Source organism: Brassica napus, chromosome C5, assembly GCF_020379485.1.
Source record: "Brassica napus cultivar Da-Ae chromosome C5, Da-Ae, whole genome shotgun sequence".
NCBI classification, from domain to species: Eukaryota; Viridiplantae; Streptophyta; class Magnoliopsida; order Brassicales; family Brassicaceae; genus Brassica; species Brassica napus.
The window spans coordinates 38,001,429-38,072,674 of NC_063448.1; the positions used below are offsets into that span (position 1 = coordinate 38,001,429).

At 35.9% G+C, this 71,246-nt stretch overlaps 6 protein-coding genes, 2 long non-coding RNA genes and 1 pseudogene across 13 annotated transcripts in view; 5 read left to right on the forward strand and 4 right to left on the reverse strand.

Annotated features, from left to right (window-relative positions):
* The window catches only part of LOC111209579, a 2,938-nt gene extending 1,250 nt beyond the window's left edge, over nt 1-1,688 (forward strand). Inside the window, exons 4-9 of the mRNA XM_048757450.1 lie at nt 1-126; nt 221-345; nt 1,083-1,194; nt 1,270-1,323; nt 1,369-1,446; nt 1,527-1,688. The exon at nt 1-126 is cut by the window's left edge and continues 10 nt beyond it. Coding sequence (XP_048613407.1) covers nt 1-126; nt 221-345; nt 1,083-1,194; nt 1,270-1,323; nt 1,369-1,446; nt 1,527-1,688 — 657 coding nt within the window. The remainder of the gene's footprint in view (nt 127-220; nt 346-1,082; nt 1,195-1,269; nt 1,324-1,368; nt 1,447-1,526) is intronic.
* Nucleotides 1,689-4,387: 2,699 nt separating this feature from the next.
* LOC106369938 lies at nt 4,388-7,608 on the forward strand. Its single transcript, XM_048758780.1, has 2 exons — nt 4,388-5,566; nt 5,641-7,608. Exons 1-2 carry the CDS (start codon nt 4,888-4,890, stop codon nt 6,903-6,905), a joined length of 1,944 nt encoding a protein of 647 aa, XP_048614737.1. The 5' UTR covers nt 4,388-4,887; the 3' UTR covers nt 6,906-7,608.
* A 3,815-nt stretch (nt 7,609-11,423) lies between these two features.
* On the reverse strand, nt 11,424-13,656 carry LOC106401808 (armadillo repeat-containing protein LFR). Of its 4 annotated transcripts, none has more exons than XM_048756579.1 (9): nt 13,597-13,656; nt 13,375-13,566; nt 13,132-13,301; nt 12,926-13,059; nt 12,598-12,848; nt 12,391-12,496; nt 12,150-12,288; nt 11,950-12,077; nt 11,424-11,833 (listed from the first exon to the last, which is right to left on the reverse strand). In XM_048756579.1, the coding sequence occupies exons 2-9, from the start codon at nt 13,427-13,429 to the stop codon at nt 11,578-11,580; spliced, it is 1,239 nt and encodes a 412-aa protein (XP_048612536.1). In that variant the 5' UTR covers nt 13,430-13,566; nt 13,597-13,656; the 3' UTR covers nt 11,424-11,577. The 4 variants fall into 4 exon arrangements, with proteins under 4 accessions (XP_048612536.1, XP_048612535.1, XP_013697855.1 ...); XM_048756578.1 differs by having other exon boundaries at nt 13,132-13,304; XM_013842401.3 differs by having other exon boundaries at nt 13,132-13,304; nt 13,375-13,645.
* A 173-nt stretch (nt 13,657-13,829) lies between these two features.
* LOC106401392 (elongation factor-like GTPase 1) lies at nt 13,830-17,531 on the forward strand. Of its 3 annotated transcripts, none has more exons than XM_048756575.1 (2): nt 13,830-14,049; nt 14,302-17,531. In XM_048756575.1, exon 2 carries the CDS (start codon nt 14,331-14,333, stop codon nt 17,367-17,369), a length of 3,039 nt encoding a protein of 1,012 aa, XP_048612532.1. In that variant the 5' UTR covers nt 13,830-14,049; nt 14,302-14,330; the 3' UTR covers nt 17,370-17,531. The 3 variants fall into 3 exon arrangements, with proteins under 3 accessions (XP_048612532.1, XP_048612533.1, XP_048612534.1); XM_048756576.1 differs by having other exon boundaries at nt 13,852-14,069; XM_048756577.1 differs by having other exon boundaries at nt 13,858-14,062.
* A 4,298-nt stretch (nt 17,532-21,829) lies between these two features.
* Nucleotides 21,830-25,187, reverse strand: LOC106398010 (annotated as a pseudogene).
* Nucleotides 25,188-45,452: 20,265 nt separating this feature from the next.
* LOC111206054 lies at nt 45,453-48,227 on the reverse strand. Its single transcript, XR_002658335.2, has 2 exons — nt 47,276-48,227; nt 45,453-47,213 (listed from the first exon to the last, which is right to left on the reverse strand). It is a non-coding gene; the product is annotated as an uncharacterized LOC111206054 (long non-coding RNA).
* Nucleotides 48,228-48,519: 292 nt separating this feature from the next.
* LOC106399765 lies at nt 48,520-49,345 on the forward strand. Its single transcript, XR_001280153.3, has 2 exons — nt 48,520-48,690; nt 49,054-49,345. It is a non-coding gene; the product is annotated as an uncharacterized LOC106399765 (long non-coding RNA).
* A 14,520-nt stretch (nt 49,346-63,865) lies between these two features.
* Nucleotides 63,866-66,448, forward strand: LOC125587239. Its single transcript, XM_048757451.1, has 9 exons — nt 63,866-64,060; nt 64,539-64,812; nt 64,898-65,012; nt 65,104-65,228; nt 65,314-65,395; nt 65,489-65,600; nt 65,676-65,728; nt 65,902-65,992; nt 66,122-66,448. Exons 1-9 carry the CDS (start codon nt 63,866-63,868, stop codon nt 66,446-66,448), a joined length of 1,374 nt encoding a protein of 457 aa, XP_048613408.1.
* Nucleotides 66,449-71,031: 4,583 nt separating this feature from the next.
* The window catches only part of LOC106397404, a 1,944-nt gene continuing 1,729 nt past the window's right edge, over nt 71,032-71,246 (reverse strand). The window contains exon 3 of the mRNA XM_013837988.3: nt 71,032-71,246. This exon is cut by the window's right edge and continues 506 nt beyond it. Coding sequence (XP_013693442.1) covers nt 71,238-71,246 — 9 coding nt within the window. The 3' untranslated portion in view covers nt 71,032-71,237.

The window sequence follows — 71,246 nt, forward strand, 5'->3', positions numbered from 1 at the left end:
GATTCACTTGCTCTTACAAACAACGATAGTAGCCAATGGTCTGTTGGTACTGCTACATCTATTCGTGCCAGGTTTTTTGTTCTTAATGAGAGGCTGGCCATAAGAGAGATCATTGATAGTACTCTGGTATATAGACTACACCCTTCACTTTTTAATTTTTTACACATGAGTATGAGAAATAAGTTATCAATGCTTTTAACATATTGTCATTGACGAATAGGTTGGCACTTTTGTCACTCTGGGGACTATAGAAACAATCCCTGTTCGAAAACGCGGCCAAATCGGACGATTACGCGCCACCGAGGCGCTTGGCGGTGGTGGGCCGTGGCGATTCCGCCATAGTCGGCAAGAAAATCGGAGCCTGCAATTTTTTTTTTTTTTTTCTTTTTGAATGATCAAAATCGTGTGTTTAGTGGTAGATTTATGTAATTGGGACATAAACAATATGAAATCACATAAAACTTTGATGATGTAGGGGAAAATGAACGTGGGCGGCCATGAAAATTGCTTGAGATGTCGAAAACCCTAAAAAAATTTGGGGGAAGAAGATGAGTTATTTACATTTATGCCACTCATTAAAAAAAAAAAAAAAACAACAACAAAATGAGGCAAGCGCTATTCTAACCTGGGTGATGAGGATGATGTCTAGAACTTTTACCACTAGACTACTATAACATACCTGTACATTTCTCACAAACTAGAAAATATAACACTATATACCCGACAATTGTAAAAAAGTACATAAAACTAGGCCCCGCGTACTCCCCGCGTACTCTCCGATTTTTCGATAACTCGCTAGGCCCACACCGACCGCCCGACTAGCGCCTAGCGTAGTCTTGAACAGGGGAAACAATTGATACTAAACGTGGCTGGCAATATTTAAGTTGCAAATACCACAACAAAAAAGTGATGCCTACAACCAAAGTTGATGACAATGAACGGCCCTTGTTCTTCTGCAATACATGTGATAAAGAACACAGTGATGTCATTTCCAGGTATTGTGCGGGTTAGATATACACACATTTTAGTTAGGTAGATACTCATGGAAATAGTCTGTGACGTTTATTTATTTTTGTTTTCAGGTTCAAATTAATTGCTCATGTTAAGGACGACAGCGGTGAGACTAATTTTCTTTTGTTTGATGCTAATGCTCAACAAATTGTGCGTCATTCTACCGCTGAACTCTATGACGAGGTACTTTTAGTAATTCCTATTTACATCAATTAACACCATAAATTGAAACGTTGTGTTATCTCTATGTAATTGTAGAAAGAAGATGAAGACTTCTTACCAAAAGCAGTTAGCGATCTCTTTGGTAAGAGAGTCCTTTTTGAGATTTCAGTTGATGCTGATAACATCAAATGAAAGAGCTCTCAGTATGTTGTTCGATTGGCTACTGATGACCGTGAAATGGTTGAGGAATTTGCTGATTTGCCTCCTAAACCGGTATTACACTGCTTATAATTGCGAATAATTGGATTGTTACATTAGCATAATATTGATTCGATTAAATCTGTCTCTTGCAGGTCCTAATGTTGGAGTCCGCAGATGATATTTCCTCTGGTTCTGGTGGTTTTACAGCAACTCCTTTGTCCAAAAGAAAAAGCGAACAAGATGAAGACAGTTGCCTTAAGGATCAACACTCTGTTAACAAGAAACTCTCTCAAAAGAAATTTAAGGGCGAGTGATCTGTCCCTTTTTTTAAAAATTGTTCTTTCTATTGTTATGGCTGTGTTTTTGCATCATTTTTTAATTTGGTCTAAGTACCTTTGTCTTTGGTTTTGTTTAAGATTTGGTCTAAGTACCTTTGTTTTTTTTGCTTTTGTTTGGATTAAAACTTTTAAAAGTTCCAATCTAAACCAGATCTCCATTTCTTTGGTTGGTTCTGACATTTTAAGATTGTATTTATGCCAATCGGTAATGTTTAAGAATCATTACATTCGTAAAATGATTATCGAACCGATACCCCTTTGCTAGGCTTTTATTGGCATAAATACAATCTCAGCCCATTTGAAATACCGAATAACAAAAAAATGTAACCGAAGTTTTACTAATCTTAAAATGATTATCGAACCGATCCCACTTATTAGGCTTTTATTGGTAGTAATACAATCTCAGCCCATTTGTAATACGAAGCTAAAAACCAAATTAGGCCCGAATATTATTTAAGCCCATATATTTGTCTATTATTATTATTTTGACTTTGCAGCGGATTTTCTCCTTAATAACTAATACTATACAGACGATTCTTTGTAATAGCAAAGAATAGACTATTATTTGTAATAACTACTACTTTGTAGACATTTTTTGGGGATTTAATCAAACATTTTTGGGGATTTAATCAAACATTAATCATACGGGCTTACAATATGATGTTCTCTTTCACATCTCTTGGGGGGAAGATAGATCATTCTATTAACAATGGTCGTGGACCATTTGTTTTCCGAATGTCCGGTGAGAACTATCATCGTATTGGTGATATAGTTCCCGAGCCTGGACAAGCTCCGAAATTTTCCCAGCTCTATATCATTGATACTTTAAATGAGATCAAAAATAGACTTGACGCTTATGCCGGGTAATTTTCTTCATTATATGAACTTACTATGATTATATTGTACAGACTGTAGTATGGTCGACGTTTTGTTAACTTATATTAAAAATTAAAAAAAACTTTGCAGGTCTGACAGAGCTGCTGCTAAGAAACTAACAGAACCACTTGTTCTTCTTCTGAAGAATATGTTAGATCAGTGTAACCCTCATGTCAAGGCTTTTAGGTCTGCAAGAGACAGATTCGACGTGGAAGGATCAACAGGTTATAGGATGAGATTGATTGAAACTCGACAATCTGATGGACGGACCCATAATCTGCCGACTGCAAATGAAGTGGCTGCTTTGATACCTAGAGATTTTTTTTTAAATATGGAGACACGAGATATTTTTCTAGAGAGTACGAGTGGAAAGTTGCAAAGGATAAGTGAATTACATCCGGCGTATTTGCCTCTGCAATATCCACTATTGTTTCCATATGGAGAGGGTGGCTTTCGATTAAATATTCCTATTGGTTTTGAAGACAGCACTGCGAGAAAACGCAAGAATGTAACTATGCGTGAGTACTTTGCATTTCGGATTTTAGAGAGGAGGTGGGAAGCACCTACAATTACAAGATCAGGCAGATTGTTTCATCAGTTCCTTGTGGACGCTTACACAATGATAGAATCGAGTAGACTGCGTTACTTGTGGCTGAATCAGAAAAAGCTCCGGTCAAGTAGTTACGCTGAAATCCAGAAAGCAGCTACAAGAGCTGGAGCTAAGATGACTGAGCAAGGGAGCCGAATTTTCATTCCAGCAACTTTCACCGGGGGAAAAAGGTATATGAAGCAGCACTACTATGATGCCATGGCTCTGTGCAAATACCATGGATTTCCAGATATTTTCATCACTTTTACGTGCAATCCAAAATGCTCTGAAGTTACAAGGTATCTGAAAAAATATAACCTGACCACCGAAGACAGACCAGAAATATTGTGTAGAGTTTTCAAGATGAAACTCGATAATCTTATCGGCGAGTTGACTAAAAAGAACGGCTCCTTATTTGGGCATGTTGCTGTAGGTAAATCTCCTTTACATGTTGCTTATATTAATTGTTTAAGCAAAACAACTAATGTAGATAGTATTTTGTTTGTAAAAATTTTCTAAAAATTTTATTTTTATTTTGTCAGTAATGTACACGATTGAATTTCAGAAAAGAGGAATGCCACACGCTCATATTCTTGTCTTCATGGAAAAAGGATCAAAATTTCCAACAGCCGATGATATAGATAAGATTATTTCCGCTGAAATACCAAACAAGACAGTAGATCCAGACCTGTATGTAATCGTTGGGGATTGTATGATGCATGGTCCTTGCGGTGCAGCAAAGAAGGATAATGTATGTATGGTTAACGGTAAATGTTCTAAGATGTTTCCGAAACCTCTCAACATCAGGACATCGATTGACGCAAATGGATTTCCAGCTTACATGCGCCGGATTGATGGTAGGTTCATTGAGAAAAATGGAATCAGATTAGACAATGGATTTATTGTACCATACAACAGAGACCTCATGCTTCGATATCGCGCGCATATGAATGTCGAGTGGTGCGTCCAAACACGAGCTGTTAAGTATCTTTTCAAATATATCCATAAGGGACCTGATTATGCCTCAGCTGCAATGGATAAAGAAGATGAAGATGGCGTCATTGACGAAATCAAAACATATTACGACTGCAGGTATTATTATATTTAAACCAATTCGTGTTAGTATCTACAAATTACTAAATTCTATAAATTTATAACAATATATTAAAAATTCAGTAGAAACTCTATAAGCAATTCATCAATCATAGAAGATCAATAAATTAATACTAATTAGAATATTGAACTTTATATATTAACTTCATTTCTCCAATCCAAGTTTGGGGAAATGTAAAATATCATATAATAAGATAATAAAGGAAAGACGTCAAGTTAGTTAAATATATGGTCACACTCAAGTTCTAAGTCAATAATATCATATACTATATTCGTTGGATGTTATAATATACAATTTTTTCCAGAATTTTTACTATATGTTTTTGTATATATGATTTTTATTTTCATTTATAATTTATTAATAATAGATATAAATCAAAATTTGTATTCTACGCTATGTCTTTGCAAAGGAAACGAAAATACATCAATAATATATTACTATTAGTACAAATATATATGTATAAGCTTTACAAAATATATAATAGCATAGATGAAATTTATATAACTCAATTGCTTACAATAAAATAAATACATTATTAACAAATAGAGTTTATCTGTCTTTTACATTTTAAGGTCTATGTTCATCTTTACTAATTTATGTTTTCGTATTTCTTAATTAGATATATTACTGCATGCGAGTCGTTGTGGCGGATTCTTGCTTTTCCTACACATTTCCGTACTACTTCTGTAGAGAAACTTGGCTTTCATCTTCCGGATCAGGAACTGGTATTTTTTGATGAAGACGAACCTATTGAGAGTATTCTCAACAAAAAGACTGTCAACCAATCCATGTTTTTGGCCTGGTTCATAGCAAACAGAAAATACGCAGAGGCAAGAGAGTTGGCATATGCCGAATTTCCAACAAAATTCGTTTGGAAATCAGGTACGAGAGAATGGGTACCACGGAAACGAGGCTTTGCGATAGGGAGGATTGCGCATATTCAGCCATCAGGTGATGAGCTATATTTCTTAAGAGTATTGCTAAATTGGGTAAGAGGGCCGACATCATACGAGGATATAAGAACAGTTGATGGTGTTTTATATCCTACATACGAAGATGCTTGCTATGCGTTGGGATTGATGGATGATGACAAGGAATTCATAGAAGCTATCAAAGATGCCAGTGACTGTAGTTCTGCCACGTATGCCAGGAAGCTTTTTGCGAGAATGTTGGTTTCCAAATCTTTGTCTCAGCCTCATGTTGTGTGGGAAGCTACTTGGGAGTATCTTACCGACGATATTCTTTACAAGAAGCGGCGAGAAACTGGACGACCTGGTGAGTTTTGTCTAATTAAATTTTTTTATTGTAAGAATGTCTATGTTAATTTAATAAAATTATCAAACTTGCAGATATGAACTTGACCATAGAGCAGATCAAAAATATTGCTCTTACTGAGATCGAAAATCATTTGCTCAGCAATGGTCGTAGCCTCAAGAAATGGCCCCACATGCCAAAACCAGAAGATTTTGGCTCTTACAACGGCAATCGCCTTATAGATGATGAGCTTAAATATGTTGTGGAAGATCAGCTAAAGGAAAATGAAAGACTTATGGCGATGACAACAGATGAGCAAAGAGGGGTATACGAACAGATTCTGGATGCAGTTTTAAATGATAGCGGTGGAGTGTTCTTTCTTTATGGTTATGGAGGCACAGGAAAAACCTTTGTATACAGAGCACTCTCATCAGCGATCCTATCTAGAGGTATGATTTTTCTAAATACCGCATCAAGTGGAATTGCAACATTGTTGTTGGAAGGAGGTAGAACCGCACATTCCAGATTTGGTATTCCGATAGATGCAGACGAATTCAGTACTTGCAAGAAAATGGAGCCAGGATCAGATCGTGCAGAATTAGTTAAAGCGGCAAAGTTAATTGTATGGGATGAGGCGCCTATGATGAGCAGACACTGTTTCGAGACGTTGGATCGCACTATGCGTGATTTTATAAGATCTTCTGAAGACATACCTTTTGGGGGTAAAGTTGTTGTTTTCGGTGGAGATTTCAGACAGATTTTACCGGTTATACCTGGAGGTGGTAGAGCAGAGACTGTTTTGGCGGCTCTGAATTCGTCATATCTTTGGGAGCACTGCAAAGTTTTGAAGCTAACAAAAAACATGAGATTGCTGGCTGGTCTTACTGATGATGCAGCAAAAGAGCTTCAATCCTTCTCAAACTGGATTTTGGATATTGGAGATGGAAAAATAAATTTGCCTAACGACGGTCAAGTTGAGATTGACATCCCTTTTTATTTGCTGATACAAAATAGTGGAGAAGATCCTATTGAGACTATGGCAAAAGAGGTTTATGGACAAGCTTTTCAAACCTCGACAGAAAAGGATTTGTATAGACATCGAGCCATTCTTACTCCCACAAATGATGAAGTGGATAAAATAAATGATTACATGCTTTCGCAGTTGCCAGGTAACATGTTTTATCATTTATTCTTATGTTCAACTAACTTTTTACATATCACTAAACAAAAGGATTTACATATGCTTTCAGGAGAAGAGAAGGTTTACCTTAGCTCTGACAGTATTATCCCATCCGATGTTGACATAGAAGAAAATGTAGTATATCCTGCAGAGTTTTTGAACAGTGTTAAAGTGGCTTGACTGCCTAGACATTGTTTGAAGCTCAAGGTTGGTGCTCCTATCATGTGTCTTCGGAACATGGATGTTGCAGATGGCTTATGTAATGGTACTAGGCTAATTGTTACTCAGTTACTGCCCCATGTGATAGAAGGTAGAATTATAACCGGAAACAAAATTGCTGGACATCCGGTTTGGATCCCTAGAGTGTTTGTCACACCACATGACACAAAGTTTCCCTTCAGAATGCGTCGAAGACAGTTTCCAGTTACTTTGGCTTTCGCGATGACCATCAACAAAAGTCAAGGTCAAACACTGGAAAATGTTGGGTTGTTTCTGCCTAGGCAGTGTTCTCTCATGGTCAGTTCTACGTTGCACTTTCAAGAGTTAAGTCAAGATCTGGATTAAAAATTCTAATAACTGGTAAAGAAGGGAAAACGCACACAAAAACATTGAATGTTGTCTACAAACAAGTTTTTCAGAATATTTCGTAGTCACGGTACGTAATTTTAATCTACTTTCTTTTCAAATACAAATTTTTAAGTATATAAACTGTTACAATTATTTATTTTTTGTATTTGCCAGATTGGTAGTGATGAGTTAGGAGACCGATTGTATTCAGGAGCATTCCATTTTCTGACTACTTCGTGTCATGATGGTATGTCAATTTAATATTATTTCATGTTAATTTTTATTTAGAAACTTATAAATCTATCAAATAATGTTAACCCGTAAAATTGCTTACAAAAGTTTTTTTTTTCAGGTTTCTAATTGATTTTGCTTTATTTTTCGTCAATTGTACTTCATAATTTATATTGTTTATGGATAATATTTTGATTTTGATTTTTATTTTTATTATATTTTCTTTTAAACATTGCATAGTTTTAGAAGTATCAGATTTACTGAAATTAATTTTTTCAGGTTTCTAATTGATTTTGCTTTATTTTTCTACAATTGTACTTCATAATTTATATTGTTTATGGATAATATTTTGATTTTGATTTTTATTATATTTTCTTTTAATATGTCTACATAAATGTTTTTTTATTATTAATGGAAAAATAATATTATTCACCAACATTAAAGAATTACGACATATATACAATAAATTTCTAATTAATGATAATATAAAATCTGATACTTCTAAAACTACACACTATTTATTCCATATTTTGAATGAAAGTTTCTTCGTAAACGCACAAATTATTTTGGGACGTTGCAATTATACATACACACAATATCTGCCTCTTCATACTGAAGTTACACAGTTCCCTTTCGTCCATCTCAAATATTGAGTACCATCTTTTTTCCATGGATGATGAATTCTCCCAAAGACGGTGGTATTATATTATAAAATCTGTTACTTCTAAAACTATATAAGATTTAGTCCATATTTTGAATTTTCTTATGTCCGCACAGGGTGCGGGCCGGTCACCTAATAACCGATTATAAGACATTGATACATGACACGTGTATTATCACTCTGCATTGCAAGACTTATTGAATGAGACTGGCTTCAAAACTCTGTTTGGTTACACAACCGCAGAAATCAAAATCTTGAGGTCCACCTTCTGGTCGGATCCATTCGCGCCGAAGGAAGGGGAGCATCAGTGGACCACACAATGGCCTCAGCAACTATCTTTACACCCACATATTATACATTTTTGAGTTTAGTATATACATTTAGAGTATAGTATTACTATTAGATAATACTCCTTCCGTTCCTAAAAAATTCATGTCTTAGAATTTTCACACTTTTTAATAAAACATATTAAAATTTAGTTATAAATGCATAGTTTTTTGTAATTTTATATTTCTTATATTTTTAAACCAATAAAATTTTAAGAGATAAAATTAATGTTTTTGAACTTCACAATTTCTCATTATTAGTTGACAGAAATTACATTGGAAATATAAAATATGTATCTTTTTGAAACAAAAGTTTTCTCTAAAATATGGATCTTTCAGGAGGAACGGAGGGAGTATATAATTGAAAGTATGCAATTATTTTATAGACACGTTACATCAGAAGAGGTTCCACACTTGGACCAATGAAGAGGCGTATTTAGATTAGCAAAATTGGGACCTCTTCTCTTTTTTTTTTGTCACTGAATTTTGTTAAGGGATTAAAACCCAAAAAGGGCAGAGCCCAAACATTACATAACAAAACCAAGAAGCCCAAATACGAAAGGCCAAAAGCAAAGCTAAATTTATGGGCTATAAGGCCCAACCTCAGGAAACCCTAGCAGGTGAGGCGCCGCTCGATCCGCGCGGAGCGCGAGCCTTGCTTCCTTCTTCCTTCTTCCTCCGGCACTGAAATCCACGATACGACGGCTAACCGCGATGTCGTCGTCAGATCTGGGACGAAACCATTCAAAACCAACTTTTCAAAGCAACTCGTATACAACCAACGCATACCGAGAATCATAGCTAGCCGGATCTACGAATTTATCAGAGGGTAATAGCCGCCTACAATCGATTCATCATCTCCGACATTCATGCATGCAGCACCAGATTCAGAACGAGAGGCAGAGTAACAAGAGAGGCTCAGATTCGTAGATCGAGGTGGGGTAACTCGAGAAACCAGTCGGAGCTAGCGGTGCTGAGGGAGCCACCGCCTCCCGAAAACAAAAGCCGGCGATCACGGTGCTGAAAAAGCCACCGCCTCCCGAAGACAGAAACCGGCGAAGAAGATGCTGAGAAAGCCATCACCTCCCGGGACAAAATCGGACGGCCACCGTAGAGCGGTGCGCCGCCGAAACTAAACCCATAAAATCTATAGCCCTAAAAACAGAAGCCCGCGTTTAAAAGGAACTTGAAACACATGACCGGACCGACGGTGGCTAAAGGAGCTTCGCCGTCGGCCGGGAATCCTCTCTCTCAGTTTCTCTCTCTCTAAGGCGCTGATCTTCTGGCTCGACGTCTTTCACTGAATTGGGACCTCTTCAAGTAGCATTATAATTTGAGAATTAGATTTTGTTTCTTCCCCAACCACTCAGTTAAGGTTTTTAATTAAGAGAATAAAAAATCTCTCTCTCAAAAATGATTATTTACTGAAAATATTCAATAGTGCGCTCGAGACTAAATGAATTATTAATGCAATAACATAAAGAATTTGGAAATACAATCTAAATATATTTCTTCTCTATTCCTTAATATTTCTTTCACAAGAAAACTAGTATATCGTATAAACGTGTATAATGAGAACTAAGTAACCAATTTTGAATACCATAATGAAATTTTAACCGTAAGATATTTGATTCTAGAGTTCATGGTTGTGATCATTGCTTGTACGTATAATTTACTATGGAATAGGTTATCACTATGTATACGTGTTTTGAAAAAACAACGGTTTGTATTTGTTTCAACTCCATAATATAGCAAAAGGTAAAGTTGTCGAAAATAACATTCGGAAAAATGCGTTTTGGTCGGTAGGAATGCACTAGTTTGCGTTGTAGTTGTTGTTGGTCACAATTATGGGTATTTAGGTGTTATGGTCGTTTTAATATCAAACATTTTATAATTCAATAAGCATATGCTAACCGAATCTAAGAAAATATGTAAGAAGAAAGAACGTCCCCTCGTTTACAAGAAAAGACGTTAACTGATTTCAAAGAGAGATTATTACCAAAAATGTAAAGGACAGAGAGATTTTGACCCCATCTCCAATACGGCAAATTAATATGTTACACTGTGTATGTGGCCTTGATCTTTGTTATTTTATTATATATATAACTTGGTGAACAATACACTCTCAACTATTAGAACGTGAAAACGTGATTTATTTCAATTATTATATGAATATCATATAAATAAGCAGCCACAATATCTCAATTTGATTATAGTTTTTGTGGGGTTGTTGGACGGACTATTCAAAGTTATATGGGGTTGGACGGATTATTCAAAGTTACTCTTTTGTTTTTAACGTTGCAAGAAAACGCAAAACTGAATCTTTTTTATATATCACGATCCTTTTCAGTAGCAAAAGTATTTACGGTACTAATGTTCTAATCAATACCAAACATGGATTGAGAAATGCTGAGAAGTTCTAAAGATTTGATGAAAATTCATCTCGGATTAGTAAAGATCTTTACTTGATCAAATGATGCAATTAAAGAGTAGAAATCTCAGGCCAAAGACTCAAATGGTGCAAGTAGGTGAATAATTTAACGCGAGTACGTCTTGGAGTAACAAGAGTATTAAGACTCTTCTCCATCTCACAAAGTTTGTTCATAGTTAATGAATCAGAGTACTAAGTTGAGTACAATGAATCATTTGTATAGAAACTATATTGTCCTAGTTCAGGACTATATAGTTGGTACATCATTTTCTGGTTACTAAAAAGCCCATTAATCCACAAGATGTTTGGGGCCCAATTTAACTTACCACAGAGATAGGCATGTTAACAACATTAAACATTTATGTTCTTCTAGGGTGACATCTTAAGTGAGGTAATGATCGTAGACACGTGTTTCTCATGTTTTGGATCTGCACCCTCATGATCTTTGAGATTGATTATATTTTGGATGTATGCGAGTGCAATAATAAGAATAAACCACCATCTACTTTGTTCAACAATACGGTGCTTTAACAGTACATATCAAATGATGAAGTCTACTACTAATAATACATTACAGCATAGTTTATCAAAACCACTAATCTTCTGAGAAGGACATCGACTGACTAAACCCACAAATTACATTCCCCAGATTCCCCTAGCCGAAGCGACTCTGCTATTTGATCTAGCAGTTAGTTCATACAAAATCCTCGCAAACGAATCAGAATACTTGCCATCTTGAAAGAGCAGCTCAGCAAAAGCATTCTCATACGCCAGTAAGAACCCTCTGTTCTGTGGCTCGGAGACAAGGTTCTCTAGAATCATTGCAGCTTTCCTGCAGACTTCTGGAACCGGATGCGGAGTCTTTATCACTTTCAACAATCTATCAATCGCCCTGAAAACGATTTATCACAGAAACAAAACAATGTCTCATTATAGTGTAATTTAAAAAACGTTTTCACTTTTCATTGTATTTAGTAAGAGAAGAAGGATGCATAGTTTTAGTATTACCATCTCTCACTAGCAAGCTTTAGTCTACAATCCATGTTTACTTCGACAAGATTGTAGAGTGCCCCAACAGCTGCAGCTTGGGCATCAACGGCTGGTATGCTCAAGAGATCGACTAGTCTCTTGTGTATCTGCGTGAGGTTGGTTCAATTAAGTAACCACAAACCATCACATGATTACGTTATAAAAGAAGTGTATCAAACCTGCGGAATCAAGGGACTAATGAAAGGTTCATTGTCTGGATTGATTATCAAACGGCCCAGCAGTTCAGCAGCAGCACAGTTCCAAGCTTTGACAGAAGAATTGAGAATCCCTAAGACAGCTTGAACTGCTTGCTTTTCACTATTTGCAGAAGAGTGATGAATGAGTCACGTTAAGTTAGAGATTGAGAAACAAGTTAAGATGCATTCTGGTAGAAGAATCCAAGTATATACAAACTCTCACTTAATCTTGATGTATGACTGTTTAGACGAGCTGAAAATACGAAGATCCATCAAATGCGCTAGGTTCACAATGGTCTCAAGCGAGTTTGTGACCAGCTCTTCATCCTCTGCGAACAAAAGAATCTCTAAGTCCATACTTGCAATCATATATTGAAGCCAAGAAAAAGGAATCTATCAGAGGCGAATAACACACAGTACTTGTCCTTACCGGTCATATGATCGTTAATGCACTGGTAAACAGTTTCCAAGCAATGGCGATGCTGAGCCATTACAACCTCATTATCAGGCATGAAGGAGAAGTTGCGGATGACGTTAGATGCAGCAACGGCGCAAAGCTGTTTCTCTGCTCTGCCTTCATCGTCTAGATTAAACAAACCATCCTCTTCATTCCACCACTGAGATGACAGATGTTTGCTCTTTTTCCCTAACACCTCACCAGCTGCAGAGCCAGCTCCGGATCTGCCAGGCGAATATGAAACCGTACATAGTTTCCAAATACACAAGCATAGATAACTTCAAAAGGAAAGATCACTCACCCAGGTGGTTGAAGAGAGGCAAGAGCATCGTACTCGCTCCCGAATCCTGTAACAGAAGAATTCACACCTAAAGACCTGACCCTAGTTCCTCTTGTTAAGTCCTTAGGGAGAGCTATGTCACGCCAATCATCAATCTGCCAAATTTTAAGCATATGATTGGTTCAAGAACAGAGAATCTCCACAGTAAGTAAGTAAACAAAACTCACGATTAATAGAAGGGAGTCAAGCAAGCCAGGGATCTTAGCAAGAGGAGTGAAATCTCTACGAATATCATCTCTTTCTTTGAAGGAGAGCAGTGTAAGTGTGTTCAACGCCCATGTCACCTCGCTCTTCAGACCACTCTGTAACGCCAGCACTATTCTCTTGTTGTTCTGCTCTACAAAATTCAAAAATAGATCTTAACTCAATTCTTTCTTGGAATATAAAGATTGGTCCTTTTTCGAGCTTACCGACGAAGGAATTGTGAACAAGAAGAGAAGGACCGAGTAGAGCTGACGGAGACATCGCTTCCGCCGCCGCCGCCGCAGCTGCTGCAGCTGCAGAGTTTGCACTCGTACTACCGAAGGGTCGGCCTCTCTTCGCTGGCGGAGCCGAAGATCCACCCGACTGACCGCCGGATTTCGCAAACTCTCGTTTCTGCATCTCTCTCTCTCTCGATTTTTTTGGGGGTAAAGTTAGGGCAAGCGAATCTCGACCCACGCTCGCTTGGTCCGGTTTAAGAGTTTAAGGCAATAAATAAAATATATAATAATGTTAATTTAACCAAACCAGTTCCGGTTTACTAAAACTCGGTTCTACATTCCAATATGTTAATGTTATTTTAACCGAACTCTCTAACTCAGCCAGCGGATTCCGGTTTAGTAAAACTTGGTTCGACATTCCGAATATAATAATAGGTTGACGTGGTGGTTGTAAAGACGAAACTTGCAGAGGAAATCGCCAAACCCTGCGCCGCCGTTACTTTTGGCTCTGCCGAGGAAGCAAGGCCGTTTCTCTTCTTCGCCCTTCGTCAACGTCCTGTTTCCAAAGAGATAGAGATAAGCTTTATAAGAAGAGAAAACTCATCGGAGATAAGTGTTTCTGCTTCTGGAGAAATTGCCTGAGCTCGGATTAAGCTTTACAAGGTAATCGCTCAAGGATTTAGGTAATTTCGGATATTTTGAATGTTTCAAAAGCATCTCTGTAGTTTAGATCTCTCTTTCGGTTCGATCCAAGATCATCTCTGTTGAATTCGTGAAGGTTTTGAATCGATGGATTCTCTTGTTCGTTTCTTATGTGGCTAGTTTGAATCGGAATCGTCTCTGCCAAATTAATATCATAGAAGATTACCTTTTCATTGATTTGAAGCTAAGTATTTATGAACACTGAATCTGCAGGTAGGCATTCTTTGTATAAAACGGAAGAGATGGATGAGTCTGATGCTAGGAACATTAGGAACATTTGCATCTTAGCACACGTAGACCACGGTAAAACAACTCTCGCTGACCACCTCATTGCTTCCTCCGGTGACGGTGAGCTGCTTAAACCGAGGCTTGCTGGTAAGGTTAGGTACATGGACTATCTCGATGAAGAGCAGAGGCGCGCTATCACCATGAAAAGCTCCTCGATTTCTCTTCGGTACAAGGACTATTCTCTCAACTTGATTGACTCCCCTGGACACATGGACTTCTGTAGTGAAGTCTCTACAGCTGCTCGACTTAGTGATGGTGCTTTGGTTCTGGTTGATGCTGTTGAAGGTGTTCATATTCAGACCCATGCTGTGTTGCGACAAGCTTGGATTGAGAAGCTGACTCCTTGCTTGGTGCTTAACAAGATTGATAGGCTGATTTGTGAGTTGAGGTTGAGTCCCATGGAAGCATATACTCGTTTGATTAGAATTGTTCATGAGGTTAATGGGATTGTGAGTGCGTATAAGTCTGAGAAGTATTTGTCTGATGTTGACTCTATACTTGCGAGTCCTTCAGGTGAGATTACTGATGAGAGTCTTGAGTTGTTGGAGGATGATGAAGAGGTTACGTTTCAGCCTCAGAAGGGTAATGTGGTCTTTGTGTGTGCTTTGGATGGATGGGGCTTTGGGGTCTCTGAGTTTGCTAATTTCTATGCTTCCAAGCTTGGAGCTAAAGCGGATACGTTGCAGAAATCATTATGGGGTCCTCGTTATTATATTCCTAAGACAAAGATGATTGTAGGGAAGAAGTCTTTAAGTGCGGGAAGCAAGACAAAACCAATGTTTGTGCAGTTCGTGCTTGATCCTTTGTGGCAGGTTTACGAGGCTGCACTAGATCCCGGCGGTGATAGAGCTGTTCTCGAGAAAGTTATCAAATCTTTTAACTTGATTATTCCACAACGCGAGCTTCAGAACAAGGATCCTAAAAACTTGCTTCAATCAGTGATGAGCCGTTGGCTTCCTTTGTCTGATGCAGTCTTGTCTATGGCTGTGAAACATCTGCCAGACCCCATTTCAGCACAGGCATATAGAATCCCACGCTTGGTTCCAGAAAGAAAAGTTATAGGTGGTAACGAGGTTGATTCAAGTGTCCTTGCAGAAGCAGAGCTTGTTAGAAGATCAATTGAGGCTTGTGACTCTAGCCGTGACTCCCCCTGTGTTGTGTTTGTATCTAAAATGTTCGCTATTCCCATGAAAATGATACCTCAGGGAGGAGACCACAGGGAGAGGATGAACGGTTTAAATGATGACGACAGTAAAAGCGAGTCGGATGAGTGTTTCCTTGCATTTGCCAGGATCTTTAGCGGTGTTCTTCGCGCCGGACAAAGGGTCTTTGTGATTTCCGCTCTATATGATCCTCTCAAAGGCGAATCGTCTCAGAAGTACATTCAAGAAGCAGAACTCCACTCAATCTATCTTATGATGGGACAAGGTTTAAAACCAGTAAACGAGGTGAAAGCTGGGAATGTAGTGGCCATAAGAGGGCTTGGACCATATATATCAAAAAGCGCCACACTTTCATCTACTAGAAACTGCTGGCCCTTAGCCAGCATGGAGTTTCAGGTCTCTCCCACTCTTAGAGTGGCGATTGAGCCATCGGATCCTTCAGATATGAGTGCTCTGATGAAAGGTCTAAGACTTTTGAACCGAGCAGATCCTTTTGTGGAGATCACGGTGTCTGCTCGAGGAGAACATGTGCTTGCTGCTGCTGGAGAAGTTCATCTAGAAAGATGTATCAAGGATTTGACAGACAGATTTGCAAGAGTGAACATTGAAGTCTCTTCGCCTCTCGTTTCCTACAGGGAGACAATTGAAGGTGATGGCTCTAATCTTTTGGAAAGTTTGAGATCTCTGAGCTTGAATGCGTCGGATTACGTTGAGAAGAGAACTCCAAACGGCAGATGCGTTATCAGAGTACACGTCATGAAACTACCACACTCCCTAACCAAGCTGCTTGATGAGAGCACTGACTTGCTTGGTGACATTATTGGAGGCAAAGGCAGTCATAGCATTAAGATACTAGAATCTCAAAGCCCTAGCCTCGAAGAGAATGTGGATCCCGTTGAAGCATTAAAGAACCAGTTAGTTGAAGCTGGCGTTTCATCAAGCTCTGAAACCGAGAATGATCGTGAGAAGTGCAAAGCTGAGTGGGCGAAGTTGCTCAAGAGGATATGGGCGCTTGGTCCAAGAGAGAAAGGTCCAAACATACTATTTGCTCCAGATGGTAAAAGAATCTGCGAGGATGGATCCATTCTCGTGCGAGGCTCTCCTCATGTCTCTCAGAGACTTGGCTTCACAGAAGATTCTACTGAGACACCACCTGACTCAGCATTGTACAGTGAAGCTCTTACTCTCGAAAGCAGCATAGTCTCGGGGTTTCAGCTAGCTACAGCATCAGGACCTCTATGTGATGAACCAATGTGGGGATTAGCTTTCACCATTGAGTCTCATCTCGCAGAAGATTCAGAAACAGAGAAACAACCTGAAAACTTTGGAATATTCACAGGACAAGTCATGACAGCTGTCAAAGACGCATGTAGAGCCGCCGTGCTTCAGACAAATCCACGGATCGTGGAAGCTATGTACTTCTGCGAGCTAAACACAGCACCGGAGTATCTTGGTCCCATGTACGCCGTTCTGAGCAGAAGACGAGCTAGAGTTCTCAAGGAAGAAATGCAAGAAGGGTCGTCTCTGTTTACAGTCCATGCCTACGTGCCCGTTTCTGAAAGTTTCGGTTTTGCAGAAGAGCTGAGAAAAGGAACGTCAGGTGGTGCGAGTGCGCTGATGGTTCTGAGCCATTGGGAAATGCTCGAGGAAGATCCCTTCTTTGTTCCCAAAACTGAAGAAGAGATTGAAGAGTTTGGTGATGGAGCAAGCGTGCTTCCCAACACGGCGAGGAAGCTCATCAACGCCGTGAGACGCAGGAAAGGGTTACACGTTGAGGAGAAAGTGGTCCAACACGCCACTAAACAGAGAACCTTGGCTCGGAAAGTTTGAGTTTTTTTAACTGTTTTTGTTTGTTTGAAATGGGCTTCGGTTTTGTCTTTTTGGTACTTGTGCTCCCTTCGGTACATGTTGGAGAAATTATAAGTGAGGAAACATGATATAATCTATATTATTAAAAGAGAGAAGTATCTATTTGAAAATGTTTTTACTTTATTAATTAAATTTTTTTTTTTTGCTTGTTTTTTTCAGTTGCATTTATGAAATATCCTAAAACGAATAAAACTGCCTAATTTATTACTTGTCTTTTCAGTTACATTAATGAAATATGCTTAAATGAATTTAAACTTCCCATTTTATTGTTTGTCTTTTTCAGTTACCTTAATGAAATATCCTTAAATAAATTTGGACATAATGTCATTTAATCAACCAAAAAAACTCATGAGTTATCCTTACGTGCATAATTATAATAATTGAGAATTTTAAAAACGTGCATCATTAAAATGTTACCTAAAACATGCAACACTAATATATAACATGCATCAATAAAACTAGAATTTGACTCACACAATTGTACGGATATTATTTTCAGTTGATTAAATTTAAAAATAATTATTTATTCAAAAAAATATTTAAGAATGACTATGTTTTTAAAAATTATATGGTATTATTTGCTCATAACTCATTTGTCATTTGATAAATTGTTAGAAAGAAATTTTAGCATAATATAACTCAGTTGTCATTTGCTAAATTTATGGTTTTTATTTATATTTTTTTTATTTAATTATAATATTTTTATTTTATATTTGAAAGATAAATGAATTTTCTTTCAAACAATATTTTTGTAAATGTATTTTAAAAAAATAATCAATTAAAATTGTTATTATCATTGAATATCATTATTTTTGACATAATTTGAGTTTTCGTTTACATCAAAACTTATCATATTTTAGGATAATTTTAATTTAAAATGTAATTTTCATATTTTTCAAACAAATTCTAAAAATATTTTGTTATAATTGTTAAAAAAATATTGAGTTGCATTTCAAATAAAAAGGTAAAGATATTAAAAATATTCTAATTAAAATATGTAAAATTTAATATAGTTTTAAGGAAATGGTCAAAATAAAAAAAAATTACACATAAAATAATCATGATTTTTGTTAACTGGGCGGATCATTATTTATATGATATCGCACACGAAAAAAAAATTTCTGTTTTTAAAATTATCTAATTAACTCTATACTCATTTTTTTAATATTTTTATATGATATCACACATTCGTAAAAAAAATAGATAGTTTAAGATGCAAAAAAAAAAAAATTACTTAATGAATATAATATGAACGAATATTATAAATACATCATTTAATAAAATAAATAATTAAAAACTGAAAATTCATATCTGCGCTGGCCATGGTCTAGTACTTTTTATAATTGTTGTGAGAAAAAGATTATGAACTTGAGTGCACGTATGACTAGGGATGTCAATCATACCGGTTTGGTTCGTCCATTCTAAAATCTGCAAAATCCATAAATATTTCAGTCTGACCCGGTTTGGACCTATATTCAAAAGTCTAATCTGGTCTTAATAGAGTTACTAGATTTTGACCCGTTTTTAAAGCGCGAAATTATTATTTACTAATTGTTTTATGTAGTGTACATATTTTATGTTATTTTGTTTATTATTATATAACATATTTGATATAAATCTTTTGTTTTAATTATTATCATTTTTGTTATTTAATTATATGAGAATCAAAATAGAGTAACCATTTTAATTAACCCGTTAATAGTTAGTTACCATTTAGATATCTCGTACATATTTTACATAACAAATTGCATTAAAATATTAACAAAAAACTCAGTTATGGTATTTTCTAGATAAAATATATTTCATGTACACTGTTATTAACATTGAGAAGTGTTAAACAAAAAGAAAATATAAAGAGATTTTCTCAAAGTTGTTAAATATTTTTAAATTTGACATGTGTTTTCAAAGCGGAAAATGATATTTCAGTTGACAGAAAATTATTTAAGAAAAAATATAGTTTTTGTTTATAATATACTGTACTTAAATTTATATTTAAAATTTATGTAGTAATATAAACTTAAGATGGTTTTTAGTTGGATAAACATTTGAATCTTAAGGAGAATTCTGGCATGCATTAGGGCATTTTCTTTATTTGTGTATTTAAAATTTAGAGAAATAACTGATTAAGGATATCCACCTTTGAGTTCTATTGTATTTGCGGATACTAATTTTTTTTTCTATTTTAAGTTTATGAAAAGAAACTGAAGTTTAATTGTGACATGGAAAATATATTTACATTTGAGCATGATAATATTTTGAAATAAAAGTTACAAAAATAAATTATATTTTTTTTATTTATGTAGTTGTCAATATATGCTGAATCAATACTATGTTGATTTTCAAATATTTTAAAAGTATTTGACAATAGTTTAATTGAGTTTATTTCAAAAATTGTTATTATTTTTTAAATTGTAATATTTAATGAATACAATTTTAGAATAAATACATTTCACCATTTTTTTAATTTTTTCACATTCAGTTTAGTAAAAAATTATAACATCAATAAAATATCTTGACAATATACAAGTTAAAGAATTTATTACTAATTAGATACATGTTAAAAGTTGTTTAATTATTAGAACTAGTGGGCAGGATCCGCGCAAGCGCGGGGTTGTTGGCAGAGGTTTGCTTAGTTGTGACTCCAATTAAAGTGTGTTATTTTTACTAAACCATTTGAATAGTTATGTTAATCTTGCCGTATTGTGACTGACCCCACCAGTGTTTTAAAGTTACATATGGATTTGTATGTGGGAAAATGAAAAAGTAAAAGCTAAACCAGTGAGAGATAGTTTGCAGATAATTGAAAAAAAAAAAACGAAAAACTCAGAAACTGAAAAACATAGCAATTTAGTAAAAACTGAAAACGCAGGAAAGCTAAGTGGGGTACACGGTTTTGTGGACTTGCACCAATCACTCACGCGGGATGCTTGCGACTCTTCTCTATCTCAGCCAAGCTTGGTAGATTCGGGTCATCAACTTCCTTTGCCTTGCCGGAAGGACCACCAGTCTCGCTAGCAGATTCGGTGCTTGTTCTGTGTGGACGTCTCCCCTGGAGCCTTTTCAAGAGTAAGAGGAAACAACCACGGTCAGAGGGTCAAGCAAGATATCTTCAGTGATTGAAGACCCAGTGAAAGTACGGTGGTTGAAGGTGAAATTGAAGGTACACGTTTGTGGAAAAACATATTGATTCCCAGCTAGTTCTTTAAGGCATCGAGGTAGCTTTGGACCTCCAACGCCTTTAATCTGCTTTTGGTTAAAGATTGGTGTGTTATATAGAGTTGTAATCAAAATTTGAAAACGGTATATGAATGGTTTGTTTATCGTAGAGACCAAACCTCCTCCAGAGCTAGTGTCGCTGCTTTCGTTTTGGTGAGTTAGACATCTCGGTATCAAAAACCACAAACGTTGCAGTGTCTTTTCCATCATCAACGACCAGCTTTGCATGGGACCTGCATAAAGTAGCATTAAGGTGTCATGATAATTTACAATTTTAGTTTTCTTTTGGACATGGGCGAGTTTTTTTAATTTCTTGCCTGATTACACCAGTTACGTAGGGTGAAACACATCTATTGCAGCGGAGAGAGGTAACATAGTTCTCTAACTTCCTGCTGCAACCGGTGCAAGAGACGGGAGACCAGACGCTGACAATTCTAGCTTTACAGAGGAAATCCGCTTTCTGGCTCTTTACGGCAGAAACATATGTAACATTAGAAGGATAAATTTTCTCACACATTGAGAATGTGATTTAAAAAATATAAAATAGCTATACTAACATGGGCGTTAGAGTTGGACAGGTAGGTATGAAGATTACCAATTGTCCCAAGTTCTTCCTTTCTAATCTCCCATGGTTTCTATGTGTGTGAAGACCTCTTCTGCTTCATCTCCCAAGCTAGTTGGTGAAGACCAGATTGTGTAACAAAAAACATTTTAGAAGATAAATATATAATAAGGGGTAAATGTTGAAGTTTGCATTTTGAAACTTTTTTCCAAAGCATTCTAAACGGACCTCTTTGTGAATGCTTCAATGGCGGGGATGGTGGTATCAAAATATAACTTGGTGGCAGAGTGGAGTTCAGATAGAGGTTAACTGAAAAAGAGCAAGTATGTTTTAGTTTAGGCTACAAATGAGGGATACATATTGAGAAGACTGTATTTTGAGCAGCAGATTTAGCATAAATATATATTCTAGACAACGTTGTTCCTCACGATGTAAAACGCAAAGACCAAACACAAACAAAGAGACTAAAGTAAGAAATAGAGTTGTAAAATGCAGCAAATCTTTCGAAACAGCCATCCAAAACGTAAAATAAAAAAATGCAACTAATCAACTAAATCAACAATTTTGAGAGAGAGAGAGAGAGAGAGAGAGAGAGAGAGAGAGAGAGAGAGAGAGAGAGAGAGAGAGAGAGAGAGAGAGATTAATCTAGGCATCAACCACATAAAATAAAATTACAAACTTAACTTACAATAGCTCTAATGGCCTCCGAAGGAAAGTAAGTGGTGAAGAAGCCATTCAGTTTGGGTATAATATCAGCTCTGCCAGGGATTGTCATCGAGAAAGGCTCTCGTTGCTAATACTTCTTCCTGAAAAAGGCAAAAGTAGCAATCTAACTAAAGCCTTGATACAAAAGGACGTAAAGACGACTTTAAGATATGGTTCCTAGTTATAATTTTATACCTTAAGTGCTTCAGATATTGAAAAGCTGCGCCAACAGCAAGAACAGCTCTTCCCAATGACCTGTCCCAAGATCGAAGCACCAATGGTCAAAGCATGGCAGTTTTCGGCACCAGCACAGATTTCCTGAGCATAGCTATGAAAGGATGGCAGCATGAACCGCCACAAACCAAGAAGGCGAGAACTTGATAGTGTGTTCCCTCCAAAAACCGAGAGGTATGTTTGCAGCCATCCCCATAAGAGCAATGGCAAGCATCTTTTCAGGTAAAGGCTGAGGGCGAAGGATTTGAACCAAATGGGGCTTAGAAAGCAGCTCTTGCAGCCACCATAGGAGCAGGACATCTAAATCTCATACCATGTGGTGGTTGTAATGCTTTAGCCACAAGAGGCATGACTTTGCTTGCAGCATTGTAAGATTTTGCGATAGGACAGTGCCCGGTCTTTAACCATTCGTCTCCAACTGCCTCGTGTTTAGATGAGTCCCCAGACTGCAATGAAGCATAAACATAATAAGTTACTGATCTCCATAGTTAAAGTCTTCAAGTCTTTTTGTACAATCTTACATGTTGTTTGTTGGGTTTCTTGTGTTGTTGTTTCTTGAATTTGTCTGAGAAGGGACCAAAGCTAAAAGGTCCTCCAGGACCAAAAGCTGATAGGCTTATACGTGTCCGACGAAATCCGCCACGTATAATGTACTACTTATAATGTACTACTTCGAGTGTTTTTTTCCAGCAATAGGATTGACTTGCAGAGAAGTCTGGTCCTATTGCTGGAAAAAAACACTCGAAGTAGTACATTATACGTGTCCGACGAAATCCCCCGCCAAATCCGACACCGATTCCATCTTCTGCTCCTGTAAATTGTTAAGAGAGGGAGAGACAGAGAGTCTGGGAGCGTTAAAGAGATTAACGTTAATGGTACACTGATGGAAACGGTTCAGAGTGCAAAGATTCTTCATTAGAGGTGAGAAAGAGGGGGAGATCGGGAGACATGGGAAATAGAGTTAGTTAGATAGTACTATAGGGAAGATAAATAGTTTGGAGAAGGAACGTTTGATGTTTGCAGAGAAAGCTGAGCGGAGACGCCAATGGTAAAGTGTCGAAGAAAAATAAGAACAAAGCCCACTCGCGAAGAACAGACCCACACGCTAAGCCCATTCGTTTTTTAAATAAATCTATAATATAATGAGGTGGGGCCCACCTGATGCTGACGTGGCAGCTCAGGAATGAGGCAACTGCCTCATTATATTATAGATTGTTATGTTTTAATTGTTTTATTGAAACACTATAGTATAATAAATTAGAGTATTCTTTATTTTTTAAAAGATAAATATGAATACACCTAATAGTGATCCATATGTCCAACATGGTATTTTAAGGGGGTCTATTCAACCAAGATTATTAGGTGATTTCTATTAAAATGACATATCCACTGTTATTCAAACATATATTTTAAAAATTCATTTAAAATCTATTGTTATTGAACTTGACATTTCATAAAGTACTCTGAAATCCACTATTATTGAAAATATTTTAAGTGGTGAAATTTTAAAGTTTCAGGTAATTTTAGAGTGTTTAGGTGGAGTTTCTCTTTCTCCCTCCGCTACTTGCAGCGACAGTTTCTTGAAGATCCACTTCGGATTTTCGGTCACACCACCATCCTCTCTCTTAGTCATCTTCAGCTGGAATGGTTGTGGTCTTGGAAATCCCATGACAGTTCTGCGGGTTAAAGAACTAATCAAACAATGCGTCCCTGACATCCTCTTTCTCTCTGAAACCAAAAATTAGGATGATTTTGTCTTCGAAGAATTAGCACCGCTAAATTTTGTTAAGAACTTCCTCTTCAGTCCTCTATCACCAGCCTTGGGGTTTGGGTTTATTCTGGAAGTCAAACATTTACTTGCAAATTCTCTCAGCGAATCAAAATCTTATAGACACATACATCTCCTTCAAGGGATCATCCTTCTTTTTTTTTTTAATAAATTTTTTTTAAAATAAATGGATCATCTTTCAACAACACATTCATGTATGGAGCACCTGAAATCCCAAAACGCCAAGAAGTCTGGAATCAGTTTATTAATCTGTCCCTATCTAGGGATACTCCTTGGTTTTTAACGGGAGACTTCAATGAAATTGTTGGCAACTCAGAGAAATCAGGGGGTAAGGAGAGACCTGAAAGTTCCTTCGTAGCCTTTAGGGCTTTCCTGTCGTCTTGTGATCTCTTCTACATAAAGCATACATGCAATTTCATCTCTCGTAGAGTCCAGAAACACTCCCATTTAGTCCACTGCCACCTCGACAGAACCATAGGCAACAATGCCTGGTCAGATTTGTTTCCACGAGCCCGCTCCCACTACCTTATATTTGAAGCATCTGACCATCGCCATATCATTTCCACCCTGGATTCAAAGAAAAAGAAGTCAGTACGCCTGTTCCGATACAATAGGACACTATGTGACAATCTTGAGATCACACAGCTAGTTAAAGAGATTTGGAATACCTCCTCCGCCTGCTCAGTTGCCGACAAAATCACACGTTGTAGACAAGCAATCTCTACATTTAGCAACGAATTCTATGTCAATATCAGGAAACTTGTCCAACTAAAGGACTCTTTGGATGCAGCCCTATCAGCAAGTTTACCTGATGACGACTCATCTCTCGGTTAAATCAACAACTTCTCACTGCCTATAAGGCAGAGGAAGAATACTGGAAGCAACGCAGCAGGCTCCTCTAGCTCACCCTAGACGATAAGAACACTAGCTTCTTCCACGCCTCATCCAAAAGTAGAAAGGCCAGAAACAGAATCTCAGTGTTGGAAGATGCCTCATGATCCCCTGTATTTGAAGAGAAACAATTAACAATGGTCATCTCCAACTATTTCAAAGAAATCTTTACCTCTTCTGGCTCTTCAGCCACCGACATTGTCAATTCGGCTCTGACCCCTTGCATCTCTGACGAGACTAAAGCACAACTGACCTCGATCCCATCACCTTTGGAGATCAAGGAAGCAATGTTTGCGATACACCCATACAAGGCTCCGGAACCGGATGGCTTCTCTGCAAAGTTTTTCCAATCTAACTGGGAGGTTGTAGGACCTGCAATCATCAAGGATATCCAATTATTTTTTACCTCAGGAACCATACCTTACACAATAAACTCAACTCATATTCGACTAATCCCAAATATTCAGAGCCCGAAAATAGTTGCAGACTACTGCCCCATTGCCCTTTGTAACGTCTACTATAAGACCATCTCAAAAAATTATGTCACTAAAGCTCAAACATGTGTTCCAAAGCATAGTTTCCGAGAATCAATCAGGCTTCATTCCCAGTAGAGTCATCTCCGACAATGTACTGATAACCCATGAAATACTCCATTTCCTCAAGATCTCGGGGGCTGTCAAAAAAGGCTCCATGGCTGTCAAAATTGACATGAGCAAGGCATACGACAGGTTATAGTGGAATTTCATCTGGAATGTACTTGAAAGATTGGATTTTTATCAGACTTGGATTCACTGGATGATGCAGTGCGTTTCTACAGTCTCATACTCTTTTCTCTTCAATGATGAAGTAGTAAGCCAGGTCTCTCCTGAGAGAGGCATCCGACAGGGAGATCCCCTGTCTCCATACATCTTCATCATCTGCGGAGAAATCCTCTCCGGTCTCTGCAAGAAAGCACAGATCTATGGCTCACTCCTGAGCATTAAAATTGCGAAAAATAATCCAAAAATAAATCACCTGCTTTTTGCTGACGATACAATGTTCTTCACCACTACGGATCCCCACAGCTGCTCATCACTCGTGACTATCCTACAGAGATACGAGCAGGATTCATGACAGAAGATCAACGTCATGAAATCATCTATTTCTTTCTCTAGCAAAACCCTTAGTGAAACACGCCTCAGCGTCAAGCAACAATTAGGGATTGAGAAAGAGGGAGGGGTTAGAAAGTACATTGGCCTCCCTGAACATTTCGGTAGAAAGAAGAGAGATCTTTTCTCCTCAATTGTCGACAAAATATATCAACGCTCCATCAGCTGGTCGGCTCAGATTCTCTCAACCGACGGAAAAGCCACCATGCAGCAATATATGCTATCACCCATCCCGAACTTCGCTATGTCTTGCTTCCTTCTCCCTCTTGGCCTTTGTAAAAAAATCCAATCAGTCCTCATCAGATTCTGGTGGGACTCAAAGGCAGGTGTACACAAGATTTGATGGCTGTCATGGGATAAACTTACTCAGCCAAAAAGCCTGGGTGGTTTGGGCTTCCGTGACATTGAAGCTTTCAACATAGCACTACTAACAAAGATCGCTTGGAGACTCATCACTGCCCCATATTCCCTTTTCTCTAGAATCATTCTTGGCAAGTACTGTCACAAGACATCTTTCCTAAAGGTCTCGGCGGGCTATGTTATATCCATGGATGGAGAGGTATTCTCAAAGGGCGTGATTTTACTGCAGCACCTAGGGAAAGCGATTGGAGATGGTGAATATACAAACCTCTGGAATGACTCTTGGATGCAGCCAAAAACAAATCTCAAACCCTATGGGCCGGTCTTCCTTCTCGACAAGGACCTTATGGTTTCAGATATCCTCACTAGAGAGACCAAAGAGTGGAACCTAGAGCGCATCAACAACCTGCTACCTGAACTTGCAACACACATCTTATCTCTTAGACCTAGTCTCCTTGGAACCCATGATGCTTACATTTGGCCACTGCAACAATCAGGTACCTATTCGGTCAAGTCAGGTTACTTTGCAATGCGGACCACATGTAGTAATCCCTCTTCTCCTCCTGCTGTCCCAACGCCCCTAAACTGGAAGAAACTCATTTGGAACCCACCGCTCCTCCCGAAGATGAAATTTTTCTTTTGGAAGGTGGCTTAGAATGCTCTCCCCTCAGGCGAAAATCTACGGAGAAAAGGTCCTCTGACCAACACGTTGTGCTCTCTCTGCGGAGACATAGAGACTCTTGATCACATCTTGCTCCACTGCAAGTTCGCATCTGAAGTTTGGAAGCTAGGACCATGGTCTCCTCCCATCACGATCAACAATGACACAACCTTTGGTGCTGCTCTTGAAGCGTCGTTTCTCCAAATCTCCCCCCGTATGGTATTGTGGGAAATTTTTTCCCTTGGATTTGCTGGATCTTGAGACTGCTCGCAACAAACTCATGTTTGAGAAACGGTCCCTTTCTGCACAGGAAGTTATGGTTCAATCAATCACTGCAATGAAGGAATGGGAATTAGCTCAACCTCGACCCCCCACAGCTGCCCCGAAACCGATGCATGCACCCCGATCTCCGAATCTTCCGCCATCCACAGTCTTCTGCAACTCCGACGCATCATGGAAAAAGGGATCAGCGGGTTTGGCTTTGATCTTCACCGATCAGGTGACCACTGAATTAGCTCGCAAATCAATATCCCTTGATCACGTAACCTCCCCCGTCATGGCGGAAGCGCTAGTGATTAAGGGAGCTCTTCTCCATGCCGCAACTCTCAACTACACCCACATCTGTCTTCGATCAGACTCCCAAGTGCTCATTCGAGCTATCTCACAGAGGAAGTTGATGACCAAACTCTTTGGAGTTCTCTCCGGCATCGACTCTCTAGCGTTCTCTCCATCTTCCCCTTTTCTTCTTTATCTCTTTGTTTTCAATCTCGTTCTGTAAATGGGCCGGCTGATGCCCTAGCAAAAGCCTAACTATCAAACTTTGTAACCCATCGTTAGAGCCCTTTGTTTTATTAAATAAAGATTATATGTTGAACAAAAAAAAGGGTGGAGTTTCTTAGTTTAAAAAAAATAAATTTCAAATCTCATGGTTTTACGTGATATTCTAGAGTATTTTAACAAAAAATCACCTTCAACTCTCTAGTTAATTAAAATCATATAAAACTTCATTGAAAATTAAATCACTTCAAATTTTAGATTGAATACAATCATTTTAAAAATTTGTACGATATTAATATTATTTCTCTGAAGAATTTTCTTTAAAACTTTTTATGTCACATGATCTTCTCACAATATTTTAGGTAATTCTTTTTGCAAATTATTCTTTTATATAATTAAAAAAAATTAAATATTTTTTCTTCTAAGTAATGTTTTTATCTGCGGTTTCACAAAAAAAAAATTGTCAAAATATAAAATACTTTTTAAAATACATTTTCTAACTAATGTAATTACGCTATTGTAATTCAAAATATCCATTTTTTTGTCTATAATGCTATATTGATTATCAAACTAAAATAAAATCATTTATAATATAATATACTAATATTTAATGTGTTGATTACCAATTTATTTATGTGTTCTTATGGTTATATAATAAAATATACATTTCATTATAGTATATAAAATCCATATTGATTCATATTATTGATTTATAAAGTATCATTGACGATTTCATAAGTTTGTTAGTCGTGAATATCATGTGTAACTATGTATATTAAATGGATTCTCACTTTGGTCAAGGGCAAAAAATTTAGGATACCCGGAAGTCCTCACGGATTGTAAAAAGAACATATATATGTACTGATTAGGGGTTTGTCCGCGCTACGCGCAGGACAATTGTTACTTGTTTTCATCTATGTTTTTGTTTGGGGAAAATCACATAAAAAACTTTCAAAGTATCATTTAATATCTCTTTAAATCTTGAAATTTTTTCACTAACACTTTTAACATTCAAACTTACATATGTATCACAAAAAACCTCCAAACTACATAAATGACCAGTAACACAAGTAAAAAATGATGATGTGTTAGTTTTTTTAAAAATTATTTAAATAATAAAATAAATTTAGAATTTTTTTAAAAAAATTGGAAATTTAAATAAAATTAAATAAACATTCAGATTTTTTTTAAAATAAAATTTCTGAAAACTAAATAGAGATTTAGAAAATTAAAAAAAAATAACTAAAAATTCAAAAAAAAAGAAGACCAAATTAAAATACAGAAAAAAATAAAAAGTTTCATAAATTTCCAAAAAAAAATTGAAAATTCAAAAGTTCAAACTAGTTTTTTCTTGACATTTTCAACGATGATGTCGGAAACTATCATTGGAGATATGCCAAAAAACGTCATTGTTAATGCTTAAGTGAAAAACCACCATTTTCATAAGTGATATATTTGAAATTGTTATTGGAAACAATGACATGATATTTAAAAAAAAAAAATCTTGTAACTTATAATAAAAATATTTTGATTTTAAAAATGTTTAAATTTATGATTTTTTTATTCAGGTTTTTCTGTATTTTAATTCCATCTTATTTATTTTTGAATTTTTAGTTATTTTTATTTTTCTGTATTTTAATTTTTCTAAATATTTATTTAATTTTAAAAATCTTTATTTGGTTTTCTGAACATTTTTTTTAATTTATGTTTAATTTTATGAGTTTTATTAAAGTTTTCAATATTTATTTTTTGTTTATTTTATTAATTAGATAATTATTTTTTGAAAAACAAAATCTGACACATCACTTTTTTACCTGTACAACATGTCAACTTTTTACTTTGAAGGTTTTTTGTGAAACTATTGTCATTTTGAAGGTTAAAAGTATTAGTAAAAAAACTTCAAAGGTTAAAGTGCTAGTAAATGACACTTTGATGGGTTTTTATGCGTTTTTTCCTTTTTGTTTGTGTTAGACATTTTATATTAATTAGTTTAGTAATTTGGGTTTAAATTTTTGTTTTTGCTGTTGAGATTGTCTTGGCATTTGGTGTATGTGGTAGTTATATTTGTATGTATTGCACTTGTAGAGGCATATCGCAAGTACTGTATAAATAAAGATACGTTAAGGACAATGAACAGATATGTGTAATGGATATGTTAACAGATACATAGCTAGGTAGGATATATTGAGTTTTAAAGGACAAACTAACTTTTATTTGTTATGCTTTCTTTCTTGGCACCTTTGTTTTCCATCCGCAGACTCTAGCTTTTGTTGCGTTCGCTGCATTTAATTGGATTTTGTAAAATATGATGGAATGGTTTATGGTCATGACTCATGGAGATGTGTAAGGATCATGCTAAGGATCATTTTTTTTTTGATAAGTCATGGTAAGGATCATGCTTCTGTAATACCTTTTTTGGCTGGTGATGATGTCGAAGTGGACGCATGCTTCTGTAATACCTTGTTTTAGACTACTTTCGGGAGCATGAGTTTCACTCGGTATGTTTTTGCTAGGCAAGTTAGTGTACAGTCAGGGTCAGTTCTGTTTGATACTTTTTGATGAAGGAAAATGATGTTAACTCTTAGGTTGCCTTTAAAATGGTTCACTTATGGGAAGAGTTAGGCCTGGGATTTTTATCCATAACCGAATACCCGAACCGGAACCGACCCGAAATGGACCGGTTCGGTTCGGTTTCGGTTCTAGGCAATTTATCCGATGGGTATTAGTGTTAATTATCCATGGGTATCGGTTCGGTTTCGGGTAAACGGGTACCCGTTTAACCCGAATTCTATGCTTAAAAAACATAGATTTGTATCTTTCGAGGGTTGAACCCGGGTTGGATAGGCAAAGCAACAACTGCAATACCACTAGACTAGTTCAACTTCGTTGTATTTAATACATATTACTAATATATATACGATTTCTATTAACTTTTTTTTTAAAAATAAAATAAATAAATAAAAAACTGGTATATAATTATTTTATTTTGTAAATATTTATATAATTCACATAAGAAACGGGTACCCGGAACCGACCCGAAACCGGTAGTACCCGATCCGAAACCCGAACCGAAATTTACTAAGTACCCATTGGGTATAGAATTCATTTATCCGAAAAACCCGGACCCGATCGGATCTTATCCGAACCCGAACCGAATATCCGAAGTCCCAGCCCTAGGAAGAGTTTGAAAGCTAATACCTACCTCCTACTGAGACAATCTCATTCATAACAGCATCCTGATGGCAATTGACTTGTGCTGTACAGGCAAACAACGTACGTAGTAATTAATAGCTTTAGAGTTGAGATGTAAGAACAGTCCAAAGTTTTAAGGAAGTTAGTGGACCATGCCTTGTTGTGGTTGCTCCCCACGCTTAGCTGCTCGGAGAAGTTGTCGTTCTTGTCGAGTATGTCTTCCACCTGATCCTGTGTATTGTAATTTATGTAGCATGAGTACAGCCGGCTACCGTTGCTAACAATTTGTGAAATTAGACTGTGCGTAAGATGCATCATAAAATATATAAAACTTGTGGCTAATTCTTTAGGTAAAAGGTTGCCTGCTAAGAGTGGAAGATATTGGGTGCGCAGCCATGGCTGACACTATTCACACGCTACATAGCCAGAAATTGCAGAAAACCAGTCAGTGTAAACATGTACCGAAGTTGTTTCCATTATATTGTGGTAAGAACATATCCTTTTTTTTTGGTTTTTTGGCTGGTGATGATGTCGAAGTGGACGCATGAGATGTAGGCTGGTTTTTGCTTGACAAATCAAATTCAGCCATTTTAGCATACTACAAAACTAAGATCTGGGCATGAGTTAGAGCACACAAAGCATATCAATTTAAAATGCCAAATTTATATAAAAAGGATAAAATTAAAAAATCTATATATATAAAGTAAGGTTATCTCTCCTGTGAGAGCGCCACGTCACTAAGTCGTTCGACGATAGGGCGACATGTGTCCTGATTTATTTAAACGCTGCGCATCATTTTCTCGCTGGTTACGTGGGCTTCGTTTATGTGTTGTGTTTTGGGTTGTGTATGGCCCGTTAGAGCAGAAGTCCTAAGTAACCCTAATTTGACTCCAGAGAAAAACGAGTGTCTTCTTCCCTGTACGTGCTACGCCGATCAGATGCCGATTCCACTTCTTCTCATCGACTGAAACGGTCCGTGATCAATTCCATTAGTTCACTCCCCCACTATTTCGTCTTCAATGCTTCGTTTTGATCTGAAAGGCGGTTGTTGTTGGGTATAAATATGTGTGAGTGTTTCTCCCTTTATCTCATCTTATTTTGTATCTCTTAAATCTCATACTAACTGATCGTGTTATGGATGCTTCTTTGTTTGTCGACATTTTTTTTTGATTCGGCGAGTCTCTTACTGTTTGTTCAACAATTTTTTTTCTTCATTTCCTGCGAGTCCATTACTGTTTGTTCATCGACATTTTTTTAATCGGCGAGCCTCTTACTGTTTGTTCATGAATTTTTTTTCTTGGATCTTCTTCCTCTTTGTTGATTATGAGATGTTTGATGGTTGAAGAGGCTAACCATCTTCAAAATAATTTGGCTGCAGAGAAGATACGCCGTGGTGGTGACCTACGGGTGAACCTTTCCTGTTTGTTGATCAAAATATTTTTTTTTTTGCTTGGATCTTTTCCTGTTTGTAGAGATAGGTTTTTGATTATGCTTTTATCTGTCACCCAGTATTGTAGTCATTCTGCTACTAAACATGTGTGAGTTTAGTAATATATGTGGTCTGACGGGAGATGGCGTTCTTAGTTTTATTGTGCTGTTTTATTGTGGCAGGTGGAGGGATCATAAATTCCACAAGAAATGATTGCTATACTGCAAAGAGTCGTGGAAGATAGTTCACCTGTTCTTTTAACTGCAAGGTTGAAGCAGAGGAAAGAAGAACCAATTTGCGTCTAAGAGACGAACAAGATGCTGCTTACAGGGCTTCTCTTGAAGCCGATTAAGTAAGTTTGAGTTCCTGGTGTTTACAAGATCCGTTGTGATTAGTCTAATGGCCAAATTTGGGGGATCTTTTTTTGTGTTGATTAGCGGTTAGAGAGGGAAGCTGCTGAGGCAGAGAGGAAACGAAAATAAGAAGAGGAGGCTCAGGAGAGAGCCAAGCGTGAAGCTGCAGAGAGAGAAACTGATAGAGTGAGAATGACACCAGAGAAAGCACTTGCTCTTGGAGACGATCCTGAGAAAGTACCTGATGTTGCACAAGTAAGTTCTCCTCCTTTTCTACGCCATTCATTACTTTCTCTGTCTTGCTTTTGTTGGGTATTTATGGTAAACGTGGACTGTTTATTTTCCGTGACAATGTAGGTTTTGGTAAGGTTCCCAAATGGAGAAAGAAAAGGGAGGAGGTTTGAAAGCATACCAAGATACAGATACTGTATGACTGCGTTGATTCACTTGGAGTGCTTGAAACAGAAGAGTATAGCTTAATCACAAACTTTCCAAGAACAGTGTACGGAAGAGACAAAGAGTCAATGTCACTGAAAGATGCAGGTTTGCATCCTCAGGCAAGTCTGTTCATTGAGATACATTAAGTCTCAGATTCTTCTGTTTCTTTTTCCTTAAGCCACTTTTTTCAGTTTTTTTTCATCTCTTTTAAAATAATTAGCAGTGTAGCTTCAGTGATCCGATGAATAAGATAACATATATATACACATATTTTCAGAAGTTGTGTCACATATTTGATATATTTATTTCTTAAAATGATGAGGTCTCGCATTGTACCTTTTTTCTTCGTGTCATATTGAAAACATCAAGATCAGTCTTTGTTTCTAGCTGCAACAAATAATTCTTTAGCTGGTAAATTTCTGGGGATCAAAAATGTGTTATATATTGTGAACTGGAAGAAAAATGTATGAAAAAGTACAATTGACTAACATTTTTAAAAAGGTCAAAAATGAAAATATTGATGACAATATAAAATAATTATATATTGGTGGTAAGCAAACTAAATGATTTTTAACAATGATAATATAATAAATAGTAAAAATTGTAGGAGAAAATCGTAAGAATAATATAATACGAAAATGATTTTTTGGATTAGTCAAAACTTAATTACATCATTAATCATGATAAAATAAGTACTATAATAAGTTCGGACATTTTTTTTGCCATCTCAACAAACAGAAAAAGAAAACATGATACATCAGTGTAAATTTTTAAAATTTATAATAAAATTCACATTTTTAACATTTGAATATTGAACCATATATGTTAACAATACAACAAATTTTCCATAAATAATCTTTATAGCTAACAATACATCATATATTTATGGTTGTTTGTTATCTTTTTGGTTTAACCTAAACTTTGGTAGTAAAAAAACAAATTACAGAATTTATTATTTTCAAATTTTTGTTAATGTGGGTTTGAAGAAACATAAAAAAATCAACATGAATATATTTTTCTCAAAGATGATAATACATGAATATATAATCTAACGATTTGTAAATATTAAACAATAACAACTAATATCAAATTTTTATGCTACTTGCCTATTTTTCTTAAGAAGATAAAAATTGGATTTTCATTTTTCGATTTTTTAAATTATATAATTTGAGAAGAAATGTATTTAGAATCCATTAAATTTAAGAAAAGCAAATGTTGTGAACAAATTAAAATATTTATATTTTGATGAATTGTTTAAATATAGTAACAAATGTACAATTTCAAAAACAAAAAAAAAGTAAAATTTATAGTAAAAATATTGAAATTTATAATAAAATAAACTATAATTTTCATTAAAATTTAGATATGTTTGTATTATTGTTTAATTTGCTTATAATAAAATAATCTTTCATTTGCATACCCGCCCGTAGGGCGGATCCGACCCTAGTTTATAATATAATTAGTAGTTTAAAATAAACTTTTACTTTTCTGATTTTCTGGTAAACTTATTTTTTTATGAAATATTTTTATACTTTAGTGGGCCGGCATTACAAAATTCATGCACCTTAGCTGATAACTTCGAGTCGGAAAAGAAAACTTGCGGGGAAAAAGGTTTTATACTTTAGTGGGCCGGCATTACAAAACTCATGCACCTTAGCTGATAACTTCAAGTCGGACTTAGCCGTCTTTTTCACCATTAGTGTAGTGTTGCTTCAATGATCAGAGTAGACAGAATATGAGCTTGTGACTTAGAAATGTGGAGACAAATTGTTATTGGTCTTTTGAATAACGGCTGAATATGTTAACTTGTTGCAATGAATGTTGGCACCCACGAACCATGGGGAGGCATACAGGCTCCCAAACTACCGTTACTCTTTTTTAAAACGTCCGTATCGTATTGAATCTCTAAGGAATGCAACTGTGATACTGCTGCAACATAGAATAACATATGGCTGTCTTAAGAAAACTTCCTTGAATAGCCAAAGTCTATTGCAGCTTTGAAGTTGGCTTTAATTTCTGGACCTATCAGCAAATATATTTGAACTAAAATGTACATGTGCTAGATATAAAAAGAAAGAATGTCATTTGAGGTAGGTAGCATACCCAGAGTATTAATGAATATATATGGTTGGACAATTTGTTATTTTTTAATATTTGATATTTTAAAACTTAGGAGGGTGATTCCTGACGTTAATTTAGATAATTGATCACATACTTTTCCTCTTTATAAATATTTATTAATGAATAATTTTTCCTTTGAAAAATTGGCTTACACACTATTGGTCATGCGGAGACATAATTTGTTCAATGCATAATTTGTGTTGCTTATTTCATCAGAACAAAAAAGAAGAGATGTTTAGTAAACATTCGTTAGTAGGTAAAACATCCACCACTACGGTGGGTTTAATATAAAACAGATAAAGTTGCTACACCATTAGTTGATATGCAAATGGAAAGACGACATAAAAAAACATAAGAACATTTAGAGTTGATTTGTGTTCTCCAGGTGGATCTATGCCAGTCTTGCCTTCTTCTTTCCATTCTCACATGGGTTAACATTTGGTATGTTTGATGCTGGACGCCCGCCTACTGGTACAACAGATGAGGATGCTTGGTGGTTGGCATTTCAATTGTCATCGAGTCTACTGTCACACCATTTGCTAGCTCAACAACAGTGTTTTTGTTATCAGCAAAGACCTTAGATGCTTTTGACCTCCCTTTACAACTTAGTAATGAACATGAATATATTATTTAGAGTAGATATTGAAGATTAAAAAAACATACCTGGTAGCTTTTTTTTGGTAATTGCCATTGCCAAAAGCTGGTCGTAGTTGCAGAACCGGAACAACTCAGTTGGTATCAGAGAGTCAGAAATTGTTGTTGCGCTTCAGGTAACGTCGAAACCACTTAGCAAGTAAACAAAACCTCAATTAAGAGGTGCCGGAAAGTGTCAAGTCGGTTAGCACTGACGATTCCTTGGATAAGCGTTGACTGCTTCACAAAAACAAATAATCAGATTAAGTCCTAAGCTGAACATAAATCATTAATAAGAGAAGATGGTCGCGGAGTTACTTTCTCATCCAGTGACGCAGTCGGAAATCACAAAGGTTAGCAAACACTAACCCTTAGATCAAATCAAGCTCTCAAGCAAGAACTTGAATAATAAAGCTCTGGAATCCACCAGAAAAGATAAAAGCTTGAAAACTTTTATTGATAAGAAAAATCAGATTGTTCAAAACAGAATACCTAAAACCCTCTTACATAGAGAGCTTAAAACATAAAAAAGGAAAAACACTAAATAAAAGGAAAACTTCTAGAAAACAATAGACTAGGTTCAGTAATTCTAAGATTCTCCTACATCAGTCTCCCCCACCTCCAAAGAACTCGACCCCGAGTTCTCTTCTTGATAAAGAACACCATCAGCATGGTACTCATAGATGTCAGCCACATTGAACGTATTAGAAATGTTCATGTCTTCTGGAAGTGCCACCATATAAGCATTATCATTTATCTTCCGCAAAATCTTGAATGGACCATATTTGCGAGGCTGTAGCTTGCGATATGTGCCAACTGGGAATCTTTCTTTTCGTAGAAACACCATCACTTCATCTCCTTCTTTGGAAACCTTGAGTCTTCTACGCTTGTCTGCTGCTTCTTTATTCTTTTAACCAGTTGCTTCTAACTTCGCTCGGACAGCGTCTCTAGTTCCTAAAATATCATCTGCCATAGCCTCAGCTGAGATACTAACTCCAGGAGCTTTAGGCAACTTAACCAAATCGACCACATGTTTCAGAATCGAAGTATAGACCAAAGAAAAAGGCGATTTTCCTGTAGCTGAATGCACGGCACTGTTGTAAGCAAACTCCACTTGAGGCAAAGCCAGATCCCATTGTTTCGGTTTATCTCCACAAACACTTCGAATCATGTTCCCCAAAGTTCTGTTCGTTACCTCGGTTTGCCCATCAGTCTGCGGGTGAGCTGTAGAACTTCGTTTCAAGCTGGTTCCAAACATCCTCCAAAGTGTAATCCATAAGTGACTGAGAAACTTGGTATCTCTGTCGGAAATTATTGTCTTAGGAACCCCATGAAGACGTACCACTTTCCGAAAAAATAACTTGGCGATGTTAGAGGCATCTGCGGTCTTCTTGCAGGCGATAAGATGCAACATCTTGGAGAATCTGTCAACGACCACAAACACAGAATCGACGCCTCGATGCGTACGAGGTAAGCCTAGCACAAAATCCATGAACAAGTCTTGCCAGATATCCTCTGGGATCGGTAATGGCATATAAAGTCCAGTGTTCTGAGATTGTCCTTTAGAAACCTGACAAACATAACCCCTTTTAACTATAGCACCTGCATCTCTCCTTAAATGTGGCCAATAAAACCTTGCCTCCAAGCTAGCAATGGTCTTGTCTCTTCCCAGATGACCACTAAGGCCGCCACCATGCAAATCGCGAATCAACTTTTCTCGTAATGACGAGCAAGGAATGCACAGCCTGTCTCCTTTAAAAAGATAACCATCTCGTATGTGGAAATCTGCCGAAGGATGCTTCCGATTACATTTGCCCCATAACTCCTCGTATTCAGCATCATGTTCATACAACTCCTTCAATAACTCGAAACCCACAACCTCTTGTGCTAAGATAGTGAGTAAGGAAGCTCTTCTACTCAAGGCGTCTGCCACCTTGTTAAGTGTACCAGACTTATGCTGAATAATAAAAGGAAACTTTTGCAGAAAACTTACCCAACGAGCATGCATCTTATTTATCACTTTCTGGCTGTGAAGATACTTTAGAGCTTGGTGGTCTGTAAATAGAACAAACTCTCTCTGAATCAAGTAATGCTCCCATTGCCGTAGAGCTCGAAAGACCGCATAGAACTCTTGATCATATGTGCTCCAATTTTGGCGAGCTTCACTTAACTTTTCACTAAAGAAAGTTATCGGTCGATTTTCTTGTGATAAGACAGCACCTATTCCCACACCACTAGCGTCACATTCCACTTGAAACACTTTGTCAAAATCGGGTAAGGCTAATACTGGTGCAGTACAAAGCTTCTCTTTGATCAAAGAAAAATCTCTTCTTGTTCAGATCCCCAATGAAACTTCCCTTTCTTCAAACACTCAGTGATAGGCGCAGTAATGGTACTAAAATCTCTAACAAATCTCCTGTAGAAAGTAGCTAGACCATGAAAGCTGCGTACCTCAGTGACTGACTTAGGAGCGGGCCAATCCCTTATGGCACTCACTTTGTCCTCGTCAACCTGAATCCCTTCTTCACCAACAACGAATCCGAGAAACAACAGCTTGTTGGTGCTGAACGTACATTTCTTAAGATTGATGTACAATTGGTTTTCTTGTAAAACCTGCAAAACCTGCTTCAGATGTTCCATATACTCGTCTATAGTTTTACTGTATATCAAAATATCATCAAAGTAAACCACCACAAAAGAACCAATGAAAGGGCGGAGAATCTGGTTCATTAATCTCATGAAAGTGCTAGGAGCATTTGACAACCCAAAAGGCATCACCATCCATTCGTATAATCCATCTTTACTCTTAAAAGCAGTCTTCCACTCATCTCCAGGCCTGATTCGAATTTGATGATAACCACTTCGAAGATCTATCTTTGAAAACACCTTAGAACCTGACAACTCATCGAGAATATCTTCCAACCGAGGTATAGGGAATCGATACTTAATGGTTATCTTGTTAATGGCTCTACTATCAACACACATTCGCCACTGGTTACCTTTCTTAGTAACTAGAAGAACTGGTACAGCACATGGACTCATGCTCTCACGGATAAATCCTTTTCTCAACAAATCTTCAATCTGTTCCCTTAAAACCTCGTTCTCCTTTGGGCTCATACGGTAGTGGGGATGATTCGGTAGACTAGATCCTGGAATCAAGTCAATATGGTGCTGAATATCTCTCATGGGAGGTAGATCATTAGGAAGTTCTTCCGCAATCAGCTCTTTGAAATCGTCCAGAATCTCTAACACTTCACCTGGGGTAGACGTCTCCTCCGTTACGGCGCTCAACAATCCTTTAACCACCAAGGGATAAAAACACTTTGCTTCCTGAACATCCCCATCAAGCACTTTGTCATCATGTGTCATAACCAAGAAGCTCGACTTCTTTTCCTTTGCACTGTTACAAAAATCCTTAACAGGTGCCATGGCAATTTTATGATTTCCCCACGTAAAAATTATCACATTGTCTCGACCTCGATATGTGATATCGTTATCATACTGCCAAGGTCGTACAAGAAGAATGTGACAAACATCCATGTCAAGAACGTCACAAGTGATCTGCTCCTTATAGTGTTTACCTATAGATATGAGAACTTTACAAGTCAGGCTAACTCAAACTTGTGATCCTCTCTTTACCCAACCAAGGCCATACGGTTTCTCCTGACGGGTCGTGGGTAACTTCAGATACTCCACCAGCTTTTGAGAAACTAAATTCTCCGAGCTTCCATTATCCACAATCACATTACACACCTTGTTTTGAATAGAACAATGTGTTCTAAACAAATTCTTAAGTTGGCCTTCTTCTTTAGATGACAATAAGACTCGTTGTAGCACAAGGTTTATCATCTCTCCAGATTCTTCTTCAGCGAATTTAGCTCCCTCATATTCTTCATTCCCAGCGAAACCTCCTTCATCATCTTCACCTTCTTCTTCTATTATAGCGACTGTTCTCCGAACTGGACAGATATTTGATTCAAGACCATGTCCTTGGCAACGGAAACACTTGTCACTGGAAGGCTTAGCATAAGGATTGTTCTGTCTCTGAGCTGGTGCCTTGTTCTGTTGTGTAGAATTAGAGCTACTAGCTCCTTTGTTTCCCGGGTTGGAGTCTTTATTGACTACACTCTTTTCTTTCTCACTTGTTGGTTCAAAACTGGTCTGAGCCGTGTTTCTTCTAAATGTTGAGAACCCGCGTGATGACTTCTCCATTAACTCAGCTTTCAACGCTAGACTGGAAGCTTCATGCACGGTCCATACGGTTTGCAAACCCATCTTTCCTTGAAGAGAACCCTTTAAACCGCTGATGTACCTAGCCACCTTCTGATTCTCTGTTTCGCCTAACTCATTGCGTTCAGAAAAACGCAAGAATTCAGTTGTGTACTCGGTCACAGTTCTGTTTCCTTGAACACAATCGAGATACATCTTGTAAATAATTTGTTCGGAATCTTCCGGTAAGAATCGCTCCAGCATTACTTGCTTCATTTGACGCCAAGTCCGAACCGGTCCTCTCCTTTGTCTTTGCCTTTGGACAACGAGTTTATCCCACCACACTGCAGCAGTCTTCTTCAGTCTGACAGCTACCATCTTAACTTGTTTATTCTCAGGAACGCCCATGACATAAAAAAATCGATCAACACCAATTTGCCAATCAAGAAACTCCTCCACTCCCATAGTTCCATAGAACAATGGAATATCGGCCTTTACCCGATAATCATGATTGTTTGGTTGGTTTTCTTCAGCTATTTCTTCTTCTGATTCTTCATCTGAACTAGAATTATCAACAACAACATCACGATTGTTTCGACCTTGTTGACCCCGAATTGGTCTTCTTTCTCCACCTCTTTGACCGGCATTATTAACCTGACTGGGATAAGCCACAACCTGATTATTTAACGCAGTTACCAGATTTGCCAATGGAGCAGTTACGACAGTGAGGTTTGTGGTTGCCTCCCTTAAACCTTCTGCGAAACCCTCGAAGTCGGCTTTGGTTACTGGTTGATCACCCATGGCTGATCAAGCTTCGAAAAGAGAAGGAGAAAGCCTTGCTCTGATACCACTTAACGCAGTCAGAAATCACAAAGGTTAGCAAACACTAACCCTTAGATCAAATCAAGCTCTCAAGCAAGAACTTGAATAATAAAGCTCTAGAATCCACCAGAAAAGATAAAAGCTTGAAAACTTCTATTGATAAGAAAAATCAGATTGTTCAAAACAGAATACCTAAAACCATCTTACATAGAGAGCTTAAAACATAAAAAAGGAAAAACACTAAATAAAAGGAAAACTTCTAGAAAACAATAGACTAGGTTCTGTAATTCTAAGATTCTCCTACATCATCCAGGACGAGCATGTCGACACTCATTAGCTGGCCGCCTTTATTGACATTCCTTGAACCCCAGAAGCCGAACCTTGGCGGTGGTTGAACAGCGACCAACCTTTGCGTCGGCAAGAAGAATGTACGAACTGGCCATCGTTGGAGTTTATGCCTGCGAAAGATTGACGTTTTGGATTTCATAACAGTGATGTTTATTGCAAGCAAGAAACACATTTATAGATGAAGATTCAAGCAGTTACCTTGGACGATGATGATGCCGTCTAAATGCGAGAGAATAGGAGGAGTAGTGGACACGACGTTAATGCTTGGATTAATGGAAATGGTAATGAAAAGTGGAAGACGTTATAGAGGCGATGCTCAAAAGTTTAGAGATGCGAAGAGTCACTGAGCGGCGTTGCACTCAGCCTCGGCTTAAACGACAATGAACTAAACCCTTGTAGAATATGGGCCAGGTTTGAACCTAGTTGAGTATGAGCCTGGTTTGAATACAAAAAACAGCCCAACAAAATTCCTCATCGACAAAACATATTTACAAAATAAAATATATGGTGACAGGTGTCCAATTTTAAAATAGCATGTCCTGGTGTGGCTTCATGAGAAGTGAGATAATCCAACTTTATGGTAATAGAGATGTATGTTGTTCACAATCATAAATATATTTTTGTTATATTTAAAGGAACAAAAGGAATGAATATGAAAGATATCATAAACGTAGAGAAATAAAATAGCAGGAATGAAAAATAATGTTTGTTCTTTTTCAAATTTATCAAGGGAAAATTTTATTCTTTATTCCTCTAAAAAAAGAATGAGAAAGAAAAATTATTCTTTGTGAAAGGTGATATTTTTCATAAATGATAAGGAATTGAATGTTTTTATTCGTTCCTCGGTCACCATTCAAACTTTGTAATCTCACACATTTAAGGTTAGTCAAATATGTAATACACTTAAATGTATTTTGTAACTGTTTTCACGCTTTAATGGAATGGCTATCAATGAATATGCCATAAGAATCAAAATAATCGTATGTTGTTTAGTTATTTTAGGAAATATTCTGTTGATTAGTTTAAATTAATAATTTTAATAATATTAAAATTAAATACCGGTGGAATTCTTGTAATATTGAAAGAATATTGTGGGGGGGTTATTGGTTGGTGTATTTTGATGGATTTGAAAATCCAAACTAAATCTAGTGTTATTGGTTCTATGATTTTAAAATATGTATTGAAATCATGTGTTATTCGTTTAATGATTCATAAATTCTAATTCAAATCAAGTGTTATTCAATCATACGGATTTACTAATAGATTTGATTTCATAATGTATTTGAATGGATTTGCATGGATTCTTTGTTAAAAATACAAAAGCTCAAATCTGAGAGAAAACCTCTCGATTTGTAAATATTAATCCGAGAGAATTTGAAAATTTGTATATTTTACTTAGATTTATAAATACTGTATGGATTTCTAAATCAATCAAAATATATAAATCAATAACGTTAATAGTATAGATAGGGAATTCATGGTGTTCAAAAAAAGAAGATATGGCATTCAATTTCTCTGGAATATTTTTATAAATTATAATAATATTATATATGTTATTTTTACCATTTTAAAACATTAAAAAATTTATAAAAATTTAGTCTAAACTTTCGTTTTTAAATATAAAATAAGCTTAAATTTTCTTCTTTTAAAAAATTGTTTTATATGTTTTAAAACCATACTATATACAAACCAAATTTAATAAAATTTAAATGATCAATATAAATTATAATTTAGTATAGGAAAGAACAAAACTTATATTAAACAAGACATAAGTTCCACATAAATTGATCCTAATTGACATGTCTACCTATGACTACATGTATCTTTGATTCCCAGCTTTAGTGTGTTATTATATAAATTGTGCAACTATTTAATGTGTGTATTTATAAGGAGGTGTTATTGGGAGTCTTTGTATGGGTTATTGGTTGTTGTATTTTAATGGATTTGAAAATCCGAACTAAATCTAGTGTTATTGGTTCTATGATTTTCAAATCTGTATTAAAATCATGTGTTATTGGTTTAATGATTCATAAATTCTATATCAAATTAAGTGTTATTCAATCGTACGGATTTACTAATATATTTGATTTAATAATGGATTTGAATGGATTTGTTTGGATTTTTTAGTTAAAAATACAAAGACTCAAATCCGAAGGAAAACCTCTGGATTTGCATATTTTACTTGGATTTATAAATACTATATGGATTTCTAAATCAATCAAAATATATAAACCAATAACACATCCTTTGTATTTTAACAAAAAAAATCCAAACAAATCCATTCAAATCCATTATAGAATCAAATTTATTAGTAAATCCATACGATTGAATAACACTTGATTTGATATAGAATTTATGAATCATTAAACCAATAACACATGATTTTAATACAGATTTGAAAATCATAGAACCAATAACACTATATTTAGTTTGGATTTTCAAATTTATTAAAATACAACAACCAATAACCCCCAATAAGATTAACAATGTAATTAGACCCGACCGGACATCAGATTTTCAACCATGTGAATCTGGTAATAGAAAGTAATTTGGTTCATGGAAAAACATTGAAAATAGGAAAATTGCCACAAATACCACATTCATAGTACCACTTTTCATGTTTACACTAACCAATTTTACACTCACTTTTAATGAAGGGTAAAAGATATTTATATCCTTAAAGTTAACTAATCTAGAGTTAGGGTTTAGAGTTGTGGGGTGATGTAGGGTTTTTGGAATGTGAAATTTAGAATTCTAATAAATATATAAATAAATAATTTAGAATTCTAATTAAAAAAATATAAAAAAATTTAAAAATAGTTTCAAAAATAATTTTTGATTTTCAAAAAGAAATTTTGAAAAAAAAAATTCAAAAAGAAGTTTGAATTTGAAAAAGTATAATTCAAAAACATAAAAAAATATATATAAATAATTATTTATTATTATTTATTATATATATAATAAGGGTATAAGAGTCGTTTGCCAGTTAATGAAGAAGATATTTTTAAAAATATTTCTTTAGTGGTTGTAAAGATGAATAATAGTACCATGAAAGTGAAAGTGGTAAAGATGAAATTCCTCCTTTAAAATATGTATTTGCAATGGAATATTACCATTGGAAATAGAGAGAATTGGCTGAATATACCTTATGGAGACCAAAATTAGGTACATATCCATTTGTGCCAAAAACTCTTGATTCCTGTCGCATTTTTGCTATGTTGTACCAAAATTACCTCTATTTGAAGACACGTCATCTGAGAATTCACAAACACATGGTCATAACTAAATGCTTTCATCTCTTTTTATCTTTCTTCACATTTCTCTGCGTGATGTTTCTTTCTCTTTCTCACATCTTATGTCTCCAGAAAAGCTCAAACTAAAAAAAAAAACAAAATCTCGTTTTTGATCTTCACCAATCTCCTAACAATTTGGAGTTCCAATACGAAAAACACCGAAACAGTTGATAAATATCTGATTTCAATGGGTGGAGAGACGACAGCATCAACGACGAAATTCAGCGAAAAAATAACATTTAGCAATTTCGATCCCAAAGATTCAAAGAGTCTGATGAAAGAACAGACGTAAAAGAATTAGAACCAGAGGCAAGTGTTTGAAAATAGAACAATCAGGCCTGAGAACAATGACAAGTTAGATTTTAAGGTACGAATTAGACACTAACGGTTTATATATCAATAAAAGAAATATTAGCAAGTACTAAAACACTTAGTGGGCACTACAAAATGTTAACCAGAAAATACATCACTTGTCATATAATACATTTGTCGTCCCTTGATCGTACATACATTCTTATATGGTATATGGTTTGGTGCATTATTCACTAGCTGAAACATTCTTTTATATATGATTTGCTAGATGATATATAATTTGTTACATAAGATAATTGTCTTTAACTGATATCATGATAACATTTCATTTAACTCACTATGAAACAGATTGATAATAAATATCTAACTAATGTATCGGTGTATATTATTGTTATAACATATACATATTTTATTAACAAGTTATATTTACGGGTAGAATGTTAAAGAAACTCATAACATACATAATAGTGAATATTCATTATTTGGTTTCAAAACAATGTATCAATTAACAAAAATATGTATCATGTAACAATCTATGTATCATCTAACCAACATTGTGTCAAACAATATATCATGTAACAAACAATGAAGCAGCTAAACAAGGCCATGAAATCAATCAAAGTATCAGGTAACAAAACCATGTATTAGTTAACACATTATATATCAGTTAACAACAACTATTATGTAACAGCTTACCACACTTTATCAATTAGCAACAATCTGATATTAACATCTACGAAAAATGTTATCCCAAATGGCGGTATAAAAATGAAGATCCACTAAACATATGAAATAACAGGTAACAAAAAAATTAGCGGCTACCATAAATGTTATCTATATCGAAAAAGAACTTCAAGAACTTGCTCGTCTCTTCTCTGGCTTCAGGTCCGTAAGCTTTCTTATGAGTCCTGAACCTTAGGTTTCTCAACTCTAGCCAATAACGAAATACATAAAGGGAGTGAAGCATTATCGAACACTTGAAAATAATGTATTTTCTTTCACGGTGGCTATCAATTGGCCTTGACATGAATCTGAAATAGCTGAGGTGGCTTCTCCATGTGCTGTTGTAAAAGGAAAACAGATCAATTTGTTGATTAAACTTTTGATCATCAGGAATAATTGCGGCCAATTTGAGCAACGTTTCGTCGAACACACATTGTCCGTTCTCGAAACTGCAAATATTACTAAGCTCACTACAGTGACTGAAACGAAGAAGAAGGTTCTCTGGAAAATAATAATTTTGGAGATGAATGTATCAACGGAAAAGTAAAAGAGAGATATGATGAATATAGGAGAGAAAAAGAGAGATGATGAATATAAAAGATATAGTGTGGAGCCCATGCTAATCAATAGGTATGTAGGGTTAGTTTTGAGATTTTGAAAACTGAATAGTAGATGAGGTAGATAGCTAATTTTGTCATTTTTAGTGTATATGACACCTAATTTCTCTTGGAAACATGTGTTTGCAATGGAATATTACCATCAAGTATAGTAGAGTGGGCTTCGAATTGGGCATTGGTTCTATAGCCTACAATGTTGATAAAAGAAAGTTAGATGATCAATTAAAACCTACTTTACAGGTGAGCAAATTAAAACTTCAGAAACCTTTTTTCTAGGTGAGAAAAAATAAATAAAATATAGTTCTATAATTTCGCTACAAATAAATACGAACCAATTAAAACTGCACGTGGAACTACAAGATATGTCTCTGATTCCTAGTAGATAATCCTGAATTCATTTTTGTAGCTTTTATTATTCTATATACTATTTCTTTAACAAGTAATAAGTGTACTAAATAGTATTATATGATCATTTCATTTTATGTAAATAGGTCCTAATGAATAACATGTGAGTCCCATTAAAAGTATCATCCCTCTCTCCCTAGCTGTCAGCGCTTTTCTTTTTAGAGTTACTAGAGTCCGTGTCCGCGCTTCGCGCGGATTATATGTTTAATTAAAAAACAGTTTAATTAAAATTGGAAGTTTTAAAGTTTCTGAAAGTGTAAGTTAAGTTTTGTTTCTTTTATAATGCGAAGACGTTGGAAGCGGTGATCACTTTTTTTTATAAACTAAAGTAAGTTTGAATAATAAATTATGTTGATGAATTTAATATTCGTAAGAGAAAATAGTATTTGAGTGTGCCTATTTAATTGACGTAGAAAGCTGTAACGTAAATTTTAAAAAAGTTGACTGGTGTCGTTTGCTATGAGGCTTAGGATAGACATTTATTCCTCTTTTGGAAGCGTTGTATGATATCAATATTGTTGTCAAAGTAGAAGCGTGATCCAGGTGTGGTTGTGAGTGATAGTTTCCCTGAAAAAATGAAATATTTGTAAGAATTTAGTTTGACATAAACTTTATGTTTAGTTTATTACCTTCATGTAACCGTAGAATGATACTTGTGATGATTACGATTTAGTTTTTTCTGGTAGATATGCGATTTTACTCCCTGAAATTAGACGTCTCCTTGTCCCACAAAGTTAAACGTACCAGTTATCTACAAATAATTATTGTATTATATTTCAAATTTTTTATATTTTCTATATATCTAGGGTATTAGGGTCATTTTGGGCATTTTGCTACATGTCATCTCTACAATTAAAAAAATAAACATGAGACGGATAATTTTATTTAATGTTGGTAATATCTTATGCATCATCTATAAAATAAATATATATTCATATATACCATTCCAGATTTAGTAATATTATTATTTTTATATAATTATACAATTTGTATTACTAAAGCTTTTAAAAATATGCAATTCTTAAACATCTAATATCTAATCGTATGATATTTAGTTTCTTATATATCTACAAAATTTTAAAAATATTGTTTAGGCCAAATGTTTGATAATTATACAATTTTATATCATTTTTATTAGTTTTATATAATTTGATATAATATATATCAAATCTATATTAAATTTTATTAAGATAATAGTAAAATCTATAACATTTAATAAAATTTATTTTTAAATATAAGTTAGAACAACACTAAGAACCTCAATTGAAATAGTATAATAATGGGATGCGTGAGAAGCTTTGTGATTCAACACGCCTCCGGTCACTGTGGCGAAAGACTAAACAAAAGCATGTAATTTCATAAAATAGAATGAGCTTCTTAGTTTCTTGGTATCATATACCGTAAATGGATATTGGGCTGACTTCAGTATTGACTGGGATTTAAATAAATTGTTTGGGCTTCGTAATTGACATGGATATCAGCCCAGTTTAAGATGAGCTGTTAGATTGATTGGCCAGGAATTTTTTGCATATGTGGCACACTTTAGAAGCCTTTAAAATAGCTCCTTTTATATAGTAGGATTAACACAAATGGTCAATTTACCGGTTTTTATTACCTCAGAGAACACATTATGCTACCAAGACACTTTTCAATGGTTGAAGACCCATTTCTCCCTGGAAAAATAAAATTAGATATGGGCATTTAAGTAAAGTGACATTTGTTTCTGGTTAGGTTGGTTAGAGCATTCTGTCTAGTTTGACTTGCCTTTTCTCGGTTTGATTTCGATTTTAAAACATTTTGAAATGTATTTTGACCAAAAAAAAAAAAAAAAAAAAACATTTTGAAATGTATAAATCGATAAAGCAAGAAAACTATTTTTTATATTAGTCTCCGACCAAAGGTTTCCAAACGGAATTACGACAGAGACGGAAAAACCATGACGAATTGATGACGAGCCGGAGAAAGAGAGAGTAGATTTGAGTTTCTGGGTTTTCCATCGCTGGTTTTTCTCCTTCGGTGACAAGTTCATGATTTCGTCTTCAAGGTAGTCAATTTCTTGCTTTTTATTTTATAATCTTAATTGGGTCATGAGATTTATGTACCAGATTGAAAAACTTTTAAAAAATTATTTATCTTGTGATGATCTTAAAAATCAAAATCGTAAATTGCTTTGGTGAGTTATGGAGTTTTCTGATGATTATTTTCATTCAAATGTGGAAACAATTTATGATGGCTCATTACCTTAAGAAATCCTTTTTTTATCAAGTCCTTAAGAAATCCTTAACTTTGAATTTTGAAAACACAGAATAGTAGTACATATGTTGTATTATCCACATGTACAGTTAGATGAGTGATGTCCATGTGTACAACATGCGATTGATATGCACATTTACACTACATGTTTTAGATAACATTCTCGAAGAGGTGTCCGTGAGATTTGTAAATGTCTTTGTGACGGAATATATCCAGAAAATGGAAGCAGGTTGCATGCAATTCCGGCCTGGTGCTTTCTTACCGCAATGTGCAGCATAGTTCAACTGTTTTGACATCCTTCTTTATTAGCCGGATTGATTTTTTTTTTTATCCACATGTATCATGACATTTTAATTTATCCATGTGTACACCTATTGTCATGGGCACCATCTTTGGTTTGACTTTATTTACTTTGTTATATAGTTGGCATTTCGATTAAGCAACCATCAATCTGTCTATATGTGTACAACTACACCACAAACATTGATGTGTTTGTCACTAGTCATGTACCACTACTATCCTTTTGATTGATGTACAAGTATACCATGGTCACATGGTGTATACAACCAAGTTGTATACTAACAACTTTCCTTCGTGCTGGTTCACATCTTTGGTTCCTTTCGTTCAAGTAAAACAACAATTATTCACACATCATGTACGCAAACATGAAAAACATCATGGAGAAGCTTTCATGTACACTGATATAATGATATTCAAACGTACACTGAGATAATGCTGTCCATGTGGACATTTGGATGCATGTATACATGTGCGACATGACCCGAAATTCATAAGTAAACCTTTAACGTAAATGTTTAAAAATCTATTATTATGTACACTTTCACCATCCATTATCAACTTTAAATGAGACACAACATTACTTGTCCATAAATGAAAACTTCTCATAAAAGGTAAGCTTGATCCCGCCATAACAAGAGTCTCCCGCAACAACCAACACGTAAAAACTTATATGTTATTTCTCTGTTATAAGATATTTTTAAGACTCAGTCAAAGCTTTCATTGTTATAATCATTCAAACATGAAGGGGAAATCTTGAAAGCTCTGCCACATGCTCCTTTCTTAAGGAGAAGTTGCTCTCCTGGATCACAAAGTCATCTTTCCAATTTGTTGCTTCTTTCACTGCTCTAATCCTTGAAAGCTCTGCCACTCTCTTCTTCTGGCCACCTATAGTAAAAAATATATTATTTTATTTTGCCTTCGTCATATGAATAACAGTAATTATGATTGTCTTTCACTTCTTTCGCTCCTTTTTTTTTAATTGTCGAACAAGATAAGAACTTTCCTTCTATAAGAAACTGTATTTATGGAGAATATAAGTTTTCTATACTAAATACACCCGTAGAAACCTAGCGAAACGAAAATTAAACAGTAGAGAAACCATAAGAAAGAAACCAATTGTGGACTTGTTTACCTCCAAAGATGACAGATTTGCAAGGGTTCTGATCCATGAGAATCTCACGGCATGCAAAAGCTGACTGAACCAGATTATTCGCCGTAGATTTTAGCAGTAAAGAGGGCTTTTACGAGTGGCGGATGCAAATGAGAAAGAGAGAGCATTTTGTTAGGGTTTTGTGGATTCTGTTAGACTCTTACTATGAAGATATCTACAAGCCAATGACAAAGAGGTAAGACCATGATTAACCCGGGTTTTTAAGGTGAGGTTCTTAGCTTCGGTTAAAAAAAATTTCTTAGCTTTTAAGTAAGAAAAGCTAAGAACCGGCTCTTAGATAAGAGATATAAAAGCCGGTTCTTAGCCGAAAAGTGTAAAAAAAAATAAAAAAACAAAAAAAATGTCAAATCATAAGTTAAGAACCAAAATTAAGAACTCGAGTTAATAATGCTCCAAGGATGTTATATGGTGAGAGAGAGGAGAAAGATTCTTTGAAGACGACAAGGATGGAGAAAAAAAAAGGAAGTAGAAGAGATATAACTCTGGCTGCGTCTAGACACGCTGAATAAAAAACTCTAGTTTTAAAATCTCCCAGACACAGAGTAGAGGTCGCCGCACTACTTCATCTCCCTCGACGCCGGCGGCGGCTGTGTTCGCCGGCGTCGTCTTTCTCTTTCCGTTATGAATAGCTTCTTCCTCTTTCTCTGTCTCGTTTTCAGTTTTGTCACCTTGTCAATGTCTCGTGCTTCCGTCGATGTCTCTAATGATAACTGTTTCTTCGCTGGATCTACTCAGTCCGAGTGTGAGCTCACCGGATTTCGAATCTCCCCCGCCATATCTCCCGGGTAAGGAACAGAGATGATCCATGGGTTACTGTTACAAGACTCAACCCGAGAGGCCGAGTTCAGGGAAGTTCTGAGCTGGAAGACCCACTACAACCAAGCACATTCGGCAACTGTAGTGCAGCAGAAGATTTAGCAGGAGTTGGCCTTGTAGTCGATTTAACCGACTTTGGAGAAGAAGCCGTCGTTCACGTAGAGGATGAACCAGTGATTGGAGAGTTTCACCAAGATCCAGATTCAGATTCATCTGGTGATGATGACTCGGAAACAGACTACCATTGAACTTATTTTTTTTTTTTTTTTTAAGAAATACCGAGGAAATTCTGAGGAACACTTGATATAACCTCTTTCCTCGGATAATAGTTATTTGGTTTATCTAGCAAGGCAAAGCTGAATACGAATTAAAAGCTACACAAAACACAACCAAATAAAACAAAGAAACCATGTAAAAGAAATACGAACTCATAATTAAGAAACCTAAAAAAAACTCAGTTCAAAATTAACAGAAAATAAGACCATAAAACGTTAGAATAGAAAAGAAAATAAAATAGCCGGTAATAGCTCCTACTCCTCGTCTCCTGTTCCAGATGTTCCTGCATCGTTGGGTCTCTTGGACCTCTTTCTTACCCTGTGTGTACCACTCGAACCCGAACCAGAGCTGGATCGAGAGTTGTCCCGATGAACTACATCATCCTTTTGGCAACGACACGGCATGATACGTGAGATGGCAGCCCAGATCTTGTGTAGCATGTCGTTGTTTGTCTTTATGCTCTGATCTCTCCAATGTTGTTGCTGGCGCGAAGTGGCGTTCGGTGGAAGCTCTTGCAGCTTGTACTGGCTGGAGTCTGATGGGAGTAGCTGATGGGGTTGTGAATCATCTGGAATGGCTTGTGCAGCCTCATCTTGTCCTTCTTCATCAACCACGCCCTTGCCTTTGGTCTGATATTTTGGCGTGAAGAAGGATGGCTTGTCTACTAGTGCGGTAGCAGGGGGTAGGAACTCAACTGCAGTCTCTGAAAGTAGAGCAGTCAGGCCGATCTGAGGCAGGTGGCAGTAGAGTGTTTTCTTCGCTCGGTCCTGGAATACGTAGACGTAAGGACCATCCCGATGGATCCTCGAGTGGGGACCAGCTATGAACTCCTTACTTACTAGAGAAATGACATCCAGGTAGTTCCAAGCAATGTTTTTCGATCTGTCCAGTGCTACCTGCTGGTTCTCGCAGTCTACACCCACATGTCTAAGGATCCGAGTAATCACTGCACCAAATCCACATGCATTGCTCTTGGATTTGGTTACTTTCCCCTTGTATCCTGCTAAGTTTGCGGCCAGCACCGCTCCCATGTTGAAGGCAGTAGCAGGTGGGAATGTAGAGTTTCCAAATGCCGGTAGCAAATGCCTCACACCTTGGTACAGGAGGCACAACTCCCATTGCGTGACTGATGCGGTTGTGGTTGTCCCGTATAGCAATGAGCCAATGAGGCGTGTGGCATATCTCAGTATTGGGCTCCGGATAAGTGACTCATTTGCCTGAGAACATCTATAAACCCCTGTGCCAATCGTTTCCCAGAAGTTCAACAGCTCTGAAGTCCAATAAAGACCCGATGTCCTCTCCCCTGCACTCAATCCAAATAGTCCGCAGAGGTCTGTGAAAGATACCTCATAGTATACTTTCTGCACTACGAATGCCAGAAAACCTTCCTGATGGCTATTATCGGGATGGGTGACGTATGCGGATGCTATGAACTGGCGTACCAACTCCGGATAAGTGGGTTCGTTGAGGTTGCATAGTTGGCCTAGACCCATGTTCTGGAACAGTCCTTCAATGTCTGCTTTGATTCCCAATATTGTCATCGTCTCAGGACATGCTAGTTGTGTAGCCGGAACGGCTACCTTCTTCATGTTGTTGTAGTGGGTGGTATCAGACTTATCCCACTTCTTTGGCCTTTGCTTCTCCAGCTGAGACGAACCCTCTTCTTGTGTGGTTTTCTTTGCTGATGTTTTCGTGCGCTTCATTCTCTACAAAATAGAATCATTGCTCTCAACATGGTTATAATTAATTAAGAACTCAAAGCAACATGAAAATGAAAAGCGAAATCGAGTTGTGATAAAAAAAAACCAAATTGAAAAAAATTCTCAATCCCTAAATCATCTCAAATCTTGTTCCAAACTCGTTGATCACAGACAATTGTGTTCTATTCCATGTTTAAACATCTGTTTCATGCATATTTGATCAAGGAATCAACACGGAAATAAGAAATTCACAAAACCCAAAAAATTGCTCAAGAACACGATTTCAGAATGTGGAGATTCGCGGAGTATACCTGTCTTAGGGTGAAGACGAGTGTAGGAATCAGGTAGAGCTCGAAAAATCAAGTGGAATAGAGCCCAAAATTGTTCAAATCGGATGATTATAGAGAGAGAAAGGGGGGCGAATTATAGGGGAAATCGGAGGGGATGAGAGTTCTAAGGTTTAGATCCAAAAAAGGTCGGGTTTTGCCTTATAATTCTGTTTTCCGAACATGCATCGATCGATGCGTTTTTGTTCTATAACACATCGATCGATCACATTCTTACGGCCCGGGCCATCTTGGTAATCGATCGATGCGTTTTTGTTCTATAACGCATCGATCGATGCGTTTTTAAAAAACATACAAGATTTTCCGAGGAAATTCCGAGGAACAATTCAGATTGTCGATCGATCGATGGGATACTCTCATCGATCGATCACAATCTTACGGCCCGGGCCATCTTAGTAATCGATCGATTTGTTTTTGTTCAAAACCGCATCGATCGATGCGTTTTTAAAAAAACATACAAGATTTTCCGAGGAAATTCCGAGGAACAGTTCAGATTGTCGATCCATCGATGGGATACTCTCATCGATCGATCACAATCTTACGGCCCGGGCCATCTTAGTAATCGATCGATTTGTTTTTGTTCAAAAACGCATCGATCGATGCGTTTTTAAAAAAACATACAAGATTTTCCGAGGGCATTCCGAGGAACAATTCAGATTCTCGATCGATCGATGGAATACTCTCATCGATCGATCACAATCTTACGGCCCGGTCCATCTTAGTAATCGATCGATTTGTTTTTGTTCAAAAACGCATCGATCGATGCGTTTTTAAAAAAACATACAAGATTTTCCGAGGGCATTCCGAGGAACAATTCAGATTCTCCTTACGGCCCGGTCCATCTTAGTAATCGATCGATTTGTTTTCGTTCAAAAACGCATCGATCGATGCGTTTTTTTTAAAAAAAATTACGTTTTGAAACCCCAAACACTAGTTCGTCGGAATTTTCTCGGAATATTCCGAGGAAATTCCGAGGAAGAAGAGGTTTTCCTCGGAGTTCCCTCGGAATAATCCGAGGAAATTCCGAGGAAATAGGGTTTTTAAACCGAAAACAACGTTTTGCCGTTTGAATAACACCTATATAACCCTTATTAAGTGTCTTACGTTCATTATGAAGTCAAAAATTTATTCATTACCGTATAATTAACACTTTTCCGATTGTATGAACGAAATCTCGCAACATAAGAGAAACACTTATACCTTTTAATGAACGGTAAAGGGAATACTTTCAATTAGTTTTGAAATTTGTTATTTCATGGTTTATGCTCATGTATACAAAGAATCCTCAATGGTATGCATTACAATTGTATAAGAAATGAAATACGGCAAAAAAAATTGATGTTTTGAAACCCCAAACACTAGTTCCTCGGTATTTCCTCGGAATATTCCGAGGAATTTCCGATGGATATTTTACTATCTGTCGGAATTTCCTCGGAATATTTTCATTTTACCGGGCAAATATTTCGCGAAAATTGAAATTAGAATTCCGACGGAATTCCGACGGATAATGTCCGTCGGACCCTAGGTTTTATAACCACAAGCCCCTTCTTCTTCCCCATTTCTCTCTTCTTCCTCTGCGCGACTCCTCTCTTTCTCTCCGGCGATTTCCCCCTGAAATCCGACGATATCTCCGGCGATCTCCCTCTTCTCTTAGACAAATCATGTAAGGACCCTATCTCACTCTCTTAGGTTCTATTTGTTAGGTTTTTGTGTAGTTTTGATAGATTTTTGTTAGGGTGATTGGTTAGGATTGTGATTTGGTTGTATAATAGGTTTAGAATTGTGATTTGGTTGAATAATTTGTTTTGTTGAATTGATTTAGAATTTTTTTATTTTTTGTATTTATAAAATCGATTTTTGTATATAAAATCGATTTTTGTATTTTACAAAACGATTTTTCTATATAAATTCGATTTTTTGGATTTTACAAAAAAAAATTTCTATATAAATTCGATTTTTTGGATTTTACAAAACATTTTAAATATCTATAAAACTTTTTTTGTGATTAAATACTATTATTTGGGATTTAAAAATATTTTTCATATATACATATTATTAAAACTATTTTTTGTAATTATTAAACAATTTTTATTTATTAAAACTATTTTTTGTTTATTAGAACTATTTTTATATATTTATTAAAAAAATTTAATATATATAAATCTTTTTCTGTGATTAAATTATTTGAGATTTTTTTTTAATAAAAAAAATTAATTTATATATTTCTGTATTTATTAAATATATTTTTTTAATTTACAGGTCTCATGATGATCAGACCCGGCCTCGACAGCGTCGTGGTCGTGGTGGTACGGGGAACCAGTCTCGGGATTCCAGCCATTTTCAGGATTCCCCTTCGCCCCACAGCTCCAACCATACATCTCCCTCTGCTGCACCCGCTCATGCTCCTCTCGCTCCCGCTGCTGCATCCGCTCATGTTCCTCCGGGTCCTCCGGGAGTGATGAGGGTTGCGGAGTTGGTTCAACAGCCCGGTCGTGACCATCTTCCGTATCTCACTCCATATCCACATGGACGGGGTCAAACATGGTAATTAAACATTTTTTTTCTTTAAATTTGGATTCATTATTAACCGTTTGTTCTTTTAATAAGGTTCAACCGATCCGGAAACGGGATCAGCGCATGGATCAACCGTATGATGTACTCGGCCCTCGACAGTGGACATCCGACTTTCACTCACTTCCCAACCGACAAGCAGGTTCTGTGGTTTCGTCAGTTTGCGGTAAGTATTCTAATTTTTTACTTATATTTTTAATCTTTAATATAAATTTTCTACTAATTGTGTTTTTTTTTCAGCAAGAGTTCAACTGGAATTCCGATGAGACGCTCTTTATCTATCACCACTTCGTCCATAAAGTAATGGACAACTATGGGAAGCAGATCCACGAGTGGAAGAAGAAGTGGGAAATCAATAAGGTTCGATTTAATTTATTAAACAATTTTTTAATTTATTAAACTATTTTTTAATTTATTAAACTTTTTCTTTTTTTTTTTAATTAAAAGGTCCCAAAGTCGATGAACGACACGGTCTGGAAGGAGTTGTGTGCGCATTGGGATAAGGAGGAGACGAAAGAAACTTCTTCCACCAACTCCACCAACCGCAGGAGCGACCGTAAAGGGAAGGGCATCTACAAGCATAACTTGGGTGCTCAATCTATTGCCACTCTCGGAGATCGCATGGTAAGTTCAACCGCTTTTTCTTCAATTATTTGAGTTTCAGAATTTAAATTTATTGTGCATTTCTTCTAATTTCTAATGTTTCTTTAATTTTATGTTTTTTTTCAAGGCGGAAGAAAATGATGGCGAGCCGGTTGATGATCTCGCCCTAATGAGGAGGGCGTATACCAACAAGAAGACCGACCAGATTGATGACGGTCTTGTGAGGGACGTGGTCGACCTGGTCCAAACTCAGGTGGTAGACGAAGTGTCTCAGCTTCAAACCGAGGATGACGCTTCGACGGCTTCGACCAACTTGTCCCGAAAGTTCAATTCATTTATTTCTTGGTTTAAATTTCTAAATTTGGCTTTTTTCTATTCAGTCGGTTCTAAAGAAGAAGGGACGTTTGGTCGGTTTGGGTCGTCGCACCCGGTCGGTTCCTCCTTCTTCTGCACCACCGCCCTTTGTTGATCCAGAAGTACTTACGGCTCAGTTGAAGGACAAAGATGATCGTATATCTTTGTTGGAGACCCAGATGGCGGCTCAACAGGCGGGCTATGAGGCACAGAGGAGGCTGAACCAGCAAATGATGGAGATGATGCAGAGGATGTACCCGAACGAGGTGTTCCCGGACGTGCCAGACCCGTAGTTTTTTTTTTCCCCCAATCTCGGAATGTTTTATTTTTATTTGTGAAACTTTGAATATTAATTAATATGATTTCAATTTTACTTTTAATTTCATATTTTAGAATTTAAATTTCAGAAATTTTATTTTTTCAAAAAAATTAATATTTTTTACATTCCGAGGAAATTAATTATATTTTTCACTAGATCGATCGATGCGTTTTTGAACAAAAACGCATCGATCGATCCGTTTTTTTTTTAAATATAGCGAGGGACATTTCCCTCGGAATTTTCCGAGGGACAACTCCCTCGGAAAATTCCGAGGAACGAATCCCTCGGAATATACCGAGGGAACAGTTCCTCGGAATAAACCGAGGAAAAAGTCCGTCGGTATACTCCTATCGATCGATGTATGTATGTCCAAACACACATCGATCGATGAACTTCCGAGGAATTATCCCGACGAAGTTCTCCCTCGGTATATTCCGAGGACTTTTCCGACAAACAAGGGATCCTCGGAATTTCCTCGGAAATTTATTTCCTCGGAATTCCGTCGGAAAATTCCGAGGGATTTCCGAGGAAAAAAAAAATTCCGAGGAATTATTTCCGACGACGTGTTTCGTCGGAATTTCGTCGGAATAACGATATTCCGACGAAATTCTGACGATTTTTTCCCTCAGAATCCTTGATGTTTTCTTGGAGTGTGAGTTTAGGGTTTAGGTGACTTAAGTCTTCCAAAAAATAATGCACTAGAAGACTTTCAAATAATTCTTTTAGTAAATCTTCCTTGAAAGTCTTATGATTCAAAAAATATTTAACATTATTAGAATTTTCGTCTCCATATATAAAGGAAATTTACACATTCTTCCTCTTCCTCTCAAATGGCTCCAACAAAAATGTTTTTCATTCTAAAAACTTTTCAACCTCTCTCTCTTCTTTTTGAACTTAAAAACACCAAACTTTATATCAATTTATTGTTATCTCATGTCTTCTCACTGATTTTGTTTTTGCAGGTTTTTCATTACATGGTTCTCATCTTTCACTTCTTTAAGAGTAGATCTATAAATCATATTTTTTTCATTTGATAACATCTTTTTGCTTAAAGTTCTTACCTTTTGAAAACTCTTTTTTTCTAAGGCTCTTATCTTATTTTTGAAGCTTTTCTAGGTTTTGAATCTATTTGAATGCTTTTGAATATGCATGTTTTTCATATCTGAGACAAACTTGGAAGAAGTCTTCTTGAAAATTTTCTAACATTTAATTCACTAGAAGACTTCCTGAATTGGAAGTCTTCTGGCGAAGTCTTCCCCCATGTCTGCTCTTTCATACCAGATATGGGTGTTTGGGTAAGTTTCTATGTCTTGTTTTTTTTCATTTGGTAACCTTTGGTTGCTTGAAGCTTTTGCTTTTTTCACAAACAAAAACTCTCCAACCTCTCTCTAATCTCTTAGAACTTGAAAACACTAAACTTTATATCAATCTATCTTTTTTGTCTCATGTCATTCTCACTAATTCATCTTGTCTTGTAAGTTTTTCATTGCATGGTTCTCATCTTTCACTCCTTTAAAAATGTAGATCTATAAATCATATTTTTTTTCATTTGGTAATCTCTTGTTGCTTAGAGCTCTTACATTTTGAAAATTCTTTTGGTTGTTTTAAGCTCTTACCTTATTTTTGAAGATTTTCTATATTTTGAAGCCATTTGATGCTTTTTGATATACATTTTTTTTTTTAGATCTGAGACAGACTTGGAAGATTTTCAGGGAAGTTTTTTCGGAAATGTTCTAAAATTTAATGCACTAGAAAACTTCCAGAAAGTCTTCTGGCAGAGTCTTCTCAAATGTCAAGTGGAGTCCAAACTTGTCTTTGTGGATGAAGGATCTATTATAGTTTTGTTTATGGTTTGTTTTGTGATTTGTAGGTGTACTATTTTAGTTGTGAATTCTTTTGTAAATTTGAAGAGATATTAATAGAAAATATTTGGTAAATATGTTCATTTCTACAATATTATCTTGCCAAAAGTACTTGACATTATTAAAGTTATTGATACAACTTCAATAGTAAAACACAATAACACAAAAAAAATTAGTCAAATTTACTACAACTAAGGGGAAAAACTTCTCAAAAAAACTTAGTCAAATTCACAAAAGATCAAACATTATTGTTGGGATCAAAATCGATTACGACGGAATCAATTCATGAAAGTTCCAGAGAAATATTTCTTCTCTAAAAGAGAAGTATAAAATCAATACTAAAAGCCTCGTACAAGTTTAAAAAAAGTTATACGATAAGTTCTCGAGATAGACAGTCCAATCTATCTGAAAGTGACTTTAGTAACATAAACAACGAAATGAGAAGAAGGCCGACCAACACTTCCCAACCGTCAGAATCACCCAAAGGAAATCACTTCGAGCCGGGAAAGCACCGTTCCGCTCGCCATACGGCGAGCTGGGCTGACCATGACCCGCTCGCCATATGGCAAGCTGGGCCATCCACAACCCGCTAGCCATATGGCGAGCCAGGACTGCACCTTATAAACATCATGCACTCTCATCTTCGTTGCTTCCTCCTTCGAGCCTCGGCTACATTGTCTCTTGTTTTACTCGATTGGAGTTACCATTGAAACTTTACGATTAAAACTGCAAAGGCTTATTTTTTGAAATCAATCGTATAAAACGATAACAATTAATATCATAGTTGTCTTGACTATATGATTTGTTTCCACTATTTCGTAAAACCAACATCGTGCAGAAGGCGATTTCTCCAAAAGAAATCGTAAAAATGTTTTAGTCGAAAAACGGCCCAAAAGGTCTAAAAACGCGGCAGAAGCTCACTTACGATTTTTTATGAGAATCGGCCCAAAGTCACCATGACGGTTTATCGAATATTCGCGAAAGAAGATAAATGTCAAGTTCAAGGATAAATGTCAAGTTTCAAGGGATAATCATGAAGATGGAGAAAAATGGAATATTTTCGCGAGAAGATAAACTCGACCCAGGTGCGGAAAAGGAAAACCAAAACCAACCTAGGAGGATTATATAAAGGATGCCAAGGCGAGAGGCGCAAAAACGATTCTTTTAGACTCTTAGAACTCTATGCACTTAGAAACTTTAGGCATTATTCTCGACATGTCATGTTTCTATGACTGGCACTCAATTACTAGACGAACTCGCACATGCAGTTCGATCTCTTGTTCAAACTCTATAATTGAACTACGTTCGGCTTAATCCTCGTAAGGGGTACGTACGCTAGCAAACTTAGTCTCGTTTTACTGTTTGTGTTATATGATTTCCTTTGTAATCCTATTTCCAGACAAGCTTCATGTATGCTTTTGTCTCTGGAACGCTCATACGCAAATTCGAAATAAAGATCTATTGTTTTCTAAGTTCATTTTGTTATCTTTCCATATTTTCCACATATATTTGGTCACTTATCGTCGGCTCTCGCAGAGAATCCAGACCTCAAGGAAAGTAGGTTTTTTTGCTTTTCTCCGTTAATGAAAATCGACGGTGTGAATTTCGGTTCCCACATTTACATTAGTTCATCACTAAAATCTGGGATGTACTCCGAAAGACTTCTTCTCAGAAGACTTCTCGGAATACTTAAATTTCAAGCCGAAAATTTAAAGCAGAAAATTAAAATATAAGCGAGAAATTAAAATATAAGCGGGAAATTAAAGAGGAAAACTGAAATTTTAAATGAAAACTGAAATTTCAAATTTCATGAAAGTTAAAATGTATATTTTATGATCTAAGAAGACACATTAAACCATATGACTTGATATTGTTGAAGTTATCTAACTCTTTTGAAAGGTAAGAAAACATATCTTAAAGTTACTTAACAAGTTTACAAAAACTAACTAGAAGACTTGCACGAAAATCTTTTCGAATTAGCTAGAAACATTAATAAACATGAATGTTGGTAACCCAATAATTAAAACTAATTAAGTTATGAATTTTATTCAGAAGCCCCAATATCGACTAATATACATGAATTAACAAAAAAAATGTTAAAAAGTCTTTTTAGTTTTAGAGAAAATGAAAGTTTATTAAAAATTAACGTAGAACACTTCCACAGAAGTCTTCCATTTAGGTCATTTTTGCAATTGAAAATTTACAAAGCAAGACTTCAAGGGAAGTTACAACAGACTTATTAGGAAGTCTTCCTTTGTAAATATTGGCTTACTTTTGTTTTTGGAAAAATCTAGAAAGTACTAGAGAATACTTCTCGGTAAGTCTTCTAGGATAAACATATTAGTTTTGCAATTGACAGATTTATGTCAAAATTTTGATTTTTTATAGAAGACTTACAGAGAAGTCTTCCATGGGAAAAATAAAACTTAATATTTTATTCTTTAGAAGATTTCCATGTAAGTCGTCGTCTTAAGTTACTTTTGCAATTAAAAAATAAAACTTAAATATTTAATTTTAACTAGAAGACTTCCATATAAGTCTTCCGGCAGAAGACTTACACGAAAGTCTTTTGTGATAACCAAAGGTTAACCAGAATCTCATAATAAAACTCTGGAAAACTTTCATGTAAGTCTTCTCTCGGAAAACTTACATAAGACTTACATGGAAGTCTTCTAAATAAAATTAAATATTTAAGTTTTATTTCTCAATTGCAAAAATAACTTGAGACGACTTACACCGATAGTAAGAAGACTTTCACAGACAATCGGAAGTCTTCTGGTGGAAGACTTCCATGTAAGTCTTCTAGATAGAGTCAAATTTCTAACACAATTCGGTCAATTTTAAAACTAACATGCTTATCCGAGAAGACTTACAGTTAATCTTCTCTGGTATTTTTGAGATTTTTTTTGCTAATAAAGAAAAGTTGGAAGACTTCCAGGGAAGTTTTCTCTAAAATCAGACATAAAGTCAATTGTAAAACTAACTTTTACATTGACCAGAAGACTTCTCCGTATAAGTTTTCTACGACCAGAATACTTATACGAAAGTCTTCTGGCAAACAGATCTGGAAAAACAAATTTGACTTCATACATTCACCCAGTGAGATAACTTGCTTAGCTTCTCCAAGCACACATAAGTTCAACACGAAAGCGACCCACTTGTTAATGACCAAGAATTTTGAGTTTGAATGGCTCTATGAACCTTAAAAAGTTTAGAATCAAAATCATTGATTTTGTGGATGAATAAAGAGAAAAAAAATGAAAGATATGTTGTTTTAGTGCATAAAAAATAAGATAGGAAGAGTGAAAATCGATTTTTAGGTGCATTATGAATTTCAAATTGGTTGTTCAAGGTAGTTGGTGTATTGATGAGAATGACAATATTGTAAATATTTGAGTAAGATGAGGATGGTAGAGTGAAATACTTATTTTTCGAAAGAAAAAAATATCATTTTCGTGAATAATCCAAATTTTTGGGGTGAATAGAACAAATGAAAATTTCAAAAAATCGTGGATTGGTTCTATGTTTAACTTTGAGTTTTGAGTGTTTTTTGCAACAAGCCTAAAAAATATCATAGGCATACCAATGGTTATTGAGTGTACAAAATATCAAGCACGTGTTACAACTACGACTCACTGATTTTTTTTTCTATTCTGAGTTTGAAATATATCATAAGAAAAATTCTCTGAAATTTTTTTTTTTTTTTTTTTTTGTTTAACCAGGTGGTGGGTTCGGGCCTTCGGCCCTACTCCCTCCCCCTAGGCCCGGAGGCAGCCTGCGTCTGTACCGGTTAAGGCCCTGGACACTCCTCCCACGGTGGATCGAACCCAGGAGCGCAACAACACCAACGTCTGCGCTTAAACCAACTGGGCTGCCACATCCGTGGTTCTGAAAATTTATTGTTCTCTTAGAAACAAAATATCAATCCAATTAACATCCGAGTTACATAATTATATATGATGCCTCACATTAGTGCGCATAAATATACACATATAGTGCATCAATTTACATTAATTATTTTGTATTTATTTGAGCACCACACATCATTGTTTAAGCACACATGTAGTGCATCAATCCCTACTATATAAAAGGGGCTAAATCCCTCTCTCCTAAGCCCTGCCACATAGGCATAAATATTGAGAACTAATCAATATGCCATGTCATTCCGGACTGGGCTTGGGATTAAAAAAAATTCAACAATTCGCAGCCCATTAGACCCATCTCCTAGCCCACTCCCGCGCCTCTCTTGATTTTACGTATTGGTCGGAGCCCATTACTCATCTCGGTTCGCAATCCAGAGCTCTCTCTCTCTCTCTCTTTGAAATCGTTATCTTGATCCCCTTTTCTTTGAAATCGTTTCTCTCTAACCCTAATCGTCGTCTCTCTCTCTTTGTCGATTCTCTTTCTCCCCCCCCCAAATCAATAACCCTAATCGCCGTCTCGATCTCTTTGTCGATTCTCTTTCTCCCCCCAACTCATCCCGCATAACGTCCCCGATGAGAGTGATGGTACTTCAATGTGCTCTCATCAATCCTCCATTCAAGATCCCTTCGGACCCTCCACACCCCCCCCCCCCCCTCCGCCTCGATGATATCTAGATCCCTATTTATACTCTTACCTCAGATCGTAAAATCCATACCCCTCATCATGGCGAAAACGGCGAAAACGACTGCAATCCGCACCGGCGAAGCTTCTCCTCCTCTCCTCTTCCGACATGTTTCACCAGGGCCAGGAGGTTCCACCTTGGAATTTAGGCTTCTTCATTTCTGGGAAGCTCGCAAGAATGTCAAAGGAGGACCAGGGATCCTTCTTGGGATCGAGATGCTTATGATCGATGCGGAGGTATGTCTTCATTTCTCATTATATTAGCGTACATTAGGTTGAGATGTTAGCGTATATTGGAAAACAAAAACTTGATTGATTAAAATAAAAACTTGATTGATTCGTTTGAATTACATTAGCGTCTCTTTGATTGGTTTTCCTTGGCGTATATTCGAAAAAAAAATATGATTGATTCGTTTGAATTATATTAGCGTATCTTTGATTGATTAGAGAGATTTGTTTATGTTGCTTTAAACGCTTATAATTTTAATCACTCTGAAAAAAACACTTGATTTATTGGGATAAGATGAAATTATATTAGCTTATCTTTGATTGGTTTTCCTGTTTCATTATTCACTTGAGAGTGCTTTGATAGAGATCAGATTAGTATAAAACATGGCTTCGTGTAATACCAAAACTGTAAAGTTTTTTTTTGTTGACTTATATCAATCTATTTGAACGCTTTCAACTGACTCGATATTGTATCTCTGTTCTGTAGGGTAATTTGGCTCAGGGGTTCATCGGTCAGAACCGTCGCAACCAGTATGAGAAAGAGCTCCAGCGTGGGAGAATCTACACACTGACAAACTTCTATGCATCCAACAGCAAGGTGATGTACCATGTTGCTGATCAGAGGCTGGTAATCTGCATCTCACACGCCTCTGCCATGTCGAAGGATGAAGAAGACATTGAAGGCATTTTGACAGAGCGCTTCAGAGTCCATTCCTTTTTAGACTTTGAAGCAAACTGCGATCTCAGAGGGGATCTTCACGGTAAGGTTTAGATATTTTCTTAACATATATCTAAACATATATGCGTGTAATTAAACATATATATGCGTGTGACTGTCTGTTGTAGATATTGTTGGCCACCTTAAGCTGGTTGATGGCCAGGCTCTCCATCAGCGTCCGGTTTTGTGCACCAAGGATGACTCAGCTTCTCGGAAAGTGATGGTCCATTTGCAGCTTAAAGAGTAAGCTGTTGTAGTTCGACCAACACATATATATCATTTTTTAATCTATGATTATTAGTTAAATTAAACATCTACTCTTTGTTAACTGCAGCGGTCCAGTGATTAACGTCTATCTATGGGACGAGGCCGCAGTAAGTTTCCGCCTGAAGTTTGATGCAAGTGAAGCCACTCCAACGGTTCTTTTGGTCACAACGGTCAATCCTAAAAGCCTCGGTGGTAATCTCTCACACTCAATATAAGAACTCCTGAACACTCACACTCACTTACATAAACCTAACACTAACTGCTTCTGTATTGACAGGGAAATTGTGTCTAATTTCAATGTCCTCTTCAAGAGTGTTTTTGGACGAAGATGTTGACCCCACCAGGGAATACCTGACCTGGTTAGTATTAGCTAATGTCCTCTTCAATCTATAGATTAGTCTATTATGTGTTTAACAACTTTGATGATTGCCTGATTTAAAATTCTTTCCAAGGTTGACTACGAACCCTTCTGCAACTTCTTTGGTCAACCCTGTTGAGGTGGTCAAAGCTGAGACTCTCACAATAAGTGAGATTGCTGCCTTCCTCAAGCGTCAGCCTGCTAAGGTAATCCCATTTCCTAATTAGAATCAAGCACTTTTCTCAATTTAGTTGCTGACAACCCTTGGGATGTGATTTCAGGTTGCCTACTTTGACTGCATTGCCACAATTGATGATGTCAAGCTTGGCACTGAGTGGTATTACATTGCTTGCAAAGATTGCTAGACCAAGTTAAACCGTGGGCCGACAACATTGCTTTGTCCAAAATGCGGCAATGAAAATGCTACTGCAGTAGCCAAGTAAGATTCTCCTCTCAAATATGTTTCCATTCGACAATGTATATACTAATCACTTGGTTTTTAACCAGATATCGGGTGGAGCTTTCTGTCTATGATAATGAGGAGCAGTGCACGTTCATCATTCTCGGAGATACTGGGAAAGAGCTCACTGGCAGAAAAGCAACATAGTTGATCGACGCTTATGTTCAGGTAATTGTTGTTCTGTTGATAAATGATAATTTTCATAATCTTGACACTTATTTTAATCATAAAGTCTACCAAGTTGATAAATGAATTCTCTTATATTAGGAAAATGGTGGAGATGCGGCTGAGCTTGAAGTTCCACTGCCACAATGTTTTATTGATACAATAGGCCAGACAAAGAAATTCAGGATCAAGGTCGCCCACTACAATTTCACTTCAACCCGACTGTTCTTGACCGCTACCAAGATAGTCTCACCAGCAGTTTTACCACCAAAGAATCCGCCACTCAACACGCCACCTACTCTTCTTGCCGCACAAAACCATCGTCCAGGAGCTGAAGTGGAAATCTCAGATGTAGCTGAGAGCAGTGGTGGTGGTACTTTAGCCACTGACGACCAGAAGAAAGCTAAGCGTACCAAGCGTAGTGGCTAGATCTGATGCACCAAAATCACTCCATCAGTGGCTGGTACAGACTGCCCAGTCAGCATGCTTCTCTAATAACAGTCTTCTTATTTCTCTTAAGTCAGTTTGTTTTTTCATCTTGCTAAGACAATTTCATTTTGGAAAACCATTATGGTTTTCTTATCTTATTAAGTTGTTTGGTTTTCATTCCTATCTTGGTTATGCAGTCTTTAAAATTTTATGTATTCGTGTTCATTATTGTACTATGAACAGGTAAACATAATACAATGCATGGAGTCGAATAAGGAATACGTACAATTCATGCATTGATTCGTTTGCGTCCAGCTGTTAATTATTACACTTCGATCTACCACATATTTGCCATCATAAATCAAAATCGATTTCTCCAACCTTAACTGACCCAATAGAATATTCTTCAAGCCGACCACAAATTTAATAAAGGATATTGTCATATTTCATGCCAATAATGCAGACTGCATTCATTAAGAATTAAATAGAATATATACTACCATTAATACAAATAACTAAAGATATGTAAGAACCACATAACGTTTTGAAAAGAAATATTCGGGTCTCTCACCAAAGTCTACCCACATATCCATCGCCTCTCAGCCTGCAAAAAATTGACCTCGGAAACCGTGAAAGATTTACGAGTCAATCTTATATTCCGTGTAAGATTTTTTGTATTTTGATTATGTATTTGCTTTCTTTTATTTTGTTCTGATTTGTTATTGTGTCTATAGAAAATTTCGTTGTTTTTTTCTGTTTTGCTTTGCTGTTGATAATCCTGTTGAGTCTTGGTTTTTCAATAAGTTGTGTACGGAGTCAATACACCCCAAGAAAATGTTAATTCCTGGTTATTTAAGATTGTTTACTTATGGAAAAAAACTTATATATGGGATTTAACTCTTATTAGGTATTGCGTTCTCGGAGGCAGGCAGTGATTGTTGATCTGAGCTTTTGTATTCTATGTAAGTTATTAGTGTATTATTTATACAACAAGATTTCACTTAGTGTAACATTTTACTATTCTTCGTTTTGTTTAAGGCACGGCTGTCCCTCAACACCATGGTCAAACCAACCTCCAAAGATCCTCCACTTCTAGGAGGTATTTGAATTTACAAATTCATTTTTGAATAAGAAAACATTATTAGTATTGATATATTAATTTAAAAAAAAAAGACTTTATTTGTTCATCATTGTAATTGTTTACAAATGTATATTTTCCTTTTATATATTAATGTTGTTTTAATTTTAAAATACAAATTATGAACCGTTAGATCAAAATGTTTCATTTAATGGTAAAATAACCCGTATACCCTAGATATATATAAAATCTAAAAAAATTAAAAAAATTAAAAATAATAAAAAAATAATTTTGTAAAAGTTTTAGATTATACGTTTTCAAATTAGAATTTTTTTAACACTCCATTCATTTATCAAGTTCTCTGTCGATTACCATTATTTAATATATTTGTCTTATCTTTATAATCATAACTTTATTTATTAATAATATTTTTCTTTCCAATATTAGAGTCATCAAGCTTGAACACAACGAAACGTAAACGTGGACGGCCGCTAGGAGTACGGAATAAAGTGAAAGGTATACACAAAATTATATCACTGAATCCAGCAATGTTCTATATTATTTGATTATTAAAAGGCCAAATATGATAGAGACATGTCTCGACTACTTGGTCCAACAAAATGATTTCATTTATTTATTCTACTTCTTTCCGAACAGCTCCATCTGCAGGAATTGTGTCGCAACATTTTGCCCCACAATTCTTTGACTGTAAGTTATCCAACTATATCTTACAAAAAAACTAATACTATATAAATATATTTACAATGGTTTTGTTAAGTTCACACATATATTTTACTAATAATGGTTTTATGTGAAAAAATGTATCCTCCATAGGTGGCTGCGACATTTGTGCGTTACACGGTACATAGATTCCTAAAGGATAACATTTTTAGTCTATGTTAAATAGACTAGCTGATTATAACACACAATTTACATTATTATCAAAACGTACATCAAGACGGATAGAAGGTAAGCATCAAATAGTACAACTTTAGCTTCTCATTAAAACAAATAAATTATGTGGAATAACCAACAACAAGTTTGTTTATAGGACCTAGCGCATCTACGTCCACACAAAATCGGCAACTCGGCAGAGCTAAAGGAAAAGGTACATATTTTCCTACTATACATTATATGTTTCCATATTAAACCATCAGTAGAACTTGCATCATATTAAGTTCTCATGGTGCAATACTTTTTTGTTAACTTAAATAAATCAAAAAATTATTAAAAGAGTAAATTAAAATGGGCAAATCTCATAAATAGACCGTTTTCAAGTTTTGGTCAGAAAAATAGACCAACAAGAAAAATGACCAAAATGTTTTAGATAATATGTTTTCAAATTCGAATTTTTTATACCTTTTTAAAAACTTTTTAATTTTCGAATTTTATTTAAATTTTTTTCCAAATTTTTTTTTGTAATTTAAAAATACTTTTTCAAACTATTTTTAAAATTAAAATCTTAAAATTTTAAATATTTATTTTCTATTTTACAAAATTATAAACCTCAATCCCAAATCCCAACCCCTTAACTCTAAACCCTAAGGTTTGGATTAGTTAACCTTAGGGGTATAAGTTTATATTTACCTCTTTAATGAAACATTTTGGTCATTTTGTGTGCAGAACATGCAGCCGAAGATCACAACAATTGGGACAACACCCTCGGACCGCAACCAATAATCGTTCGAGGATGTGGCCCATCACAAATCACAAAAACAAAAATGCTTTCCTAGGAACAACTTTCATTTTTCTGACATCAAGGTTTGTCTAAAAAATACTTACCTTTAATTTATTCAAACAACATTTCAAATGATTGCTTTAAACCACTCAACAGCAACAAAAACTGGAAGGGCGGGTGCCTATTTCTACGTCTGACAAAATGTACCAACGGTTCGACGAAGGGAAAATTTATCACATTAGATATTTTAATCTTCTTCCCAATAACCGACGGTACAGTCTTACCGTTCAACCTTACATAATCAATACCAATGAGACAACAATAATTACACTCATTCAAGAAAACATTCCACCGATTCCTTCAAACATATTCCGGCCCCAACGTTACCCCAGTTGATCAGCTTAGCAAGTTCAACCAACTTCCTCCTAGGTAAAAAAAACCCTAGCCTATCTGACATACAAATAAATTCACTGTTTTTGTCGCTAAAAACAAATTATTCCCACAGATGTTGTTGGCCGAATATGCCTCATCCAAAGAACTGATTTATATAACCACAACACAGATACAAAGATCATCATTGGATTGCGTTTAGACAAGTACTCATATTTTATTAAATACTATTTATTTTAACTAAAAAATATATGATCTGATCATTTTTGTAGATCCAAAATGGTACGTCTAACTATATAGGATAACCAGGAGGCTTATTTCAGGGAGTTGATTCGCATTTCTACCAGGAAACACCAAATCGTAATCATCACAAGTATCATTCCACGATTACATGAAGGTAATAAGCTAAACATAAAGTTTATGTAAAAATAAATGCTTACATATATTTCACTTTTCAGAAAAATTATCACTCACAACCACACCTAGATCGCGCTTCTACTTTGACAACGATATTGATATCATACAACGCTTCCAAAAGAAGAATAAACTGCTATCCTAAACATGATGCCATACTCCAGATGAGATCGAACAACACGACAGCAAACGACACCAGTCAACTATTTTAAATTTACGTATTACCGCGAACGACAATATATTATTCAAAATTACCTTTGTTTAGAAAACAGAAAATTATCACCGCATCACATTAAAACAAAAAACTCTATGGTTAATTCTACCACAAACAAAACTTAACTTCCACTTTTTCAAACTTAAAACTACCAAAAAAAATCTAAATTTACTTTAATTAAACATGCGCGGACCCCGGATCTAGTTTACAGTAAAAGTTGCTCAAAAATGAGATTAACGAAACAAATTAATTAATTAAAACAATTACCTAACAAAATAAGGTGAAAAGATGAAAAAAAAAAGAGAATATGAGAGACGTTGTTCAAGAACAACTCTGGCACTCCACGGCTATCGAGAGCCCACGAGCTTCTCTCTTCTCTCTTCTCTCTTCTCTCTTCTCTCTTCTCTGTCGCTATTATAAAAATAATTCGATCAGTTTAGTAAACAAATTTCGTAACGCTTAATTTATAAAAATGCAAGGTTTTATGAAAAGATGAGAAGTTAAACTAAAGATCGTGTCAATACTCTTATGTTCCCTTGTGTGCTTTACATATTTTAAACGCCATCTCCTTAAGATACTATCCACAACACTGCACAGTTTTTCAGGTGGTTCTGAGTTTCGGTAGTCCTATAACGGCATGATTATTGGAAGTATTTTTAATACACGTATATTTGTATGTATATATTATATATGTATATAGTATTTAGTCTGTAATTATATACGCATATATAATATATACATACAAATATATGTGTATTAAAGACCCAAAAGTAAAGACTCCCAATAATCATGTCCTAAATTCTAGATTATGGGGAAAAATATTTTTTATTTATTTTTCACCGTGGACGGTAGTAAATACAAATTGGTAAAGAAAAAACAAGAGGTCAAAAACAACTACAAAAATTAAAAAGAAGGGGAATATTTAGTAATGTTATATAGTTTTTTACTTTTTTTACCCTGGGGTATGAAGTGAAAATTAGAAAAAGGTTAAAAAAAACTCCAAAACTTTTTTTTATTAAGACCT

Excerpts from the sequence above, each read along its gene's own strand:
- LOC106401392 (XM_048756575.1), top strand. The coding sequence starts at position 14,331 with ATGGATGAGTCTGATGCTAGGAACATTAGGAACATTTGCATCTTAGCA.
- LOC106401808 (XM_013842401.3), bottom strand. The coding sequence starts at position 13,567 with ATGCAGAAACGAGAGTTTGCGAAATCCGGCGGTCAGTCGGGTGGATCT. Across the intron at positions 13,305-13,374 it reads TGTTCACAATTCCTTCGTCG|TAGAGCAGAACAACAAGAGA; the intron begins GTAAGCTCGAAA and ends TTTTGAATTTTG. Across the intron at positions 12,289-12,390 it reads CAGTCATACATCAAGATTAA|TGAAAAGCAAGCAGTTCAAG; the intron begins GTGAGAGTTTGT and ends TTCTGCAAATAG.
- LOC106369938 (XM_048758780.1), top strand. The coding sequence starts at position 4,888 with ATGTTTTCGTATTTCTTAATTAGATATATTACTGCATGCGAGTCGTTG. Across the intron at positions 5,567-5,640 it reads GCGAGAAACTGGACGACCTG|ATATGAACTTGACCATAGAG; the intron begins GTGAGTTTTGTC and ends TCAAACTTGCAG.
- LOC125587239 (XM_048757451.1), top strand. The coding sequence starts at position 63,866 with ATGGCGAAAACGGCGAAAACGACTGCAATCCGCACCGGCGAAGCTTCT. Across the intron at positions 65,013-65,103 it reads GTCCATTTGCAGCTTAAAGA|CGGTCCAGTGATTAACGTCT; the intron begins GTAAGCTGTTGT and ends TGTTAACTGCAG. Across the intron at positions 65,601-65,675 it reads TCAAGCGTCAGCCTGCTAAG|GTTGCCTACTTTGACTGCAT; the intron begins GTAATCCCATTT and ends ATGTGATTTCAG.